The 55,477-nt window shown below is 37.9% G+C and overlaps 2 protein-coding genes across 2 annotated transcripts; one reads left to right on the forward strand and one right to left on the reverse strand.

The window, feature by feature from the left end:
* Window positions 1-757: 757 nt before the first annotated feature.
* Window positions 758-53,618, reverse strand: LOC140135645 (importin-4-like). Its single transcript, XM_072157219.1, has 25 exons — window positions 53,547-53,618; window positions 50,741-50,827; window positions 49,720-49,799; window positions 49,311-49,352; window positions 46,745-46,877; window positions 45,368-45,504; window positions 44,331-44,373; window positions 43,745-43,912; window positions 40,491-40,574; window positions 39,953-40,099; window positions 34,632-34,795; window positions 25,025-25,272; window positions 23,886-23,990; window positions 22,951-23,079; window positions 17,898-18,021; window positions 15,445-15,556; window positions 13,876-13,988; window positions 11,762-11,839; window positions 10,549-10,709; window positions 9,128-9,321; window positions 7,095-7,274; window positions 5,797-6,005; window positions 4,122-4,254; window positions 2,241-2,415; window positions 758-1,135 (listed from the first exon to the last, which is right to left on the reverse strand). Exons 1-25 carry the CDS (start codon window positions 53,610-53,612, stop codon window positions 1,008-1,010), a joined length of 3,240 nt encoding a protein of 1,079 aa, XP_072013320.1. The 5' UTR covers window positions 53,613-53,618; the 3' UTR covers window positions 758-1,007.
* LOC140135643 (uncharacterized) lies at window positions 29,720-34,443 on the forward strand. Its single transcript, XM_072157216.1, has one exon. The coding sequence runs from the start codon at window positions 29,723-29,725 to the stop codon at window positions 30,590-30,592; it is 870 nt and encodes a 289-aa protein (XP_072013317.1). The 5' UTR covers window positions 29,720-29,722; the 3' UTR covers window positions 30,593-34,443.
* Window positions 53,619-55,477: the final 1,859 nt, after the last annotated feature.

Raw genomic sequence — 55,477 nt, forward strand, 5'->3', positions numbered from 1 at the left:
AGAAATCTAAAAAGTGGGGGGGGGGGGGGGGGCTTAGGAGTCAAAAAATTTTTTCAAAAATATTTTTTAACTAGTAACTACTATACCATTCACACAGTATGTCTATTACGTTACAACAACACAATTTCGTAACACATTAATCTGTTTTATGGCTCTCACAATTTGCCGACAATCGCACATACCTTTGACTACATTTGCCGACAGTCAAATGGTTTTGCCGACAGCAGTCAAATTTTGCCGAAAAAATTGTGTATTGGGGGTGTCACACCCCCCCCATACCCACCCTCTAGCGACGGCCCTGGTCATAATTGTATTCAGTAACATGGGAAAAAAGGAGTTAGTAAATTACGTAAATACTCCCAAATATGGGGATTATGGTAGACACACAATTCAGTTTCCCCAGTGCTGTGCCATGCACAGAGTCTGCACTTGTGAATAGGGTAACAATAATTTTTGTAATGTAATTTTTCATGACCATATTTGGAATCCGCATGAAAAATGCATCAAAATGAGTACAAACAAGCCTAGTATTGGTCCAGTGGTTCTTAAAAAAGCTCTCGATATTTTCTCAAAATATTGTGAGCCTTGGGCACTATTGTGGAAATTTCAATTAAATGAACACAGCCTGACATAGCGTGACAATTTTTTGCATACACTGCACGATGTATGCCAGCGTGTGCGACTGTGCGTGAGTAACACAGAAGTGAATGCAACCATGCCAATGCACTCGAAATTGGTTAGAATTGTAGGCTATCCAAGGTTGTGCGTTTGCATTGTTGTTTGAAATACGAATATACGATCGTGGTTGAAAGCTGTGTTCATTCAATCGAAATTCCCACTATATAGGTTCTGGATCTGGTACAATATTCTCAATGCTCTTATGTAGCCAAACGAGAAGATGTTGGGTGGGCTGTCTGGGGTACTTCTGGATGGGACCAACTTGCCTGTATCTCAAATGTACAATATTTGCCTTTTTACTGGTTGGATGAAATCCAGTCCTATATATATTATGATATAGCTGCCTGTGACAGAATTTGCGCAATTTCTTGTGGAATCGATGACACCACCGCATTGAATATATCAGCTTGATGTTGACTTATGCTTTTCACCAAGCCCACCAATATTACTTGTAAATCTGTTGAAAAACAAAAAGAGAATATCAAAAGTTACAGGGACAATCAGAGATCTTCTTAGAAAATATTTGACATAGTAAACAATAATTGGGTATTTCATTTAAAATCCACACTGTCCCTTTGGAAGATTTAGCTAAAGTCTTCCACAGAGGGAGTATGAGTCTTGAATAGAATAGACAATAGCTTCCATTTGAAATATTCACTCCACTTGTGGAAGATATAGGTAAAGCCATAATACAAGGGGAGTATGAGTTTCAAAATGATTAACCCTGACCAATTACAAAAACATACTCCACCTGTGGAAGATATTTCCAAAATCTTCCACAGGGTTAGTGTGGATTTCAACCGGAATAGCCCTATCAGCGTTGGCAAATTTGGGCACCATCAGCTGAACTCTCACCTATCAGGAAAATGGCTTTTTATGTGAAATCTTACAAAATCTTGTTTAAATGTTTTTCTAAAATGGAAACAAATGCAATCTTACAAATCAATTAGGCCATCTTAATTAAATCCAGTGTTTCAAAAACTAAAATCTAAGCATAGTCCTGTTTGAAAATCAAGAAATTCACATTTTTAATGTTTTTTTTTTAACAAAAAGGCGAAAATAAAACTCAAAATTCCCATTTGATTTCAAGTTTTCAACAAATTTTGAAGTTTTTTTGTACTATTTTCTTTTCTATTTTGTAGTAGTGACTTCATTTGTGTACTATTCCAACATTTGCAACAGACATTGGATACTTTCTGCCCAAAATGCTTGTCCCAAAGCCTGTACTGACATATTCAGGTCACAAGTCAAGCTGTACCAAAACTGTTACACAAAGCAAAATATTACCTGCTGCTAATATTGTCCAATTTTATCTAGTGGCAATTGTGCAGAAAATTTGGACTTGCTTATAATACCATCCAAGCATGCATTGCTTAAGATAAGTATACCACCACACTGCTGAGCCCCATAGTTTAGCTATGATGTAAGATCCACCCTAGTTTACTTGACCATTGATATCTATGGAATAGGAAAACATCAAAAGTTGGGGCTGGAAACTAAAAAAAGTCTCCAAATTGAGCTACCAAATTGCGTGTTTGGTAACCATATATTACGCCTCTTACCTTGAGTTATATCTGGTAGTGTGAGGACTTTACCAAACACTGTTAATAGCTGTGGAAGAGACTGCATGACGGTCGTCTGATTGGCCTGATACAGGTGTGCTACACAACGATACACAGTCAGGTTTTCCTCTAGATCTTCCTCCAGAGGTAGGTACTGTAGCAGAGTTGGTACAACCTGGGATGTAATGGAGAAAAGGTAAGATTTCATACTGTGTAAGATACTGATTCTGATTACCATAATACAGATATGTTACCACAACAGTTTTCTATACAGGGAGTGTGAATTTCAAATGGGCTTACCTGAATGGATAGCTCTATTTGATATCTACACCCCCTGTGCGGAAGATTAAGGACTTGTCTTCCATAGGGGTATATGGATTTCAAACGGAATGTTACCAAAACAGTTTTCTACACAGGGAGTGTGAATTTCAAATGGGGTTACCTAAATGGGTTGCTCTCTTTGATATCTACACTCCCTATGTGGAAGATTAAGGTCATGTCTTCCATAGGGTATATGGATTTCAACTGGAATGTTACCAAAACAGTTTTCTACACAGGGAGTGTGAATTTCAAATGGGGTTACCTGAATGGATAGCTCTATTCTCCCTGTGTGGAAGATTAAGGTCTTGTCTTCCATAGGGGTATATGGATTTCAAACGGAATGTTACCAAAACAGTTTTCTACACAGGGAGCGTGAATTTCAAATGGGGTTACCCGAATGGATTGCTCTATTTGAAATTCACACTCCCTGTGTGGAAAATTAAGGTCATGTCTTCCATAGGGGTATATGGATTTCAAGTGGAATAGCCCAATCAGACATAGAGGTAGCCTTGGTCCAGGTCTTCTGGCTGGCCTCAAGCTGGATGCTCACTCCTAGTGAGTCCATCAGATCAGAGCAACACACAGTGGCTGGGAAGACCACTGATTGAACCCTAGTATTACAACTGAGTGACTGGCCATTAAGGGCTGGTTTCTTGAAGCATGGTTAGTTGTCAGGCTTCCTAAGCCATCAGGCTTAAGCCCAATTGGTCCTATATACCAGTGCTTATCACCTAGAAAGATAAATCAATAAAATGGATCCACATTGGTACTACCAATGGTAGGGCTAGCATGCTGGCTTAAGAAGCCTGACCACTAGACAAGCTTTGAGAAATCGGACCTAAAAGTCTACACAAAGCACCACATATTATCTATAACTCAACTCTCTTCTTTGTAGATAAGACTCTTGCAGATGGTTGGACAACACTTGCATACCTACCTGTTCAAGTGGTACTAATGAGGGGTTGGCCATTGTAAGTTTACACACAGCACCACAAATATTATCAATAACTCGTCTATCTCCTTCTTTAGCTAAGACTCAATTCAGCATCCGCAAGAAAACAGGGCTCAGTTTCACAAAACTTTACAATCGATCTTATGATCACATAATCATTTATCAGACACAATATAAAAATCCCCTATTAAATCTATCATAAAATTGATTGTGTGTCTTTGTGAAACGGGTACAAGTCAATGTTTGTGATGTGATCAAGCAAAATCAGTCGTAAGTCGGATATATTGATATATTTCAGATACAGCCAGCAAAGAAAGACAATAATTTATTTTGTTGCATATTGTTTTGGAAACACTTCATCTGCTCATATCTTTGGAACTAAATGTTCAATTTTAATGGGTTTTCTGCAAAATGTAGCTTTGCAAATGCTTTATACAATCTTGTAAAAAACCGATTTTGCTTGACCACACCACATTTTTATATCAATAACAAATACCTGATCTAGCGGTACCAATGAAGGGTTGGTCATAATAAGTCTACACACCGAACCACACACATTATCAGGTGAAACAGGTGCAAGTTAATATGTGTATGCCTATAAGAATTACCTGATCTAGCGGTACCAATGAAGGGTTGGTCATAATAAGTCTACACACCGAACCACACACATTATCCATAACACGTCTGTCTTCTTCTTTAGCTATAACTGCACTCAATGCCTGCAGGATGGTTGGATAATGCCTGGACTAGTTAAGGAATATTTAACTCATGATTACAAAAATAGCATAAGCTGAAGCATAAAATGTTTATATCAAACCTCCCAAAAAAACCCTAACCTATCAAACTTATTTTAATAAAATTGATTTTGAAGTTATTTAAAACTACTGAAAAACACACACATATGGCAAAGGAAGTATGGTAGTGACTCAAAATAACCATGCATGAAATGTAATAAACAAAACTGACCTGTCTCTGTATATATTTAGAGAATAAAGGTATTGTTTTCAACCGCTGCGCCGAGTTGTTTTACGCCAAAAATAATGATGTCGCCTGTATTATATGAGACGATAGATTGCACGACAGCGGTTAAAAACAATACCTTTATTCTCATTCTTAAACACTTCAATTCAAATAAAAATATCATAAGTATTACAAATTTTAATCAAATTAAATCCTACACTTTGCAAGTAATTATACCTAGGGCTTAAAATCGATCAGTCCCGTTGTTGTTATGCGCCTCCGATTGGGTCAAATAGCGAGCACACGCGCTGACCCGTGTGATATCCTGTCATATCACACGGGTAAGAACCAATAAGATTGCAGAAACGTTCTCAAGTGTTTAAGAATGTTTACTATAAGTATTTATAAGCCATATCTTCACTGATCCCCTCTACTATCGCTTCCCAGGTTGTATTGTAATGTGGGCATCATCCCCGGCCACACAACAGCATCGTTGCATGGCCCTGACCAGCACCATAGCAAAGCTGTCTATCATAGGGCTGGGTAGATCAGAAGGTAGAGCATATATCTCGCAAACCAGTGGTTTTCTTTGCTCCCCTTCTTCATGTTTAAAATGTGTGAAAAAATATTCCTTTTTATAATTACCTTGATAGTCCATTTCCCAACCCCCCATAGACCCAGGGGAATGACCACCTGGACAAACAGTATAATCATAGGTACCTTAATTGTCACTTTCATATGACAAGGTTTGATGGTGCTATAGTTACTGCACAATAGGTCAAGGTTTACTATATGTTCCAAATGCTGATATTCCAGAACCCCTGACAGACCCAGGGGAATGACCTCAGGGCAAAAAAGAATACCCACATTAGACACCTTCAGTGTTCAATTGTTAAGGTTTGATGGTGATAGCTAACTGCAACAAGTCCAGGTTTACCATTTGTCCTAAATGTCAATTTCCCCATCATGACAGACCCAGGAGAATGAACCTGGGCAACCAGTTGCATCATACATATAGCATCTCAAATGCAACTTTCATTTCCCTAGAATTGGTGGTGATTTGTTATTATACAACAAGCTAAGATTCACAGCTTGTCCTAAATGCAGATTTTCCCTACCACATGACAGACCAAAGGGAATGACCCTGGAGGAATCTGTGTAACATAACATGCAGTCCCTGAAGTTTAGTTTTAATTTGCCTGGGTTTAGTGGCCATAGCTTTTACGAACAGGGCAAACTAATTATTACAGACCCCGGTCACCGTACAAAAAACTGCATAATCAGGTCGAACAAAAAGCTTGAACAAGCCAAAGTCAAGGATACTGGAATATCTGTTCCTTTCCATGTTCTGTTAGCACACCTATACCAAAGACGGCATTACTCCGCACCTCTTCATCCTCTTCTTGTATCATCCTGAGGAATACCGGCATAAGATGCGGGATGAATGGCTGCACAGATTCCTTCAAGGCTACCACCGTCTCCGCAAGCATACCGACAGCAAACGACTTCTCTGCTGCTGTGCAAGACTTTTTCTGCAATGACAAATAGTTGGGAAGTGCATCAGATAAAGACAACTTAATGTGGTGCATAAAAATCAAGGTTCCAACACATTGTTGACAAATTTGACAAATTAAGCTTTACACAGAGCAAACAGAACTAACTCCTAAACTAGAACTATGCGGTTCGTAATTAAGGTGGCCCACACACAAAGGTTTGTAAATACAAATAACATGCAATATGCAAATAACCTCATTAATATTCATAAATATGCAAATAACATGCAACAAAACTATACAGCACATCGGGCCACTATATACTATCACAATATCAAGTTTAAAGTTGATCTGTGTTTGTTTAAAATGTGTTTGTGTTTAAAATGAAAATTTAGGCAAAATATGCAAATAAACTCATTAATATTCATAAATATGCAAATAACATGACACATACAGCACATCAGGCTACCACATGGGTTATTGCCTTTAAACTGCAGAGTGGATTAATGAAAATGTAGGCAAAATATGCAAATAAGCTCATTAATATTCATATATATGCATATAAAAACATGACACAAAAACATACAGCACATCAGGCCACCATATCCAATCCCCATACCAAGTTTGATATAATATTGGATGGCTGAGCATGATACCATAACATATCGGATGAGTCATAAAAATATCGGACGAGCCAACAGCGAGTTCGATATTTGTATGACGAATCCGATATGTTATGGTATCATGCGAAATAAGCCATCCAATATTATCATTATTATGTTTTCTTAACTCCTAATAACCCTGAAAACATAATAATGAAGTTGATCTGTCTTTGCCTTTAAGCAAATAACATGACACATACAGCACATCAGGCTACCACATTCTATCACCATACCAAGTTTGAAGTTACTGCGGTGGAGCTGCACAGTGGGTTAATGAATTTGTTTCCACCCCGAACAGTGAAACAAACAAAGAAACAAACCAAACAAAGAAACAACCAACCAAACAAACAAAGAAACAACCAACCATTTGGATGATAACATAAGCCCCACATATGTCTGCATGGGGGCCAAAAATGAACTTAGTTTCAACATCATCCTAATATGATACAATATACACTGCACTTACAGTTCTGGTTAAGAGAAGAGGTAATGCACCAGCGAAGTATGGTGCAAATATCTGTCCTCCTAATGCTTGTGCTAGGCCTGGAATAAGATCTCCAGCACATTCTATCAGCATAGCATCAAGTTCAGCTTGATCACCATCTTCATCATCTTCATCATCCTCATCTTGATCTTGGCAGGCAGTCTGTGCAAAAACAATACCGTAAAAACTCAATAGTTAGCATATGTGCTTACTACCGAGCACATTTATAAAAAGCAAACATGAAGAGCCCCATCCACAAAAGTGTAAGTGTTTTGGGCAAATCATCGATACACATAGTTATATATGAACAAGTAAACCTGCAAATGTGTGTCTCAACACCATTAGCTCAGTTGGTAAAGTGCCAGACTTTGGTATAATTTCATGTTTTCAAAAGCGCTAGATAGTAAGCACATATGCTAACTATCAAGTTTTTACAGTATGTCAACAAATAATATTACATTGACAGTTTCAGACAATCATAGAATCCACCAAAAATTAATTGTCAATTATAAATGACCTTAATAATGTATGATTTCCGTCAAATTTTAATGTTATAATGAGGGAGGGTGGCCTACCTCTTTACAATTAATTAACATGGCTGTGATACATTTCCAAGAGAATGATATCATTACATGATTAATTAGCCGGCTGATCCCCCATGAACTCATTCCTCCTGTTGTGGCATGTGGTAGTGAACTCAATGACATGTAGGGGTGAGTGCGTGCTGGTTTGAATCAGAAGGGTTCTGATTTTTTCTCTACTTTACAGTGCCAGTTTGACTGAGCTTCACTTCTTTATAAATTTTGATGTTGTTATTCTTTACCCAAAATGCTGAAATAATATTAGTATTAGCTTTCAGGGATGGTTTGTGTCCATATTTAGCCGAAATAATGAGGTGTAGTGAAAGAAATCCCACTGGCTATTTTGGCAATTTAATATGGAGTTGGGATACTTAAAGGTCCGTAACCCGATCGACAGCATCATCCCCCCAATTTTTTTCATTGTTGATGAGATTTTGGTATTTTACTATTTTTTCTCATTACTATCCTGAAATTTGACGCTCCAAGTGGATGTATTTCCGGAGAAATCATGAAACACAGCGGTTTTTACAGGCTACCATTTTGTAAATAATAAAAATTACTTGGATTTCTGGGCAGGGAATTAATTATGAATCATCAGTCTCCTCAACAGCTACTTTGGTTTCGCGTCATACACATTCTGTGAAAAAGCGAACTACACTAAGTGCTGAGGAGGCGGTCGCCAGTATATAATTAAAAAGAATTCCTCGGCGCTCTTAGTGGGCCAAATAGCTCAATTGTTTAGCGCATCATTCTTTTACCCGTGAGGTACCCGGTTCAAAACCCGGTATCGGCAGGTTTTTTTCCTCTCCATTTTTAACCCAAACTTTTTTATATTCATTTGAAATGTACATATTGCAAGGGGAAATATATTTTGTTTTCTTTTTTTTTTTTTTTTTACGAAAAAAACCCTAATATTTTCCGTTCAATACGGGCCGGGCATTGTACAGCATATCAGCATTAAATCATACTGAACGGGAATTGTTGTTGTTGCTTGCCTGCTCAGAATGCAATTCACGTATACCAAGGTATTGGATTGCAAATTTGGCTATTTATTCACATTTACGCTGAAATTGCTCTCGTTTTTTCACAAAGCAGCATAAAGGGGGAGATATTTGATATTATTATGTAATTTTAAAGACAATCCATATCCAAAACCAATAGGGTTACCCCCCTTTAAGGTCTTAGTTTACATTAATTGTTCTGTTGTCCTACAAACACAATACATCTGGTTGATTCCATTAGTTAGATATACCATCTGAAGTTGCTAGATAAAATTACATATTTATGCACAAACACACACAAAATGGTGGAAAACTTCCCCAATATATCGATGTCTGCTTTTGTACAGCCCTAAACCGTGTCCATGTTCAGAGGCGATTACATGTAGGGTGTGCATGTTTGTGTATGCATGTGAAAATGTGATGCATTCCTCACCTTGCCCTGTAGCACATTCCTGATACTACTTGTAATACTGCTTAGATTCCCTTGCTCTGTTACCATGGCAACACCAACACCACTTAACATTTCCTTTAATGTCTCAAGTGTTGCCATGACAACCGTTCTATCTGTTTCTGTATTGATGATGTGTACAAACAATGGCAGTGTTTGGTCTAGAACTTTGGAGAGAGCTGTAAAAATACAAACAAACAAATAAATAAATGCAATAAATTTATAACGCTAATTTCAAATCCCCTCATTTTATACTGTTCTATGTATTTGCTTTTTTGAGGAAAATGCTTCAACCCAGTAGCAACAACCATAAGTTGATCATACATCACTACACAGACTTTTCATGAAATCCCAACATGTGAGCATGATCATTTTTCATGTTAGGGAAAAAGCTTTACTGAAATATTTGGTACTCTTAAAATCAGTAAACCTCCGAGGGAAAGATGTTGAGCTCCTAATATTATTATTGCCTGGTGAGGCTTTACACAGAAAGCTGAATTTATAATTCGATCACTGAGCGATTGCGATGCATCACTTTTGAAAAGCGATAAGGCAATCACCTAATTTTGCGATGCATCACCTATCGCTTTTGCATTTATACCAATCACGGTGATTGCGATTGCAGATGGCAATTAAAATATTCAAAATATTATATCCAAATACATTTTTTAGAAATCAATTGCTGTCAATATTTATTGTTTTGAATTAATTTATCTCTGAAAGTTGATGATCAGAAGAGATAAATTAATTAGTAAAATAATATATCCAGTTGGTAGGATATGATTAGATAATGCATGATGTGTCAAGGGTCATCGCTGGGGAGTTTTTCAACTTCCAAAAGCAACATCATTTTTGCCTTAGCGATTGATCGACAAAACAGAAGTAAATACAGAGCATGTGTGAGAATTGCTATTCTACAAAAGTGACGAAGTATAAATTCAGCTTTAGTGTACAACAAATTGATTCTGTGAGATTCTGACCTGCAACTATGCTCCTGGACCATGAGAAATCAAATCGCCTTATGTTATTCATTATCATATGTCAGGTTTTAATTGCATGACTGTATAAATTTAAGCATAAAAAATGTCCATCTGTCAGTTTGGATTGTGTGATCTAAGCAGTGTATTTAAACTAATAGACTAGTGATCCTTAGGTTGCCAGTTCGAGTCCCAGTGGAATCATGTGATTTTTATTTGCTTAATTTTCTACAATAGACAGGGCTAGCGTACAGAGAGGAAAGCAAATTGAAGTATCAGTTGCAATAGTGAATAGCTGCCCTGGGGTAAGGCATCTACTTATGGTCCAGGAGCATGATTGTAGGACAAAATGTCACAGATATGCAACACATCTGCCCACTAATAATAGCTGCCTTATGTTTCACACATTTGTTTAGGCACAGCACCTACCTGAAGCATCATTGTCATTATTGCCCGGCAATGCTTTACACAGTGTACAGCATAGCTGCCCAGTTGTAGTAATAGCTGCCTTGCGTACATTAGGGGCTGGGTAGTCAAGGAGACGGAATACTTCTTGAAAACATTCTTCTAAATGTGGTAGGAACGCAGTTCTGTAAAATGTTGCAATTAGAAAATACAATCACATTACTTTTGAGAAAATAAATTACATACCACACTGCTTGTCAACAGTTGTTATGGAAATTACTTGTTTTCATGTGCTGAAATACCCTTTTTCAAGCATAACCTCCCTTTTCTGACTACCAGTGTCATGTTTGAGCAACACTGCATTAGTCAACATTGATCTGGATCCAGGGTATGGCTCACCGGGGCACTCACTAAAAATGGGTGACGGGTATGTGCGGCCACATTGACCCCCATTTTTCAACTACCTCTCACCCAATGACCCCCTTTTTTATTTTACTGAACTCTCTCTCACCCAATGACCCCCATTTTTGTTTTCCTGTCACCAAAAGACCCCCTTTTTTCAAAAATTTTGGGGAAATTTCTGATAATCTCTCACTAAATGACCCTGTTTTTTTCAGTATTTTTCCTAAAATTTGTCAAATTTTTTTCAAATTATGATGAATTTTTGAATTTTTTTTATCAACTTTAATATCTTCACCCAAAATTTTTCCCAGTCTCACTGAATGCCCCCCTTTTTTGGTCAGAATTCCCTGGTCTCACGGAAAGACCCCCCTTTTTGGGGGCCTTCTCACTGAAAGACCCCCCTTTTTCAGTGTCTAGGCTCTCACCGAAAGACCCCTAGTTTCGAACTGCTGTCCGCACATCCCCGTCACTTCTAAAGTCGAAGGGGGGGGGGGGCTCATTTAGTTGCAATGTAGGTTGTCTGGTTGACAAGATTAAACTAAAATAAGACTAAGCTACCACAGCTCTGAATAATATAGTTGTGAGACGCAAGTTAAAACTTTCTTATACTAAAGATTAAACTTATTTAATCAAACCCAAACCCACATTGTTACAATCTGTGCATCATAGATGATGTAATCTTGGTTTATATGCAAGGTTATTGTAAATGTAAAATAATTGAGAGTTCACAGACTTTGAGTTGGACCTCATTAACATAAATTAGAGAGCGTCAATTAAAACACTTAAAAGCTAAAAGAAAAACCAAAGGAGTATTTAAAATTTTAAAAATACTTACCCCGTATTGCTGGCAATTTCTCCTAATGAATTACATGCATCCTCTTTCTCCTCCAAATAGGCATTTTCTACACTATATCTGTAAGAAGAATTAAAAAAAAAAAAAAAAAAAAGGAGGGCATGGACATTAAACTGTGTTGGTCACATATAAATAAAATAAATGTAGGCATTTTTATAGTGCTGTCCAATTTGTTCAAAGCCCTTTCAACAATCCACTGCCACTGAGATACATCAGATTCCACACACAAATCTCAAGTTTGATGGGGAAAAAATGGGGAGGGGATGAAACTCCCAATCAGACCAGCACTTCCAAAAATGAATATCATTGTTTATACAAAAACTTGGTACCCTACTTACTCTGACAATTTTGAGATATCTAAACTTGTTTTAAGTTATATAGTGCATGAAACATGAGGTCTTGTAGCGCTAAACAAACCAAGATACAAGCAATACAAAAGATTTTTAAAAATATTTACATGGAAAATGCAATAAGCCTTTTTGAAGTACAGCGGGCACAAAAGTAGAGGACCTACTTTGATTTGGGTTATCTTTTGTTAGCTGAGAAAGCATACAAAAGATTACCCAAATCAAAGTATGCCCTCTTTTTAGTAGCATGTCAACAGGATGATTTGGAAATTTTGCCAGCTGGCTTGGTTGGTTTAGTTCATAGGGTATAATTATAACAAGGCTCCCGCTGGATGCGAATTCTTGCGTCCAGATGTATTTTTGTATTGCTGGACGCAATGTTCAACAAATTTCATCAACCTGTTGCGTCCAGTCGGACGCAAGTTGATTAAGCCCAAAAATAAGAATTCTATTTCGTAACTTCATCATCATAAACATCATGAAAATTTCTAAACCTCCATTGTGCATAAATTAATATTTTAGCAGCAGCATATTGACCAATGGTCCAATCAGCACACAAGTTATTGACCTTTCACATTTAACCACTCCAATTTTGCAACACTTCCGGGTCACCGGTCAACCAGTCAATGAATGAAAATTCTTACGGCAGCGAGACGTGATAAGCTTTTGCTCAAACACAAGCAAAAGTACAACTTTCTAAACTATCATACATTGTCAGCACGTAATTTGTTATTGACAATAATATTTACATAAATCTTTAAAATCTTATCAGGAATCTGAAAGGAAATAGTCAAATATTTGCATCAAACTGCGATGTAATGCGATGCAATACCGGCTTTGTAAAATTGTAATTGCTCAACACATTAACATGTACGGACGCACACACATTTTGTGGGACACACATTTCCTGACCAGGTTTTACAGTTGTGCGTCCAATCGGACGCAGAGTTTTTGAAGGCTAGAGGGAGCCTTGGTATATATTTGGGCTATTCCAGTTTAAATCCATATACCCCTATGGAGGATATGACCTTTACCTCCTAATCGGGTAACCGCATTTAAAATTCACACTCACTGTGTGGAAGATTAAGGTTATTTCTTAATAGGGGGTGTATGGATTTCAACTAGAATATCCCAATAGACCATCCAAGAGCAAGACACCAACAGTCAATGAATGAAAATTCTTACAGCAGCGAGACATGATATAAGCTTTTGCTCAAACACAAGCAAAAGTACAACTTTCTAAACTATCGTACATTGTCAGCAAGTTTGCATTCACGTAATTTGTTATTGACCATGTTGACAATAAAATGTACATAAATCTTTAAAATCTCATCAGGAATCTGAAATATTTGCATCAAACTGCGATGTAATGCGATGCAATACCGGCTTTGTAAAATTGTATTCCCTGTTGCCCAACACATTAAAATGTACGGACGCTTACACAAATTTTGTGGGACACGCATTTCCCGACCAGGTTTTACAGTTGTGCGTCCAATCGGACGCAGAGTTTTTGAAGGCTAGAGGGAGCCTTGGTATATATTTGGGCTATTCCAGTTTAAATCCATATACCCCTATGGAGGATATGACCTTAACCTCCTAATCGGGTAACCACATTTAAAATTCACACTCACTGTGTGGAAGATTAAGGTTATTTCTTAATAGGGGGTGTATGGATTTCAACTGGAATAGCCTAATAGACCATCCAAGAGCAAGACACCAACATGACCACTAATTTCTACATAAACCTACCCTTGTATATCTTCCTCATCTGTATCATTCTCTTCATCACTATCCTCAATATCTTCACTAGATTCATCATCAAATAATGCCAATGCAGACGTCTCGTCTTTGTTATAATGAGCCTTTGAAAAAAAAAATGCACAGAAAATTATCTGTAATCATTTCTTCAAAAGAACAAGAATTGTAATTCATTTCCAATATCCCCTTTCACATCAACATAGGAAAAGTTTGGAAAAGCAAGTCATGTGCATTAGATGCAAACACAGCGTACTTAATATCAATGAGCAACCTTACGCTTACCAATTTAGGAGTTTACGCCACACTAGGTTTCTTATAATTGGCCCCTTTCAGCTGTTGATGGCATTTTGGCTCAGCTAACTCTAATCAGGCTGGAATTAGCAAAGCCAGCTGGCTACACAATCATCTTTGCTTTCAGTGCAGACCTCCAAATGATGACATTTTATTGCAACCATTGACACGCACAGAGCCAAACATGTCCATGGTTCACTGCTGGGTGTAAAAGGTTGCAAGCTGTGTAGAAATGATGTAGAGCTGACCTACTGTACTATGTAGGGGAGAGTGGGGTAAGTTGAGCCACTTTTTACATTTACTTTCACTACGCTCAAATAAATAAAGCAGGACCCAAATGCAGTGTTACAAATGAAACATATGTATGTTTACTTGGTTATGATACCACAAAATTGTAATCAATATTTTGCACTTTCGCACAGTGAGATGCCAAAAATCATTTGCAAATTGGCTCAACTTACCCCAACGGTGGGGTAAGTTGAGACAGTCGTGGGGGCAAGTTGAGCCACCATAGAAATGCACAGTATATGCCGTAGCTGTGAAATTCAATTTTGCCTTTTTTCTTAATTGTTGTTTTCAGGTATTTATTTCGAAAAATAGTTTGATATAGAAGTAGTTTAATCTAAATATTGCATACAAGTAATTTCTGACAAGATTTTACTTTGAAAAAAAAATTGGGGAAATTTCTGCAGGTTTTTCCTATGCTCAACTTGCCCCATGGCCTTTGGCTCAACTTACCCCATGTGACCCTTTTTGTCAAAAACCCAACCTCCCACCTGACTAAAACTTGTTACAGTTGTAAATAGTTTTCTAAAATAGTGTTCATATATCACATCCTCAATAACCAGAATGCTATCATTTTAGCCTTTTTTTCTTTCTGGGTGAAACATGAAAAAATTGGTTTTTGCCAAAAGTTCAACAAAAGTGCGAAAAATGAACTTTCTAATGCAGCTTTCTTACCATATGTGCAAGTGATTCCATATTACACTTGAGAAGCCTCTGTTATGTCATATACAAATAAGTGGAACTGCAAAGTAAAATAAGTTTTAATTTTCTTTCTGGAGGGGGTGGCTCAACTTACCCCCTGGCTCAACTTACCCCACTCTCCCCTATAGTGTATGTTCTTGGTATGGTGATTGACTTCAGAAGTGCATGTCCACGATTTGTTCACAATGGAATGGTACACTACAGGTTCACATTGATGATCTTGTTTGACTGTGCTTACATGTTGGTGTGTGGGGATATGTGTTTGTGTCTCTGCCAACTTACCACAACCCCTTCAGTTGATTTGATAGAATTAATCATAACTTTGGTAATGGTAGGCAGATGGGCAGCCATATTCTCTTTCAGCACGGAAGACAATGACGCAAATAGACCATACCTGAAAATAAAAATGCACTTGTTCATCTCTACATTTTAACCAAATAACTTGCATTTCTTTGCTGCCACTGGCTTACATGCATCATCATCATGGTACGTGCCTTTGAAAACATGGGAAATTAAGTTAGTCTCTTAATTTTTCTGATAAGTTTGAAAACCAAAGAAACCATTATTGTGCAGACCTTAATTAACTTGTTTGAAAACTTTCAGATACATCTACATTCTTCACTAATTAAAGGTATGTGACCAGATTTAGCATCCGATAAATGATGTTTCAAACTGATGCATTTCCAAAGAAAATTGTTAATATACAAATATTTACTGCTCATGAGGATCTGGTGGAATCTATTGGTCTCGAGGTGAACTGAGACCGTGAGCCTACTATTTTCCCGAGACCACCAGGTCGAGGGAAAATAGTAGGCTCACGGTCTCCAGTTCACCGAGGGGACAATAGATTCCACCAGATCCCTAATTTAGAGCAGTAAATATTTGTTTTATATCCTTCATTAATATATTCTTTGTTCATTGATTGGTTAAAATATTAGAAACACAAGGCTTTTATCATAGACATAGGCCTAGGCATAAATGTAGGCTAGGCCTAGTCAAAGCTAGGCATGCTAGGCTGGCCTCGCTTTGTTTTGATTGAATGCACGCTAAAGCTTACCGTGAAAAATGTTGTAACCTCTACAATACCGCCGTGAAACGAGTAACCATTTCACTGTCAATATTAAGATACTAATCCTGATGTATTACTCAGATTAATGCCATGAAACCGCCGTATTTTAGCTGCACTTCTGTTATGCTTGTATGCTCCGCAAGACAACACGACTTCCTACACATTAATACCCCGGAACCGGTACTGATATTCCGCATATGTAGCGAGTTGCACCAACCACTACGAACTGCGACGCGTCTATGAGGTTATACGCGCTCAGAGGGAGATAGTAAAACTATTTCCGGGAGATAGTACTTTGAATAGTACCCGTTCCCTCATCAATCGGCTTTTTGACTGCTTCGCAAAATAGCAAAACTATTTTTGGTCACATGATACTCGTTTAACAAATGAACGAACGAGAATATATTAATGAAGGATATAAAAACCATTGATTTTTGGCAAATACATTTTCCCATACCCATTGCATTGTGGGTGACAGTAGGTTCACTTCAATGAAATGGGACCGTGCAGCAAAATTCTGTAAGCTTACTACTATACAAATATTGACTGCTATGAGGGGCGTAAATTTTACCATGGCTGATGGGAACAATAAAATAGGCCTTTTAACCAATCAGATGACAAAAATCTATATTAATTTGGTATATAAAACAAATATTGACTGCTTTATTCGGGGCATGGTTAATATTATAGGCCCAAGGTGATCTCAAAACCATGCTATGACCCGAGGCGCAGTCAATATTTGTTTTATATACCTCATTAATATAGATTTTTGTCATCTGATTGGTTAAAAGGCCTATTTTATTGTTCCCATCAGCCATGGTAAAATTTACAAAGAAAGTTTTCCGTTATGAACCGATCGCGTCACCGCAAGAACTGGCAGGCATCGCGTTGGCACCGCGTGCGTAATGCGAACACGCCATCGCTGCAGTAATGCGAACACGCCATCGCTGCGTGCGATGATGTGAAAATGATTATTCCGGGAATAGTCTTTTAAAAGACTATTGCCGGGAATAGTTCAGTTTTACGTAATTCTTAAAAAGGAGGGCATAGCTAATTCAATGACTGCTCTTTTAACCAATCAGATGACAGGAATCTATATATGAGGTATATAATACTTAATATATCGTGTAGGAGCTTTCTGCTTTATGATAAAATGTTGACATTTTATTCCTGCTATGTGCATGCTTCTAACATGTAAGGGAACTGTATTGACATAGAATCACTATTTCTTCTCAAAGAAATGATGAAATGAAGTTTAATAGTTTAATAATTTGTTTGTTTCGGCTCTCAGGACCACAATTAATAATTAATCACATTTGCGCTGAAAATGATTTAGTTTCTTTACATGGATGCATAAAACGGACGATATTTGACATTGTACGTTTGAATAACACCCATATCCAAAATATCAAGCATACAGCAAGTTTACTGGTGACCAGTTACTTGAATATATGTACCTAGACAAGTCAATAGCCACAAGCGCTCAAAAGACTTAGTTTGAAATCTGCATTTTAGTTACTGGGAAACTTGTCATTGACCGCCAGTCTGTGTTACATTTGGTATCACCTAACTTGAATTGACTCATCTACAAGTTCCATCTTAAATGATCTTGTTTATACATGCTGTGTCTCTGCTAATTGCATTATCTAATTCCTAGGTGACTTACGTGCATCTCCTTAAGTCAGGGTCGTCAATGTCCTTCATGAGTTTTAGACCTAATTGTAAGCTTTCCTCGGCCAAAGGTAGAAAATTTTCTTGTCCAAGAGTGCGTGCTAATACTCCTAACGTGTCTATATTAATGAATACAAAATAGTCATGGATAATTAAATACATTAGAAATAAATGTGCCTGGTATGTGTTGTATACTGAGATGATCACAAATACCTAAATGCATTTTACAAATACCCTGACTCTAGCAGTTTCTAATACCCATAATTCCAAAATGTCTTATAAGAGTCATTATGGATTTTAAGATATTAAAAATGTTTAAAAAAATTTGGATCAAAATGTCTCAATTTCTTCCTCCCAGTTGGAGCTTAAAAGCACCATCTATAGTAGGCATTAGTGTTGGGCGACGAAGTCGACGTCAGTCGGAGTCGCGACTGTTAAGAACAGTCAGCGACTCAACTTCTTCTATTGTCAAAGTCGACTTTTTACCAGCTTATAAAATGCTTAAGTTTTATGCTGTAAAAAATCTCCACTGCCTTCAAAAACAAAAAAGAAAAATGCTCAGAATCATCTAACTATCGTAGAATTTGTTGATATTTATTAGTTTTCTGTACTTACATACTTTGTACAAGTGATAAACCGCGGTGCATTTTTATTGGCTTCAAAAACCCCACTGTTTAAGCACGTACGTCATTGTTATTGACATTGCGTTGTTTATTCCCCTCCCTCCGGGTATTGCTCTTCTTGTATAGCACTATCTCTAACATGTGGAGATACAGTCGGGAGTAGTGTTATTTTCTTCAAAATTGTGTTCATTTACATCAAACATTGATAGCGCACGCTGCCATGTGCAGGCGCTTTAAGCTTCCGATAGGGGTGTGTTTGGACAATATGAAGAATGGACTACAAACAACAGAATGTTTCACGGATGTTATAGTTTGGTTTACATGTGGTCGATGTTTTCATCGATTTATTTAATTAAATAGTTTCATATTTTATTCACATTTCAAAATGTACATTATTATTGTTTAAAAATAATATTAAAACCAATATACATGTAGTACCCTTCCCCTCTGACTCAATGGAATATCCCCGATCCGAGTGGACGGCCTGCCTTTGAAATTAGGAAACCCGTTACGATGAGTGACGTCAGCACCGGCCATGTGATTTATTCATCGTGTTTTTAATGTACAATAACAACTTGCGGCGTTTGCGCAATAACAACTTCAGAACTGGATATTTTTATGAAGTTGAACGGGAAATGATTTTTTTGATCTCCGATCAAAGTGTAGGGATTCGGTAACTTCATACTGCAGTGCATGTAAGCTTAACCATTAATTTTTATACAAGCCTTAGTTAGGTCACCAAAACATTGGGTATGCATTGTTTTCATGTCATATTTACAACAATCCAATTTCCGAAATTTTTTTATCCGCCAAAGTCGCCAACTCAGTCGAAGTCGCGACTTTCAAGCTACCGACTAGTCGACTCCAGAAAAGTGCATGTCGCCCAACGCTAGTAGGCATGCATTATCTTAATACTAATAACGGCGTGTCCGCCCGTCCGACCCTCTGTCCGTGCGCTATCGCGTTCGCGCGGTTCGCGTGGTGCACTATCGCGTGCTCGTGGTGCGCTATCGCGGAGTATCAATGGGAGTGTGCGCGGAGTACAGTGCACGCATCGGAAAAGCATTACAGTGTGACTAACAGGTGCATCTCATCGGACCAATAATTATAGGCCTTATTTTCAAGAGAACATTTCCGGAATCCTCCAGAATGGTTAACATACAAATTATCCGTTGTGGTAAGGCCTATAACGTTTTGCCGTTCACGTTTCTCGCGATTGATTTCATTACTTTAGTAACGGCCTATATCCACGTCCAGATACTAATTTCGGTTTCTCTAAATGTGGTAACAGGGCAGGGCTTGGAAGAGCGAATGATGGGTTTCAGATTATGGGTAGGCCTACCGAACTACCGAAGTAAGCATCACACTATAAAACAAACAGAGTTGATTAAGTTGTGTCAAGTTGGGTCTTGATCATTGAGAGACGCATTTCATAGTAGTTTAAAAAGTCAGGGCAGGTATATGGGTAACGGGTTCGGGTAATTAGAAATAGGCCTATCACGAGAAGCGCCCGACCCGAGAACCGCGAAATCTAGTTATTTATAATTACATGCACCATACTGTCTGTGTGGGTATGCTGGTTCAGTGGTATGGGATCTGACTCATGTTCATGAGGCAGTAGGTTTGAACCCTGACAGTGTCATTGTATTGTGCACTTAGGCCGGTACCAATTCTTCACTTGAGTGAAGAGGCAACCCCAACACCCCAAGGGCTTTCTGGTGACTGGAAGGGAAGAAGGAAGGAATATAAAGAGAGGATTCAAACACAAGACCCCTCGTGTGCCAAGCATTTAATAGGTCGGCGAACGGTAGCCACAGGTATTTCACCGACTCGGCCAACAAAAGTGTGCCTATATATTACTTAGGTTATTGCGTCATCACATCACGCGGCATGTATGCACACACATATATCATGTAGTATTTTGTAATACCTGGGAGTGTTAGGGTTAAGCTGAGAAGGTTAACAGAATCACTGTGCAGATAGAGGTGTGGTAAACACCACACAGCACATTACTCGCTGATCGCACGGTGATCTCAAAACAAGGTTCTACCTGCAAAGTGTGTGCTGTGTGTACGTACGCCTGTCAAATGCATGCTTTAATTACCGCATACACAATGCAAAAGCCTTCTGGTGCATTGCTAGAAAAGCATGAGAAACAAACATGCACATTTTGCGCATGCATTTGCAGGGAGAGCCTCGTTTTGGTAGCAATATGGCGGATCTGTGCAAAGGGTGAATACTGAGGAATACATGTTTTACTCAAAGAATATCCTGGGAATTGTACTTTCAGCATCTTATTTAGAAAAACAGGAGTCTGCACAGGTGGAGTAGTATTGATGCACTATTTCTTTTAAATACACCATGTGACATACACACATACAGCAAATGTTTGACAAGTATCACAAGAAAGTACTATATAATATAAAGTCTGCACAAAAAGAAACTCAGCTGTTATAAATACGCCTATAGCTTCAGAACTAATAATTGTTTTCACAATATTTCAACATAAAAAGAAGGAGGATTTATTTACGCGCAGTTTGATACCCCATTTATTCAATTTGGTTCAATATTAAGAGCACAGCAGCGTTTTGAAAGAAAAATACCCGAATTTAAAAGTTGCAGCTATTTGTATTGATTTGAAGTCAGCGCGAAGATAATAGAGAGCTTGCGAAATGGCGTTACTTTAACTTTAACTTTAACGTCTAGAGGATTATAGAAGATTATGTATTCAAAACCACTCTGCCATTAAAGCCGCTTGAAGTTAAAGTTAACGCCAGAATCTATAGTGTGCCGTAAATTATGATGAAAATACGTCATAATTAAAACAATGGTTTGCATATTTCCTCATAGACTACATAATTACCACTTATGTATTGTCCAGTTAATAGACCAATTATTGGAAATCTAATTTGGTTTGGGTAAAAACATGCCACATGATGCTAAAATTACTGATTGAATTAGATCAAAATAAATTTTGTTCCAAACGTCACACTTGATATATACATTTGTGTGTGCTCATGACGACACCAAATCAGCTTGCGGAAAGAGTTGTAGGCTTGACTTCAACGCCAAGGGGATTAAGTTCTCGTAAAATGGTCTGGTTTTACTTGAGCCAGCAGTATACGATACTTCTGGAAGAGTAAAGCAGGTGCATAACATTTTTATATATAACATGTCGTAGGTTGTGCCTGGTAAGAGAGGGGGTAGGGAGGAGGAGAGGGAGGGCATTGGAAGTGGACAGGGAGGTGCTTTGCTGGTAGCCAGGGGGGGAGGGGGCCCCCGTGGGACATCTTGTCTTCCTTCTTGACCCTCCCATGATATTTTACGCTTTTAGGCCTTTTTTTCTGCAATTTTAAGCCCATTTTTGTAAAAAACGTTTCCCTTTGAGAACGCCCACGCCCTCCTAACAGAAAAACCCTGACAAAATCACTGGGAGGGGGAAACAGGAGTGCGAGTGGGTAATTATAGGAGGGTCAAGTTTGAGAGAGCGAGTACAGATAGAGGGGAGAAGGAGGAGAAAATAAGGAGAAGGTAGGGAAGGGGAAACAGGAGGGGAAGGGGGAGAGAGATTCAGAAGGAGGGGAAAGAAATAAAGAATATGTATTTCATTAGGCTTTGCGAAGCAAATTGTAATATGAAATTGACAAAGCTGACGAGCCTTTATTAAATAATATTATATATATAGGCCTATAACTATCGTAAGAATATTAATTGAAACGTATAGCTAGTTTCAAAATAATATGATAAGGAGATTAACGCTGGGTCCCGACATAATCCATGTTGAGTGGTATCGCGAGTTCATTCATGTTTACTCAAACGAAGCTCTTAAGGTAGAGTCTTTTGTCTTGAAGTGGGACTAATAACCACTTGACTAAACAAAAGAGAGACACTTGGATGTAGTCGGTACAAGCTCTTACACATGTCCTTTTTTGGAACGCACATTGATACACATGTCCCGAGTTTAAGCGACAAGACGCTGTTGTTGCAGTAACCAACCATACGTTCGCGTTGGAGTAAATTTGAGCAAGAAATCCAATCGATATTTCTGAAGTTGCCGTTCCAGTTAAAGTAACTTCATTCCGCAAGCTCTCTAATGGTGGGTTTTACGTGCCACATGCTTGTGTAATAACCATTGATGGCTGTAAACTGCAACTTTTAAATTTGGGTATTTTTCTTTAAAAGCTCTGCTGTGTTGTCAATATTGAATGGCATTGGACAAATGGGGTATCAAAATGTGTGTAAATAAATCATCCTTCTCACTATGTTGAAATATTGTGAAAACAATTCAAAGTTCTGAATCTATAGGCGTATTTATAACAGCTGAGTTTCTTTTTGTGCAGACTTTATATAAAGTCTGCAAAAACTAACTCACTATACTATGTCGAGCATGACTTTTACCGAACCAGCTAGGACAAAATAGCTTACCTATAGATTGTACTTGTAGTATGAGTGCATCACCAGAGTCATAGCTACTGGTGAGATAAACCTTGAGTTGTTCCATCACTGCACCAAAGAAAGGCAGCATGTGTTCTTTGGCAGCATTGGCAGTTGCACCTGTTACCAATAAAACAAAATAGTTGAGTACTTGGAAGAGATATCATTAGCATTTCAAAACCACTTCTAAACCAAAGTGCATTTATTTTGACAAAATATGATTTTTTTTAATCGCACAGCACAAAACTACAAATGATTCATCTACTGTGCAACTAGCTTGACTAAAAATGTAAACTGTCTGATTGATTGATTGATTGATTGATTGATACTTTATGTTGGGAATGCTTAATGCACTAGGGCTCAACAGATATGGCATTTGTCTACCAATCCGATATCCGATATCGATGTTGTAATATCGGCCGATATCCGATATGATCCGATATCGGTAAAAAAATTCAATAAAATTTTTGGCGACTTTGGAGAACCACTGGACCTATTCTGAAGTGCTAGGATCATTCACAGTTAATTTGAGAAAAAAATATACAGTTTGTTATTCTTAATATGCAAACCATTAACTAATGTTTACCTCTTCATGTATCACATATTATACATGCATTGGTTTTCCATGCATTTATAGTATGTGCTACATGAAGAGGTAAATATTGGTTAATGGTTTGCATATTAAGATAACAAACTGTAATTTTTTTGTAATTTTTCCCCAATTTTTTTCCCGTCCGATCCGATAATCGGTTGAGCCCTATATTGCACTTAAAATATTGATTGATACTTTTTAGATGACCTGTCTATTGCCCTAGGTCTTGAAATGATACCTTGACTTGCTTATTATTACAATTGATGATTGATTGAGTGTTTGATTGATTAATTGATTGATCAACCTATTGACTGATACCTTACATGGCGCTTACCTATTGCACTTATAGCGAGTTCTTTAACATGAACTGATGATGAGTTCTGCAGAGTCAGTAGTAATCTCTCCATCAAGGTTGGTAAGTATGGCAATAAATCATTTCCTGAGCGAAAAAAATCCACAAGATCAATTTCAAGTGTAACTTTATGTGATCTAATAGCACCCCTGGCACATAGCTAACCAATTAAAAGACTCAACACAGGATTTACCACAGGGCTAGATGGACCTGGGCCTAGGACCCAAGATCTAGGGGTCCCAAATTTGGGAGAATAAAACCAATACCATTGGGGGGAAACAGGAAAGAAGAAAATTTTGTGAAGGACTGGTCATGCTCGTTGGAATGAGAAGTAGGTTATATGGATTAGGTGGAGTGGGATGGGTGTAACATGTGGATCCATACAGCCAGGGGCCTTAAATTTGAGACTGGCCCAGGGTCCTGAAAAAGGTAGATCTGGCCTAGACTCGACACTTACATAACAAAGCAGTATAGCAGTCAAGTTAGCTCAATTGATAAGGCATTCGACTATGGTGCGAGAGGTTGTGGGTTCGAACCCTGGCGGTGTCTAGTACGCTCTCGTGGAAAATTTGAGTTAGCTTGAAAATAGGCCTACTATGGACAAGGAACTTACTGCTAATTGTGTCATTGTAACCCGTACGAAAATCAGGGAGCTGATCTTGGTTGCGAAGGTTATTTGTGGAATGTCTATGGTGTGCACTCTTGTAGCAGCAAAGTCCCTGAATTATTGTTAAATATCTTATGGATGTGGGTCATAGTGGTCAGCGACAACCTGTAAAGTGTGCTGAGGCTTGTGGATCAACGTCTAGGCATTGTGCCTGTGTGTAGCACACTGTTTTTTTAAGGGTTCATAAGTTCTAAATTCTCCCAAAGACAAATAACTCACCAACTGTTTTTACAAAATTAAAAAAATTATAAAAATTCAAATCTGATAAAGCATGCAGAATGTAAAATACATTTATATTGTTTGAATGGACCAAAATGCAACTTTCAAAACTGCATCTTTTCTCACAAATTGAGCCATTGTAACCAAACACAACAATATGGGACATTGTAAATTGAACCAGTTGTGTCAAACAAAACTTTTTACAAAATCTCAGGAGGGAACTTTTCACACTTACCTAAATTCTCACAAAACATCTCCAGGGCATAATACGTCTTTGTAATGCCTTTTGGTTTTTCATCTGCAGTCTGTGAGGCTTTGCTCAAGTAGTCAAACAGGAGTGGTAGTAAGTCTGCATGGTACTTGCTGATGTCTGGTTGAAGGTGCTCTGAGAACTGACCCAGGGCAAAGAGTGCAGCATTTCTTACAGCAGGATGAGGATCTGTGATACCACCACAAATGCAGTGAAGTAAAGCTTGGAGATGTCTAGAAATGTCAGAAAAACAAACAAAAAGAAAATTTATTTTCAACCATCACATTTTTTTTTCATGTTGTACATGTACTTGCAATGATATTGCCAGGATATAGACCATAATAATATATGGGAAAAATACTTGAGTCGGTTTGCCAAGAACTGTGATTTGATCTTATCACACTAACTGGACTATTCCAGTTGAAATCCACACACTCCCTATGGAAAACGTGACCTGGATTACCTGAATGAGAAATTCCTTTTGAAATCCACACCTCTGTGTGGGAAGGCATGTCTTCCATAAGGGGTAAATAGATTTAAACTGGAATGGCCCAAAACAAGAAGTAAAATATTCATTTCTCACTGTTCCTTTTCAAGAGGAAGTTGTGCATTGACATTTATAATCTGCCACACATCAATTTAACCCATTCATTTTCCTGTTACCATCAGTGTCATCAAATATGGGGTTATAACAAAATGCAACAAAAAAATGTGATGTTATTTTGTGACTAGTATTATAAAACCTGGAGTTGTGCATTACATGTCCACATTTAACCTGGGACACAGCTTTCAATGTTACCAATTCATTTTCATGTTTATCACATATTTTATCAGTTTCATAAAATACCAAAATGCAAAAACCTGATTTTATTATTGGTATAATTCAGAGACTTGGACCACCCTAAACATATACCACAGGAAATGGAAAATGATACTTGATATCTATCTCGGCAAGAAACTGGCATCAATTCAAGTTGACCAACTTCCTCCCAAATTTACTTTGTACACCAACTTCCTTCACTTATGTAGCTTTTCTTAGTACAACTGGTTTAGTTCTTGCAGCTTCTAGGCAAAAATACAACATCAGAGCTTCAAAGTCAAGGAATTTTGGCGGTGATAAAAGATTTGCAACCTTCAATCAATCCATTACAGTTCTATAAATGAAGTAAGTAGTAAAATGATTTAGCATTGCTTTGTATATAGCTTGAGCTAAGGCCAATGAAAGTAAATTCCTTGTTTCCCATTACACAATTTTTCATGACTGTGTAGGTGACCATTTCATTTTTCATTATTTCATACCATTTCATTATTGCATCTGTTACAGGTGTAAACCAATAAACTACCCATGTATACATGTGATAAATCACAGTTTGAAGTTTACAGATGTAGTTTACAACCACATGAAGGTGATTGTACAACTATTATCAAAAGTTTCACAATATTTTTTACGGGATGAGATCAGAGCAGATCAAAAAGTGCGGGACAGAGAAGCGAGTAGGTATCATTATTAATTCATTATTAACCATATACCATGCTCCTAGTGCAAAGAAAATCCCTGAAAATCAACAGAAAGAGATTTATGATATATTTAAAACCACAATTATTTATTGGTATGTTAAAGTTTGTTAGAAATCAACACTTTATTCAAAATAATGAAATATTTGGCCAACAATTGGATTTGAGCGGAGTAGGGTAACGGGAAACTAGGAATCGACTTTCATTAGCCTAAGGGTCTGTCTCCAAAACATTTTGCAAATAAGCTATGTGCTATGCTTCTTAATTTTTAAAGAAAACAATTGCTATGCTGGATTTTGTGTGTTAAGCCCACTTTTCTTGTTTTTTGCCACTACACATCAATTTTGTTGTTTTTAAGAACTGAAAATCAAAGCCTGTCAAAAAGGCCCAGCGCATAGGGCTACACATCTTATTTTGACATCAAAAAATGTTCAATAATATCCTAGAAGAATGACTACCAAATTACAAAAACATTTTCACACTATTTGAATTCTAAAGTTATGAAACAACTAGGCGAAATTATGTCCGGGGGGGGGGGGCTTTGGGTGCTGAAGCCCCCCGCACTTTGTTAAAAATCATGTAAAATCAGCCGTTTTTTGGCGATTTTAGCCAAGCCCCCCTGCATAAATCTGAAAGAGGGGCTGAGCCCCCTGCAGGAAAAGATCCTGGACATGCTAGTGTATATAGCCTGTTAGGCATATGCCTATTTAGCAAGCCATAGCTAGGGAAAGTTATGAAACCAATGGCTTGCCATACATGACAAAAATAATTTTTTTATTTCATTTTTATAATTCAACACCACTTTGGGGTTGAAATAGGTTCATCAGGTTTGGTAATAACGAAATAAACAGGTTTTATAATTTGTCAAAACCAGTGAAGAAACTTACTATTTTCTTGCTGACAGTTTCGTCAGTGAACCACTGACTTTATCAAAGCTTGTTGATGTTGTGATCCAACAGCTGATGACTGGCAGGTTATGTCACTTCTGGTAGTGATGTTAGTCTTACTTGCAGTCTCCAAAAGTGGATCATAAACATGACTCAGATTGTAGACCCCCTCGTCTCTGTTCATCACTCCTCGCCCCCTCCTCCTGATCTGAAAAGACTCTTTGATCCATCGTGCTTTTCTGTCACTCTCTCTCTCTCTCTTTAAGAATTTTGACTCCCCCAATTGATAATATGATTAGCCCTGGCTACATGGTCACTAGCTGAGTTCTTAAAATGGCTCTCAGATTCTTTTTGTTTAGACTGTGTGTGTTTTGTTGACTCGCTTTTTCCGCCTCGCTTCGGTGCTCGTCTAACCGCTTGCTGAAAGTTCTCTTTATTTCGCCTACGTAAGTTAATTTGCAGCTGCCACACGGGACTTCGTAAACACAATTAGGAGTTTGACCTGTTCTTGCTTGTCCTTGGAGTGGACCACCATTTTTCTGATTGTAGTGTGTGGTCTCATAGCGGTAGTGATGTCATGTTTCTTTAGGGTTCTGCTGATTCTTTCAGACACTCCTGCTACATGGGATAGCCACCAGGCCTTTGCTTTTATGCTCAGAAGTTGTGATCTTATTTTTCTTGGTCTTTCCTTGGTGCTTATATCTTCCATAACTTTGTCAATAGTCCTTTTGGGATATCCACACTTGGCTAGAGCCTGTCAAATGTGTTCTTCCTCTTTGATCTTATCCTGCTCTTCTGCAACAATTCTGTCTTTTTTTGTCGAGTAAAGTCCTGACGACACCCATTTTCTGATGAAGTGGATGATGAGATGTAAAGGACAAATACTGGTCTGTGTGGATTTCTTCCTATAAACCATGAGTTTGATGGAATTGCCAGGTTTGCGAATTTGGTGATCTTGTTCTTCCTCATAAGTAAATTTTATACTAGATGTAGTATCCACTTGATTCAGGTGTTCTGTCAAGGTTTCTGCAGTGTCTTTATTTACAATTTCGAGAATATCGTCCACGTAGCGTTTCCAGAGGCTGGATAGTAAGGATGGCGTTTTGCTCCAACCATTCCATGAAGATGTTAGCAGTAAGTGGGCTGACCGGTGAACCCATGGCAGCGCCAAATTTTTGCTTGTAGATGGTACAGCGAAAGGTGAAATATGTGGTCGTCAGTAAAAATTTCATTAACTTTCCTTACTGGCCTGCTTGAATGTTTATGACTACCGGAAGTGACATAACTTTCCGCCAGTCATCAGCTGTTGGATCACAACATCAACAAGCTTCGATAAAGTCAGTGGTTCACTGACGAAACTGTCAGCAAGAAAATAGTAAGTTTCTTCACTGGTTTTGACAAATCAAAAAACCTGTTTATTACCAATTTTGGGTATTTTTGTTTCAGTCTCCCAATATGTAATGCTACAGCATTGTCTAGCCATCTATATTGTGTCAAACCTCTTAAATTCAGCCATGGCCCAAGCTTGGTTGCAATTGGATTTGAATTGTTCATGTGAGATCCCATTGATAAATATTTAGCCTATTTACAAGCTAAGCTCAAATGACCTTTGAACTTATCAGTATATAATGATGACCTTGATCATCACCAATGCAAAAGGTTTCCACAGTGCAGCTATCCGGGGCAGCTATAACCTAACTTTTGCATTTGGTTGCGATACAATATGAACTGTCCATATATAATGAGACCAAATTTTTTCAACCAAAAGCTTATACATAATATTGTTGACACACAGACTAATAACAACTTGTGATGCTAAAAGGTCTTTTCCTTTGGACAATTTATATAAGTCCAGCCATAACCCAACAGACCCGAAGAAATATGCCAAACCAACATGTGTTTTTTTTTTCAATTACATGTACATGATAAAAAAATGTCTATTTTTTCACGTCTGGTCATTTTCTTCATGTCCAATAACTGTGTCACTAACTTGTTATTTTGTGAACAAGATGGTAAAAAAAAGAAACACAACCTCTTTTTTGCCTATTACAGCCAAGAATAATTATTTTTGCATTTGATAAAAGTTGCATCACTTTGCACATCTCGCCATTCTATGTTGTAATCTCATGCATCAACACACAAAAAGCTTTGTGATGCTGATTTTGTTCTTTGAAGCTCACATCTTAGTTACAGAATCCTTATAAGTTTGTCCACTTCTCACTTTTTCCTATCTCAATAGCTCATGTGTGTTCTTCCATTTAATTGTTCTTTCAGATTCAACATGGAGAACATAAATCTGCTGATCCTCTGCCTACTTCTTGGATATCAGTTTGTATCAGTCTGGTCTACCACGAACCCACCTGATGAGAGTCAACTGAACACTTGCAATGCTTGCTGTCAAGGTCCGGCAGGTATACCGGGTGTGCCAGGTGCAGCAGGAGCAGCCGGTGCTGCCGGTACTCCCGGTAACAATGGCTTATCGGGCAGGGACGGACTGAAGGGAGAAGCCGGCAGTAAGGGCGATTCTGGTGAACGAGGTGAAAGGGGAATGGTCGGCTTACCAGGTCCACAGGGTCCAAGTGGAGATCATGGAGAACATGGACTTCAGGGTTTGCGAGGTCTTCCGGGCAAGTTAGGCCCTCGGGGCATAGCTGGATTAGATGGATCTGATGGTACACCTGGACTGGGTGGAAGACCTGGACCAAGGGGAATGAAAGGTGCAAAAGGTGAAGCTACTGGACGAAGAAGATCTGCTTTCTCTGTGGGGAAAACAAGCGGGCAGACTGGAGATCGAGGGGACACAGTCACATTTGATGTGGTTGAAACCAACATTGGAATCCACTACAGCACATCTAGTCATAAGTTCACCTGCCAAATTCCTGGCACATACGTCTTCATGTTCACCATAGCTGCTAATTCTAGAGATGATCCACATGTTTTTCTTAAGAAAGATGGCACTCTCATTACCATAGCCATAGTGAGAGAGACTGATAGTGGTGGAGCTATGTATTTACAAGGTAGTCAAGGAGTTGTGTTGCAGTTAGAACAGGGTAGTCAAGTCTGGTTGGAGTTTGGCAGTACTGGAAAACGGTTACATGGTGGGAGTACTAAGCCCACAACTTTCGCCGGATTTTTACTCTACGAGGATTAGATACTGCCTCACTGGACTAGTCCATCTTCTCATCACTCATCTTGAGGCTATATAAAATGTTTATGTCTTCAGTTTGATCCGACTCAATGTGCTAATGCTTTTCTTCAATTTGATCGACTCAATATGTTTATGCTTTTCTTCAGTTGATCGACTCTCAAAACTGTACATCAAGATATTTGAACATGCACAGTGCCTACAGAGCTACACTGCCACCCTATGGCAAAAGGGCATAACTTGAACTTTTTGAGATAATAGATAAAAACTGTTGATTGCTCCCATGAACTTACATGTAATTTAATACCCGAGTGAAAGAAGGGCCCAACACCAATTTTTTACAAAAATGAGTTAGACCCAGCATTTTATTGCCAGCAGACTGTTCTTCCTTGTTTGTCAAAGGTAAGCCAAAATCCACTCTCTAAACAGTCTTCCACGTACACTTAATCATGGTTTTCATGAAAGAAAGGCCCAACTCCATGGAGTTGGGCCCTTCTTCCACAAACATTGGGTTAAAGGAATTTTGTTTATCCATGAAATCTGCTTTTCACTACAATAAACTTTCTTGCTAACATATTATATGCTTCTACTTGTGCAATTAATGGATAATTACTAAATTTCTGTAGCTATTTATAACACATCTGCTTACGGAATTGGCACTTGCAGTATATTAGTGGAAGAAGGGCCCAACTCCAACTCGCATTAAGACCTGTACCGTTGGCATGGAAACATCAAACATAATTTCGAATGTATGTAATGCTGTATGTCCATGTACTAAAGGTCCCCTGAAGATGAAAACATTCTGTCTATAAAACTTTTCCAAATATCAAGTTTTTCTTAAAGGGGCATTTCGTGATCCACAGCCTCATCCCCCCACTTTTCCCAAAAAAAGTTGAGTTTTTTACACCACTGGATACCTCTGGCTACATAATGTTTATGTACCAAATATTTCTTGCAGATTAATTCGTTCAGCAAAAATATCGCCAAATTTGAATTTCGTTCTGGTGCACCAGAACAAAATTACAACACATTGTCTATGGAGCAGTGTAATACACATAATCATGCATAACTCGCAAACGCAAAAATCGAATCAACTGAAATTTTGGAAATAAGCTTTTTTCGTGGATATCTACTGAAAAATGTCATAAAAAGAGGATGCTAGGATCACGAAATCCTCCTTTAATATCTCAAAAACAGTTTTGATGGAGTTGGGCCCTTCTGCCACTCAAGTATTCAATTGTAAACCAATTTATGGTTTGGGAATCAAAATTGTGGTATTTTAGATATTCTGTGTGTAGATATCATGTTCCTGGACCTGTGGTCATAACTCAATTTTGACAAAAGTGTTAGTAATGCCCTTTTGCCATGGGAGAGCAGTACAGGTTACAAACAAATGTGCCCCGATTAACCAAAATGAGAAACATGTTGCCAAAGCTGTTTTTGCCTTATGAGCCTTATGTCACATTTTGATGGCATTTATATGCATCAAACTTCTGGATTATATTTGCAAAAACCTGACATTTTCGTCATATTTAGTTGATCTGGTCACAAATGTTCCTATTAAAAGCAGGCTAACAATTCACACAACCAAAAGATTAAACTCACAAGAACAACCCCATGTTATTCCTGTATCAAAAGGCATACTAGCAGTCGCAATGTGCGATTGAAAATCCAGTTGTGGCTAGCGACGTAGCGACAAAGTTGCCTTCAAGTCATGTGCTTGCGACTTGACACTATAAGCTAGCGACTTATTAGCAAGTTACATCACAAAAAACGCTACACTACTATCTATTGCCAATTATGATATATATGCCCTCAAGCAGTAGCAAGGGGTTATCATTTTTTGTGATGTTTTTGCATCTATTTCACTTGATCGAACAAGTATATGGTGATATATAGCTCAGAAGTCACTAGCAAGACCTATTGTCAAATTGCAACCATTAACTTCAACGCACCTTTCCAGCAACACTGTCACCTACATGAATGCTGGTAGCATTTTTGGAAAAGCAAGGCATAAATGTAAGAGAGAATGTAAGATTTATTTACAAGGGTAAATCAGGAATTTATTATAAATTATAAATTGGGAAATTTTATAGTGTAGTGTATTAGTGCCTTGACATTTAGCACAAATCGTTGGCTTCATTCCATAGTGTCGCAAGGTAATTTTTTGGTAATTTTTTTAATAATTGGCACATATGTTTTTAATGCTTTACTCTTTCATTTTGCAATTAATAATTAATTAAATTTGGTGTATGGTTACAAGTAAAATTTTGTGTTTTTCAGTGGCGTATCAACCTTTCACCAGTTGTTATACAAATTTTATTATAGTAAACAAACTAAGAAATATAGGCAAAATAAAAAACACTGCACGTCATACTGGCGTATCACCTCGCTTTATTCCACAGTGACCTTACGCCACTATGGAATGAAGCTGGCGTAAAGTAACGCCATGGGGTTTACAATGTACACGGTGACCGAGGTGGCATAATTAAAAAAAGGCTAGGGTATTGCATTTTGCATGTTTTTCATACTGATGTACATGTGCATTGTACTAGACTGTACTAATTGTTTTAGCCAGTAATAATATGTCCTTATTTCCTTTGAAAGTTATAAAAAGATACAATCTATATTTAAACTGGCCTCAAAAAGAAACTTATAATTTTTCACAAGGTCATATCTTAAAATCCTGTCCATAAAAATGAACAAAATTTGCACACAGGATTACTTCAATACTTTACTCTAAACACTGGTCAGTAATCAAACAGTTGTCCAACTGACACAACAGCAAAATGCACTGACATGGAACAGCTTCCTGGACCACATTCACAGCCCAATAATAAATTTGGCACCCAACACAAGAACTCTTTGAGTAAATGGAATATTGTGGAAAAAGACCTGTTTCTTAAAGAAAGTGTGTGAAAAGCAGAAGCATCTCCGTTCCACACTATTCCACTTACTCTTTTTGTAAGGAACTTGTACGCATTCTCACAGATTTCTTTTACTGGGTTCCAATTATTCACCTGTGAATGTGGTCCCGGAAGCTGTTCCGTGTCAGTGCATTTTACTGTTATGTCAGTTGGACAACTGCTTGGTTACTGACATATGTTTAGAGTAGATTTTTGAAGTAATCCTGTGTGTAATTTTTGTTCATTTGTATGGACAGGATTTTAAGATATGACCTTGTGAAAAATTCTAAGTTTCTTTTTGAGGCCAGTTTATTTTGCTACAGAATTTTCACATAGAGTACAAAATGTCTGATTTACACATCTCAATTTTATATTGGCAGTTCTTACTTGCGGTGCCCCACCTTACACCACTTTGGAATGAAGCTTACCTTGCATTTCAACTACCCATCACCTCTTGTTGAAGTCTCATTATTTTGACTCAAATCAAGCAAAATAATTTGCTGCACTAAACTCAATTTTGAGATATGGTACTAAGAAATGTTACAAGCCTTGTTTGCAGCATGTAAATATTCATGGCTTATTAGGCCAAAAAACCACCAAGTTTGTTTCCTGTAGCGCGCATTTCGTTTTGTCGGCTTATTTTGCGCATTTGAATTTTTTTTTTTTTGCTTAAAAAGGAGAAAACAAAACAAAACAGAAAATCACAAAAAAATAATATAAAACACTACTGGAGAAAACATTTACACATTACATAAACGCGTGTAGTGAAAAACTACTGGAGAAAACATCACACAATTTTTAAATACCTTTTTTAATTTGCAGGTTGAAAGGGGATCATAAAATTATTCTTGAATATGGAGAACTGTGATTTTTTGTGGGTGTCGGAGAAACCCACTGTAAATTCCCATTCCAATTCGCATTAAAAAAGCTCATTTCAAGGCATGGATTTCAGGAGCAGGAAGATCAGGGTTTTTTTTAGACCTGCTACAGGAAACAAACATGCTTATTTTTGCCCTTATATGTAGGTCAATTTTGATTAACTATTCATCATATTGTATGCTTTCAATAGTTGAGCAATTTAAATCAATAAAAATTGACCAAATTTAGCTTGATTGTGGAACATTTGTTGCATGACTTACTTATTGCGGATGAAATCAGCACAACCTTCAGCCAGCATAGCCATGCTGAGTAGTCCAGCTTTCCTTTCATATGGGTTTTGACTTTGTAATGCAGGCTGGACTAGTTGTAATAATGGAGGTATCAGCTTCTCTGGAGGCAGATGTAAAGCCATCACATCAACAACCTGTCATAATTATGTAACAAAAGATACAAAAATAAAAATATTGCAAAACTATCTCTTGACTTGATTAAAGATTTTAGGTGAGCAACCAGCTGGGGCATTCTGAGGTGGCCAAAGCCTGGCATGTAATTGAAAATTTTGTCTGGGCAATTAGAGAGAAAAGGTTTTTTTAATGGACATTTTAATAGTCAGTCATAAAGTGATATTCTTTCCATCTTGATTTCTTACATGGGCTATTCCATTTGAAATCTGTACACCCTATGGAAGACATTACCTTAACCTCCCACACAAGGAGTAACATTTCAAATGGGGTCACCCATTAAGGGGGTACTACACCCCTGCCCAATTTTGTGCCTATTTTTGCATTTTTCTCAAAAATTATAGCGCATTGGTGACAAGTAAGATATGCATATTATAGGGGCAAGGACTACAACTACTGCACTGGGAATTTTATTTCAGCACAGACAACAGTTGTGGAGTTACAGTCAAAAATAAGGGGAAACCAATATTTGATCAATAAATCAATAACTACTTGCCTTGAGTTGCTGAATTTTCAGTGCAGTAGTGGTAGGCTTTGCCCCTATAATAAACATATCTTACCTGTCACCAATGCGCTATAATTTTTGAGAAAAATGCAAAAATAGGCACAAAATTGGACAGGGGTGTAGTACCCCCTTAAGGTACCCACATTTGAAATTCACAGTTCCTGTGTGGAAGATAAAGGTCATGTCTTCCATAGCAGGGTATGGATTTCAAATGGAACAGCCAAATTAAAGCAACCCAAGAAGGCAGAACAAGAATAGAATGGAAACAAGATAATTATTCAAAGTAATTCACAAACTTGAATGTGCCATCAACTTGAATAGCCAATATTTGGCTATTCAAGTTGAAATCCATACACTCCTGGAAGACATGACCTTAATGTTCCACACAGGGAGTGTAGATTTCAAATGGAATCACCCATTCAGCTAAATCCTATTAGAAATCCCCCAATGTGTGGAAGATGAAGGACATATATAGGGGTATATGGATTTCTATTTTTTCAGATTTTAGGGTTGGTCGAACTCGTAAAGGCAATACATATTTTTTTTGGCCTCACTACCAAACTCCATCTTCTTCTTCATCATCATCCTCTTCATCCTCACCTTCATGAGGTGATGACATGATTGGGAATAACACTCTCAGGATAGGACCGACTAACTTACCTGAGCAGCAAATGATGATGGTGTGTGTGACTCGGCTTCATCTTCTTCTTCATCCTCCTCCTCTTCTTCAAGGTGTGATGACATGATTGGGAATAACGCTCTCAGGTTAGGACCAACTAACTTACCTGAGCAGCAAATGATGATGGTGTGTGTGACTCGGCTTCATCTTCTTCATCATCCTCCTCTTCATCCTCATCTTCATGAGGTGATGACATGATTGGGAATAACACTCTCAGGATAGGACCGACTAACTTACCTGAGCAGCAAATGATGATGGTGTGTGTGACTCGGCTTCATCTTCTTCATCATCATCATCCTCATCTTCATGAGGTGATGACATGATTGGGAATAACACTCTCAGGATAGCACCAACTAACTTACCTGAGCAGCAAATGATGATGGTGTGTGTGACTCGGCTTCCATCTTCTTCTTCATCATCATCCTCTTCATCCTCACCTTCATGAGGTGATGACATGATGGGGAATAACACTCTCAAGATAGGACCAACTAACTTACCTGAGCAGCAAATGATGATGGTGTGTGTGACTCGGCTTCATCTTCTTCTTCATCATCCTCATCTTCATCCTCTTCATCCTCATCTTCATAGGGTGATGACATGATTGGGAATAACACTCTCAGGAGAGGACCAACTAACTTACATGAGCAGCAAATGATGATGGTGTGTGTGACTCGGCTTCATCTTCTTCATCATCATCATCATCCTCTTCATCCTCATCTTCATGGGGTGATGACATGATTGGGAATAACACTCTCAGGATAGGACCAACTAACTTACCTGAGCAGCAAATGATGATGGTGTGTGTGACTCGGCTTCATCTTCTTCATCATCCTCCTCTTCATCCTCATCTTCATGAGGTGATGACATGATTGGGAATAACACTCTCAGGATAGGACCGACTAACTTACCTGAGCAGCAAATGATGATGGTGTGTGTGACTCGGCTTCATCTTCTTCATCATCATCATCCTCATCTTCATGAGGTGATGACATGATTGGGAATAACACTCTCAGGATAGCACCAACTAACTTACCTGAGCAGCAAATGATGATGGTGTGTGTGACTCGGCTTCCATCTTCTTCTTCATCATCATCCTCTTCATCCTCACCTTCATGAGGTGATGACATGATGGGGAATAGCACTCTCAGGATAGGACCAACTAACTTACCTGGGCAGCAAATGATGATGGTGTGTGTGACTCGGCTTCATCTTCTTTATCATCATCCTCTTCATCCTCACCTTCATGAGGTGATGACATGATGGGGAATAACACTCTCAAGATAGGACCAACTAACTTACCTGAGCAGCAAATGATGATGGTGTGTGTGACTCGGATTCATCATCCTCATCATCATCCTCTTCATCCTCATCTTCATGGGGTGATGACATGATTGGGAATAGCACTCTCAGGATAGGACCAACTAACTTACCTGAGCAGCAAATGATGATGGTGTGTGTGACTCGGCTTCCATCTTCTTCTTCATCATCATCCTCTTCATCCTCACCTTCATGAGGCGATGACATGATGGGGAATAACACTCTCAGGATAGGACCAACTAACTTACCTGAGCAGCAAATGATGATGGTGTGTGTGACTCGGCTTCATCTTCTTCTTCATCATCATCCTCTTCATCCTCATCTTCATAGGGTGATGACATGATTGGGAATAACACTCTCAGGAGAGGACCAACTAACTTACATGAGCAGCAAATGATGATGGTGTGTTTGACTCGGCTTCATCTTCTTCATCATCATCATCCTCTTCATCCTCATCTTCATAGGGTGATGACATGATTGGGAATAACACTCTCAGGAGAGGACCAACTAACTTACCTGAGCAGCAAATGATGATGGTGTGTGTGACTCGGCTTCATCTTCTTCTTCATCATCCTCATCTTCATGGGGTGATGACATGATTGGGAATAACACTCTCAGGATAGGATCAACTAACTTACCTGAGCAGCAAATGATGATGGTGTGTGTGACTCGGATTCATCTTCTTCATCATCATCCTCTTCATCCTCATCTTCATGGGGTGATGACATGATTGGGAATAGCACTCTCAGGATAGGACCAACTAACTTACCTGAGCAGCAAATGATGATGGTGTGTGTGACTCGGCTTCATCTTCTTCTTCATCATCCTCATCTTCATCCTCATCTTCATGGGGTGATGACATGATTGGGAATAACACTCTCAGGATAGGACCAACTAACTTACCTGAGCAGCAAATGATGATGGTGTGTGTGACTCGGATTCATCTTCTTCATCATCATCCTCTTCATCCTCATCTTCATGGGGTGATGACATGATTGGGAATAGCACTCTCAGGATAGGACCAACTAACTTACCTGAGCAGCAAATGATGATGGTGTGCGGCTTCATCTTCTTCTTCATCATCCTCATCTTCATCCTCATCTTCATGGGGTGATGACATGATTGGGAATAACTCTCTCAGGATAGGACCAACTAACTTACCTGAGCAGCAAATGATGATGGTGTGTGTGACTCGGATTCATCTTCTTCATCATCATCATCCTCTTCATCCTCATCTTCATGAGGTGATGACATGATGGGGAATAACACTCTCAAGATAGGACCAACTAACTTACCTGAGCAGCAAATGATGATGGTGTGTGTGACTCGGCTTCATCTTCTTCTTCATCATCCTCATCTTCATCCTCTTCATCCTCATCTTCATAGGGTGATGACATGATTGGGAATAACACTCTCAGGAGAGGACCAACTAACTTACATGAGCAGCAAATGATGATGGTGTGTTTGACTCGGCTTCATCTTCTTCATCATCATCATCCTCTTCATCCTCATCTTCATAGGGTGATGACATGATTGGGAATAACACTCTCAGGAGAGGACCAACTAACTTACCTGAGCAGCAAATGATGATGGTGTGTGTGACTCGGCTTCATCTTCTTCTTCATCATCCTCATCTTCATGGGGTGATGACATGATTGGGAATAACACTCTCAGGATAGGATCAACTAACTTACCTGAGCAGCAAATGATGATGGTGTGTGTGACTCGGATTCATCTTCTTCATCATCATCCTCTTCATCCTCATCTTCATGGGGTGATGACATGATTGGGAATAGCACTCTCAGGATAGGACCAACTAACTTACCTGAGCAGCAAATGATGATGGTGTGTGTGACTCGGCTTCATCTTCTTCTTCATCATCCTCATCTTCATCCTCATCTTCATGGGGTGATGACATGATTGGGAATAACACTCTCAGGATAGGACCAACTAACTTACCTGAGCAGCAAATGATGATGGTGTGTGTGACTCGGATTCATCTTCTTCATCATCATCCTCTTCATCCTCATCTTCATGGGGTGATGACATGATTGGGAATAGCACTCTCAGGATAGGACCAACTAACTTACCTGAGCAGCAAATGATGATGGTGTGCGGCTTCATCTTCTTCTTCATCATCCTCATCTTCATCCTCATCTTCATGGGGTGATGACATGATTGGGAATAACTCTCTCAGGATAGGACCAACTAACTTACCTGAGCAGCAAATGATGATGGTGTGTGTGACTCGGATTCATCTTCTTCATCATCATCATCCTCTTCATCCTCATCTTCATGGGGTGATGACATGATTGGGAATAACACTCTCAGGATAGGACCATCTAACTTACCTGAGCAGCAAATGATGATGGTGTGTGTGACTCGGCTTCATCTTCTTCTTCATCATCCTCATCTTCATCCTCATCTTCATGGGGTGATGACATGATTGGGAATAGCACTCTCAGGATTGGACCAACTAACTTACCTGAGCAGCAAATGATGATGGTGTGTGTGACTCGGCTTCATCTTCATCATCATCATCCTCCTCTTCATCCTCATCTTCATGGGGTGATGACATGATTGGGAATAACACTCTCAGGATAGGACCAACTAACTTACCTGAGCAGCAAATGATGATGGTGTGTGTGACTCAGCTTCATCTTCTTCATCATCATCCTCCTCTTCATCCTCATCTTCATGGGGTGATGACATGATTGGGAATAACACTCTCAGGATAGGACCGACTAATTTGTGCTTCAAAATTGCCTGGAAGAAAATTTGAAAAATATTATTAGCTAATGCATAAAACTTGAGATATGGCATGGGAATATTATTGTGCATGAAGTGTTGTACACAGGACACCCAAAGGCTGAGGCCCATATGACACTACGCGCATAATTGAATGAGTTGTTGTTTAGTGCTTTATGGGGCCATAGTGGTCAGCGACAACCTGTAGAATGTGCTGAGGCTTGTGGATCAATGTCTAGGTGTTGTGTCTGTGCGCAAAAACTGTGCATCGCACTATAAATCGATCACTGCACTTTATCGTATTATTTAGATAGACCAGACCATACTTTTTAAGTAATTATATATCAAATAGACCACAGCTTATGATTCCAAGATTACAGTAAACTTTTCCCCTATTCAAATTACTTACCTTCTTTTTTAATCTTGTCAGTGAGCTGATGAATGAAAGTGCTTTGACCCTAGCATTATCTCCTAACCTGTCATTTCTAGCAACCTAAGAAGGCAGAACAAGAATAGAATAGAAACAAAACAATTATTCAAAGCAATTAGGATGAAAGTTTACAGGCATATATATGAAGAGCTTTGTTTCAAAACCCTTACATCATCACTTGCCCTATTTTGAGAACATATCAAAAATCATCAAAAAATCACTGATGTAAGAGGGTTTTCTACAAAAGCAGTTTTTGGCGGGATGCTCATCCTACCCAAGCATCCCACCCAAAACTGCTTTTGTTTGCAAACCCCTTACATCAGTGATTTTTTTGATGATTTTTTGATGTGTTCTCAAAATAGGGCAAGTGGATGTAAGGGGTTTTGAAACAAAGCTCTTCATATAGAGATATTGCTATTCAAGTTGAAATCCATACACCTCCTTTGGAAAACACAGCCTTAATCTCCTACACAGGGGATGTTGATTTCAAATGGAATCATCCAATCAGCTAACCCCATAAGAAATTCACACTCCCAAATGTTTTACTTACACACCCAATTCACTAAATCCAAGCTAAGTCCTTTACCCTATCATATATGTGTACATCCATATCAAAAGGATGCACTTGTCTGCTGCTACATGTGTCTCTTTTTACATAACAGGTACCAGGCTCGTCTCAAGTGCAGGTCACTTCAAATCATCCCCACGTCGTGGTTTAGGAATACATAGAACATTCTTAAACCAGCATGTGATTTGGGGATGATTTTAAGTGATCTTAACTTGAGATGAGTCTGGTATTTTATTCCTGGCTATTATGTAAAAAGGGACACATGTAGCAGCCGACAAGTGCATTTTTTGATATGGATGTACTCATATTCAAACCTATCATACTAGACTATTCCAGTTGAAATTCATACACCCACTATGGAAGACATGACCTTAAGGCCAGAGTAATGGAAGACACATTCGTTCACGCCCGAATTTGAGATTTCTTGATATTTATCAACACTAACATGTATTCTTTCACTTGAAACTGATAAAATACAACTTGCTAATATTTACTCGTATTTTTACTTGATTTGTTTCACTCTTTTCAACTCTAAAAAGTCACATGGCTCAAGACAGCTTAGTAAATTGGCGGAAATAATGAGTCAGAAATGCTTGAATCGAAATATTGTGATTACTGCAGGCGATTCGCGGCGTGACGCGACGCAACTCTGCGCGTATGTCCAACGCAGTCAAGGCGCATTCGGTATGTTGTTCACGCCAGCAAATGTGGTGTAAACAAAACAACAATTTGCAGTGAAAATGCCACTTGGATTTTTCAATTATTTTGAATTTTGGCGCACTGAAAGCAGAGATTATAGATTCATTGGTGCAAAAAGATGCATATTTAGACCATGCACCAGATACAGCTTTTGCAAGTGTGAAAGTCTTACCGTTTCAAAATTTAAGGACGTTTTGTGCATAATTTTGACATTTTTTTACTAAAACGTCGATTTCTCAGAGTTCACTTTTGACAATATTGTGCGATTTTTGTGACAAGATAACTCGAAAAATATGCAAGCAAAGGGTAAACTTTTTGCACTATCCTTTAGAGTACATCAAAGTCTAGGGAAGGTTTTTTCATTTTTTCAAAATATTTGTTTTAAACAAAAATATACACCATTATGTGCAATTTTAGCTTAATAGAGTGACAAAATGGCAAAAAAAGACTAATTTCAAAAATATAAAAAACCTTCCCTAAGTTCATGTCTCTTCTTCATGAAAAGCTAACTGAATTTTTTTTACTTCGAACGGATATTTTTCTAAGTTGTCACAAAAAATTGGGGTAAAAAGTGAATTTTTGTGATTTTTTCAAAAACTTGAGATTTTGGAACAAATCTGACGTCACCATGGGATTCCTTGACTCATTTCCTTTCCAAAAATGTATAGTTTTATATACTTTGGACATACAATTAAGAAATAATGATGCTCGAAAAGGTCCACGTTCTCTCCCATTACTCTGCCCTTAATCTCCTAATCCTGAGTACATTTTAAATGGAGGTCACCCATTCAAGTAACGATATTTGAAATTCACAGTCCCTGTTTGGAAGATTAAGGTCATGTCTTCCATAGGGGTTGTATGGATTTTAACTGGAATAGCCCAATTCTAGTGCATATATCTTACAGAAGAGTTGTGATGGGTTTTGGACTCATAATAGGCATAGGAATAAGCCCAATCGCCATTATACCTTCCGGTTTTTGAGAGCAGTTTTGGGACACTTTGACCTCTGACATATCAGGAAATTGCTGTAATTATTATTAATTAATTAATTATGTCATAATGTTATCATTAAAAATATTCAAATAATTGATTTATTCAATAACAATGTTTTTTGGGTTTGTTTTCATTCTTGTAAAACATTTTAGATTATATTTTGTACGCACAAAAACCAATTTGTCTAAATTTTGCCAATAGGTCAGAGGGCAAAGTGTCCCAAAACTGCAAAAAGTGTCCCACAATGCATTGCAAACTTCCAATGCCGATTAGGCTTATTACGATGCAGTGCAACTACATATATGTCATATTGATCTGCTATACCACAATTCTTCTTATTCACTTATTCCTACTTATTTGAGTAACAAACAATTTGGCTTGAAAGTGTCATACCTAAATCACACCAGGCCCAAGAAACTCCGGAGCTAGTTTGAGGACAGTACACATACCATATATGGATGTGGTTTTTAATAAATTATCGTACAAACCCGTGCTAGTCTCTTACACAGCCAGTTTGTGCCGGTCCTGACATAGAGTCTGGCCAGAGACTAGGCAAAACTCAGTTCTGTAATTGGCTCAACACGTCCATGACGTCTTGGATAATTTATGAACTAATAATTCATTATGAGTCACATTGTTGGTGTCCTCAACATCGGTATATGCCGAGTGTAAACTGCACAGAGTGTCTTATCTCATTGTATAGACCACTTGACATGTGACGTCATTGCCTGGCAGTATGCGCACACATTACTTTCCATTGTTCTTTGCCCTGCAGTGTGCGTGCGCATCGTAGTCTGCTCAGGGCATGTGTATTTTAAATCTCCCACCACATTTCTTAATAGTACAAGAAAGCCATTGAACAGTGAAGCGGTTCGTTCGGGCATATCGACAGACCAATCCCTCGCCTTTGTTGATAAACAATGATGTCAAGTGGTCTATAGGATCTCTGATCACACACATTGGTAGACCTTACCTGACAACAGAACTCCACACAAGGTTTGATGTGTGGTACTACTATTGACACTTCACATTCCACTAACTCATCTAGTAACTCCATAGCTTCGCACCCCTGATCTTCCTGCTCCTCCAACAATCGACCAATCACAACCAATACGCCAGGTATCATAGGACGAAACAATGCCTGAAAGACAAGAGTCATGGTATTTGATCAGTAATATTCTAAGATCTTCTGATAAGAAGATCATTAACTCCTAGGTATTTAAAGTTTGGGTAAATCCAGGGCAAAAGTGTGGATGATCAGCCCACAAAGTTGCAACCCTTAATAAATACCCACTATGCTCAGGTGGTGATTTGCAAAATCACAGTTCACGTATTGATCATTACCACAGCATTAAAGTTTGTTCGGCTTATATAAGGCGGAAAAAATAAGCCCCATAACACCATGTATTGATATAGAATGGCGTGCATGCAGTTTGGCGCATTGCTTATGCTAGCTGTGCGTTGCTGGGGTAAATTGTTCATCATGAAGGGACTTCATAGCAGTCTAATAGAAATGTGGATAAGAAGAAAGGAAACCAAAGCATTTTGGTAGAACTTACAATTTCATCAGATCCTATGTACTGAACAAAATCTGTCATGCACCTGTAATAAGGAAAGGAAAACAAAACAAACACAATTAGTTCAAATATGTTGCTGTCAGGTTTAGTTTATTTATGTGTGTGGGGGGGTTTGTGGAGGAGGGGGGGGGTGAGCATGTGTATATGAAATACAAATAACAAATTCACCAGTAATAATTGTAATGAATAAAAGACTTCTTGTATGTGCTGCAATCATGAATGCATGCCCTAGTGCAATGTGGGGTCTATTGCCATTTGATCTAATACCATTTCGTCTAATTCCCGTTTAGTCTATATTCAATTGGTCTATTACCAGAAAGGCTAATTGCCACTTAGTCTAATAATCACATAGTCTAATGTCTATCTAGTCTAATATTGTTTGGTCTAATAACTGGTATGTCTACTAACCATATAGTCTAATAACCATTTGGTCTAATATTTCTTCAATAATCGTTTGGTCTAATAACCATTTGGTCTAATACAATTCCGTCTATTTATTGATAAACTAAATGCTTTTAAGATTAAAATGGTTTGTAGACCAAATAGGTATTAGACCAAATGGCTATTAGACCTATTGGTTATAGACCAAATGAGTATTAGATTAAATGGTTGTTAGACTAAATGGTTTTAGACTTAATGGTTATTAGACTAAATGGTTATCGGACCAAATGGTTATCGGACCAAATGGTTATAGGACCAAATGATTATTGGACGTAGTGGATATAGACCTAATGGGTTTAGACGAAATGGATGTAGACGAAAAGGATATTAGACCAAATGGTATTAGACCAAATGGCAAATCCCCCAATGTGTATGCATTGCAAAACATGGTTATACATGAGTCACAAGAAATCAAGATGTGCATACAAAGGGTTAACCAATTGATATGATCGTGTCCACCCTTTACATTTGATGCCTACTGGGCTAATAGTAATATCACTCTCTGACAAAAACGGCATTGAATGGTATTAATGTTCTCTGTAGATCTTGACACATATTAGTAAACCCTATTGACTCACCTAATAGCATAATATGGAACTAATTTGCTTTGTGGATCTTGAAGCATGTTGGTGAATAAAGCAAACATCCCCCTATAGTGAGGCCTCAGATACTCTCCTGCTGAACTGGCAACAGAACTCAATACCTGTCCTGCGACCTGAAAGAAATTATTAAAAATAAGATGAGGAAATGTGGACAAGCAGGTTTGTAACCAGCCCCTGTTGATTTGATGGGGCAAAAAGTTTAGCAATCAAGATATTTGCCCGCTTTAAGGAAACACACTTCTGACATCTTCCTGGATACACCCTGCAGAATATAGTCTGAGACTCAATTAAAAAGACTAGTTTGTAGCCCCTGATTGGTTAGTAGCACATAAAAAAAGGAAGGTTGATTTATCTGCCTTCATCAGAGAAAAAGAATCACAGAAAATGGCAAAATATTACAGTGCTTTTTACAAGGCATAAAGCAACTTTTCTAGGCATTGCTGACATGGTGCTTTCAGGAAAGAAAGTTTCCAATTACTAAGACCGAACTTTTGAGACAATTTGACCAATGACTGAGTGGATCATGTTAGGCTATGCATGTTACACAGTTTTAATTTGCAACTTTTCAAAACGTACCAAACTTCAATCATTAATTTCTCTAATCATTTAGATTTGTTTTGACATAAATTTGGTATAATACTGTAGCTAAAACAAAATTCTCCTCATGTTCATCTTAGTTATTGCTTTTATTTGACTGTGAGTTATGACTATCCAATCAAGTGAGGACTTTCTTTTTAAGACATGTATATGTGACCGTCCACGGCGAATGAGCCGTAAATTCCTCCCCCGGTCAATTTTGTTTTATTTCGTGTTTAAAAAATAAACATCATAAACTTAAAAATGGTATATCATTTGACTTCAAAGGATATCCAGAAGCGGGGTTATGGTTTGATAAACTTTGCTCCTTCAACAAAATTATAGCTTTTTACGTTTTTACATGTGTCTCTTTTTCCACATTGCTGGCAATAAATATCAAACAATCATAATTGGCGGTCATTTCAAATCATCCCCAAGTCAACGAGGTTTAAGAAAGTTCTCTCATTGTTAATTGTTGGTTATGCATACCTGTACAAAATACAATGCCTGGTAACCCACCACTTGAACAGGATTTAGCAAAAGCAAACAAAGACCAGAGCTATTAAAAGTTCTATAGCCATCTAAGGTAGAAGCTTATTATCCACTTCAACAGTAGGATTATTGATTAGTTTTTGACTATTAAAATGAGTCGGATGTCGGGCCAGCTTAAGTTACAGATGAATATGACCTTCGTACACTTTTTACACCGTAACTCAGAATACAATTTAGGGAATTTACGGCTCATTTGTGCTGCCGGGTCACATATTTGTAACATACCTCTCTGTGTTGTACATTTTGACTTCTGCTGTTTTCTTGTAAGAATTCCAGCAGTTGAGGCCACGCGTTGTTGGTCAATTCATGCTTAGCAATACTCCCTACAAGCTGAGCCAATCCATTGCGAACACTCTTCCTGTCAAAATGACATAAGCAGATAAAAAGAATAAAACACATCTATGATCTGTCAATGTTTTACCTGTTTAAGATTTTATATTTTTACATGAATTATATTTGATATTTGAATAAACAGAGCTGGAATCCAGGCGAACTTACATATACACTAATCCGACGAGCCAAGTGATGGTCAGAATTCATTCCGCCATTACTGGGGGGCATCAGCATCAAACTGATGTTGGAATTAACTGCCCAATTGGGTGGAAAAGCCCTGCTTCAAAATCAATCTTATTATTGTATTTCATTAATATTATGTGCATTGGAACACAGTTTAAAATTCCCGCAAAGCCTGCATCATTTCGCATTTCAGGTTGGATGCCCCCATCAATGGCTGCCATTGAGGTGTAGGAAATGTGTGAAATCTGATTTGTCTACAATAAATTGAAATGCACAAAATCAGAGCCAGTGCGGATTGCTCTGGTTCCTCATGGCACAGTTGAATGACCTAGGATAAACTTGGTTTCCATGGTTCCATCCTCATTGATTCTGATATGTTTGCTCTCTCAATTTCTGTTATGTCAATTCACCCAATATATCTTTTCTATTTAAGATTTTGTTAAGTTCCTGTATTACAGAGAAGAGTTTCTCTGACATTTTTTAAAAAGATGGTTCATGGAATAGTACCTGTACTGTAGATGCAAAGCATAAGCATGTAACTGCTATGAATTGGCCTGGTGGTATAAGATGTTCAAGATACAGTACATAGTACATTTTCAGATCAGAAAGCTGTTGTTAATGTAACAAATTATGTCAGTGTGACAATATGTATAATCATCTGCCCAAGATGCCAATACAATAGCATGCACGAAGAATGGACATACGACTATTTCTACTGCTGAATCATTCAAATCAGAATAAATTGAACATCATTGGGGATGAGATGTTTATTGAAGAATGCAGTAGAAGAAGTACCCAAGTCCAAAAATGTAGCTCTTATTTTCAAAATAAAAGCAACAGATCAGAACATTTTCTCAATTTTGTTTGAAAATTTGGTGTCACTTTCATTTGAGCCGTACCATATTTGATCTGATTAGCACCCCAGGTTCTTAAGTCAGTAATTAGGTGTGTGTGTGAGGGGATGCTTATTAAAACAATGAAATGTAAGTAAATTTACATAGAGAATCATTCAAAATACAGTGTATCTATATCAAAATCAGGTTTATTCTTAGTGTAAGAGAGCACGAAATACTAATGGAATTAGAGTTAGGGTTAGGGTTAGGATTAGTGTTAGGATTTAGGGTTAGGGTAAGGGTTAGGGTTAGGATTAGAGTTGTGATTTGTTTGGTATTCTCTTACACGAAGGATACACCCAAAATCAATCATAATCCCAAGCCACAAGGTGTAAATGATAACTTTATTTATTTTAGACATGTGACCAATTTTATTGTTCAGACACATCAAAAAAGGGGATGCTTACACAGCTGCCACTTGAACATTTTTGTAGGGGGCATTAGAGGAGGGGTGCATAATTTAATAGGTTGAATACGGTACTGTTTCTACATGAAATTTGAAACGATTTAACAATTTACTACATAGAACTATTTCTGTACACATGGGTACTTGTTCAAATGTAGTCTTTAAGGATACGATACATGATTTACCTACAAGTGACTCATTTCGGAATGCTATCATGAATTATGAAGAAAAAAAAAGTTTCCCCAGGCTTCGTTGGGATTCGAACCAGCGATTCAAACTTCCTTTGATTACGGGTCTAGTGCTTTACCACTCGGCCACGGTGGCAGTTGAGCGGAAGAGTGTAGTGATAAAAGATAAATCTCATAATGCCATCTTCAGCCTTTTGTTTACTAAAAAAGATGCGTTTTGTAAAGATAGATTAGCCGTTTTATGCATAAATAGCACGAACGTTTGGGAAAGGTTTCAAACAAATAATAAAGACACTTATTTGATGATGAAATTGCGTAAGTCGGGAAATATCTGCGTCGCAATGTTTTGTTTTGGTTTTAGGAATTTGACCTTAAAATTTACGACTTCATGACATTATCATTTGAAATCAACAAAAGATATTTCAGCAGTGTATTGGCCTCATTCTTTCTCTAGAATGTTTTGCACATGCATGTGAAATAGCTTCAACAATGGTTTGCTGCATAATGGTAAAAACAGCCTCGACCTAAAAAAGGGCGAGAGGTACCATATTTACGGATTCAGGCTAAATTTAAAATTGATATAAAACCTTTGTTTTTTGATCGATTGCAAAAATAAATTTTTGTCATATAAAGAAATTGTGTCTGGTGTGAATTACACTACAGTTTTTATTCTTAGGGCTCTTTGACTTCTCCAAATAATTTTTGTAATGATAGAGTGAATCCCCTGGCCCTCCATAATTACGCACAAAAGATCGAGTCCCCTTAATTTGCAATTGATATTAGCTTACTCTGGTTCCTGAAGCACAACTGGTAGAAGAACTTCCTGTAAACTGTGAAATGAAAACAGAAAAGAATTAAAATCACAATAATTAAATCTCACACAAATCACAAGCGGTATATCAACAACTGATTTTGAATAGTAGGACTTGCTTGAACTTCAATTATTACCACAAATGTCACTTTTTCGCATAATTTGTTTCACTTCAATGCATTTTGTTGGGTTTCTTTTAGTCTGTAGATATAATTGATTACCATTGATAATTTAGCGGTAAGCGGCAGAAAGTATGAAACCAGCATTAAAGTTGTGTACAGAATTTGCGTCATCTGCTGGACAATCATTTAAGGTTGTCTGCAATCAATTTTGGTTGTCGTGGGCAACAGCTTATTTTGAAAACTGGAATTTTGTAATACACTTACTTGTGCTGTACTTGAGGATCAACTTTTGTCCACTGCTTAATGATACGTCTGCGAAGTAAGACTGCTGCTAACTGACGAATCTACAGAGATAAAAAGCACATCATAACTGGCATTTCATATATTACTTGTAATAACCACATCCAATTCTAGAAAAATACAGCACTAATTTTTTTGGATTCAAAAATATTATCCTGTACTTTGCCTAAATAGCTAAATCCTAATCCTTTGTGTGAATCAAAATTGATTGAATTGCAATTGTTGCAAGAATAAAAAAAAACATGCAATAACTCCATTGTCAAAATGTCCTACTTCAGTCTGAGTGGATCAGATCATGTCACATGATGTATGTGGGCTGTAAACTGCTGCCTTCATGTGTCAACTTTCTGGGTTGACGACTGAGAAACTTCTGTGTTAAAAAGTGATTCTGGTTGCATTTTAGATTATAGTTGCAGAGAGACTGTGCATTTGTGTCCAAATTCTTGACTGAGTTTGTTATATAACACATATTTTTAACACTTCAGATCGTGATCTTGTCACAGTGGCATGGTACACGTACAGGTCGGTTATGCTATGGTGCACAACCAAAGTAGCACAAGAATATTTTCATAACTCCGAGGCCGAACGTTAAATTTTTCAGTCATCACTATAAGCATGTGTAGACTTCTGATGAACTTAGTCTATAGTTTGGTCAGTTTGTAATCGGCGGGCCTTATAACATTGCGGATTAATATTTATATATTTTATTTCGAGAATTGTCTTGTGACATCTCGCCAGAAGCATCACACATTATTCATTCAAGTCCTATACCTTGTCTATTTTCTTTAACAAGTACAGCAGAGACCAGATAGGTCAACTATATATTACTCTTTAACATGGATTACTTCTCGGCGTAGTTGTAAAAGCCTAACAATTCCTGCCGATTACGAGCTGATCAAACTGTATGTGGGCTGACCCCTTGTAGGAATTGGGTTGCCAACCAGGCCAACCGTGCACTTATAATCTCACTGGGAGATTCACTTACCTGGGGGTTTGTTGATGTCAGTAGAATATTACACAAACTTGGCACTATGCTGGGATCCTTGAAGGCCTCTTTCAACTCGTGAGTACCCTGAAACATACAAAAAAATAGTGCTTAACAAAAACTGCAACAAACCATGCTTATCATTTACACCGAAGTTCCCAAGTACTTAAACAGAGAACAAAACTTATCTCATTCACTCCAAGAAGATCTGACAAAGCTAGAAAAGTGGCAATATGACTGGCTCATGTCATTTAACTCCAGCCAATGTGTCACAACAGAGAAGATGTAAGAAAGAGGAGGTTGATCCAGCTATCTTAAATATGTGTGAGACCGCTCATTCCAAGTAAATGATGAATCACCCTATTTACAGCCTTACAAGAATACCACTTATGGGGTTTGAACCCGTGATGGGTGTGATACACAAGTTGCAACTCTGTCATCTAGTCAGATTTCAGATAAAATATAACTGAAGTTCCATGGCAAGTTATACTTTTTGTCACTTGTTTTCACTTTCAGCCTCTATTATTTATGATAGAGAATGTTTTCAATTATCAGAATACCTTTATTAGGTTTGCAGGAAATTACAGGAAAATACATTTAAAAAAAAATAGAAATGATCAACAATCATCACCTCTTCAAACAATCCTAAAAATTTCTTCTTTAGAAATTTATATTTACAAAAAAGGGAGGATTTTGGGAGAAATTTTACAACACTTGATTTCTTTCTTGTACTATCCACAACCACATGTGGATTCCACATGTGGTATCCCATCCAAGCAACAGGTCCTTAACACACACGTTTCATACTTTTCAACAAATTGTCTATAGAAACATTGGAAATATTATATTTCCAATTCTGGAGTGCAAATCGGTCAACCATGGGTGGTCACACACATAACATCATAGGATATTTCAAGTGGATGTCTAACTACTTGAGAATAAAGGACTATGAATAGATGCGACGCCCGACAGGATTACCTGCGGGAGTATCTTAAGTATATAATTCCATTAACCCTCCTCATCCTTACATCGTCTCTGGTCACAATGACAAAAGGTACCAGAAAACCACCTAAGCACATCTTAAGTTTCTGTGGTGAGCAGCTACAATCTGTTGATTCACACCATTACATGGGGTAGGGGTGTAAATTAAGGAAGTACTACACCCATTGCATTTTTTTGTTTTTGTTTTTTTTACATTTTGTGAAGAAATGAGAAAAAAAATTGGACAAAGTGGTACATGCAAAATGAAGGGGCAAATCTTCTTGTTCTATTGGTGACATCGGTATCAATGTAGTTTACATGCTTTTATAGGTTGAAGTCAAAAAGTGGTACATCACTGATGATAACCGATGCCACCAATATAACAAGGGATTTGCCCCTTAATTTTTCATTTTTCATAGCACTTTGTCCAATTTTTTCTCATTTCTTCAGTACCCCCTTAACGGCTATTTGTCTATCTGTTTTTAAAACGGACAACAATCCAGTCATTTAACCGTGTAGTGTAAATGTAGTATGTTTTTAAAAAAAAGGTTTTTATTACTTTATCTATTGCATCTGCTTTGAATTTGCACACAATAGTTACGCATTTGATGCTAGAGTATGTTGCTTACATGTATATTGTTTTCTTTCGGTCAGCTAAAATTGTAATTCAACTAAATTTTGGACTGTTCAAAATAGGCAATCTTTACACAAAAGATACAACTGACTCATCAAAATAAATTTCATCTAAATTTTAACATGAACAGAATAATATCTGTTGCAAAATATTGCAACGCTGACCGACAAAAAAATGATAGCAACATCCTCTAGCATCGAATGCTTTTAACTATTTTGTGCAAATGCTAAGCTAGAGTTCTCAAGTAAAATATAGACCTTTAAAAAGTTAACGGCCTGTCTGGCCGGCAACTAGAGTGCTAGTCAGGAAAGTTACCGGCCCGGCCCAAAAGTTACAGGCCAATGGCCGGCCCTATTTCGAACGCTGGATGAGACCGAGCATTTTGTTTGCCTTAGCTGTTTGATTTATGTGCTTTGTCCATGTGAGGTCGTTTGAGAGTTCAACACCTAAATAAGGGTGCTGGTTCACTTCCTGAACTAGCGGCGAGTCACCCATGAAATATTGATGATTCAAGGGGGTTTAATTATGGGTTTAAATTGCTTTTATTATCTGCCATGTGCATGATGTGGCTTCCCAAGTTCCGAGTCGCAGAGAGGGAATCTATGTCATCTTGGAGGGTGTTACAGTCATTAACAGAGTCCTTCAGGAGTGTTGGCCTGCTTGGCCAGTATTCGAACAAGAACAAGAATGTGAGTTCCAGAGTTCTAGAGCTAGGATTTTATACCTGGTCAAGCACCCTCAGTCCCTCACATACCCGAATGTAGTGAGGGTGCTTGACAACATATTTATGTAGGTGTCCTTGAGCTAGCGGTTCTTTTAAATTTCTATGTAAATTTGTATTGCCGGTTTAGGCCATTTGGCTGACTAGTAAAATGTGTTAACTGAGCAGGTTTCCCTCTCATACCTACAGATATATGTTAACATTGGATTTCATTTCTTGTTTATTGTTCACTGTATGGAAAAGCCTCTTCTGTTGTATCTTGTATTGGTTGTATTTCCCACGCATAGGATTTTAAGGCTTTGACATTTAAACGTGGGTGACGAATTCTGCTCCTCGTCGACGACAAGATAAATTATCGATATCATTTTCATACCCTGGGACTTATTTTACCTCAGCCATTTGAAGTTAAAAATATTAAAATATTATTCATAGCATCATTCATCCTGTGATAACAAATAGAATTACGTTACCTGTTGAATAACAGCACTGTCGGGCACCAACAACTTGTGCAAAATTTCTTCCAAGGGGGCTGCCATTTTGAACTTTTACAAGACACTTGAAATGAAAATCCTTCCGAGTTCCAGCACCAATGACGACCGGTGATCGTGCATACTGCGGGAAACTCAAGGACCCGCTCAAGGATTCATGGACTGAGGTTTTTTTTCGTTTTGTTTTGCTTGAGGTCAATCAATCAATCAATCAATCAATCAATCAATCAATCAATCAATCAATCAATCAATCAATCAATCGATCAATCAATTAGTGACAATTACTGGTAATCATAGCTGTGAGCTAATCATACTTGTCAATCAACAAACCACTGCAATCAATCAAAGTACTTTGAATCAATCAATCAATCAATCAAAGAATCCAAACAATCAATCATATTATCAATAAATAAATAAATAGGAATAAATAAATAAATAAATAAATAAATAAATAAATAAATAAATAAATAAATAAATAAATAAATAAATAAATAAATAAATAAATAAATAAATAAATAGGCTAAATAAATAAATAAATAAATAAATCATAATTATTATCAATCAACATACCATCCAATCAATCATATTATCAATCAACATTTTTTTTCGTTTCGTTTTGCTTGAGGTCAATCAATCTATCAACCAACCAACCAATCAACCAATCAATCATATTATCAATCAACAAACCACCCACTCAATCAATCAATCATATTGAAATGCCCAGAGCCTACGGGTGTCTCCCTATCTTTTTCAGGCTTTACCTTTTTCTTGTGTATGAAACTTTCATCAAATGTAATGACTTGGGCGATGCAATTTTGCATCGCCATCGACTGACGAACGGACATTGACCCAGGAGAGTTTGTTGACTTGTTTACTTGCTGTATTTGCACAAGGCGCACATTCCTGATTGTTTGCGTATTTTCGGACTTTCATAAATGAAACCCAAATTATTCCTTTTGTTAATTAATTGACGCTAATTGCATATTAATTGTCCCATTACTTCTCTTCCTCGTCATTGTGGATGCGTCTGCATTTGTGGTATGCATTATGCAGCGGAAGGTAGACGCATTTCTGCAATGGGGACGGAGAGATGCGGCGACTATGTCGACGCACTTTTGCGTCGCCCTTTTACGTCGCCGTTCCCTGATTGGTTGGTGCTGTTGCTGGGTCGACTGGCATGTGAGAGGAGCGTGCCATGAGCGTGCGCGTGGGCCAGTCATCCGATGCACCTTCACTTATGATTTGGAGCTTGTTGAGTTAACACGTACATTTGTTTCTGTGCAAAGACGGCTTGACCATTTGTTTAGAGACATGACTTTCAATATAAGCGGCAGTCTCTGTATGGTTAGGATTCGTGTTTTATTAATAAATCGTGTTATTTTGTGATTGTACTTCCATTGTCGTTTTGCTCCATGTTTTACGTTCTCTGAGTTATTTATCAGGAAATCACGCATCATCCATATACCACACCCTGAGTAAATCATTACAATATTATCAATCAACAAATCACCCAATCAACCAAATGAATCAATCAATCAACCAATCAACCCTCGATCAACAAACCACCCAACCAATCAATCAATGCAATCAATTAATGCAATCAATCAATCAATCAATTTGTTTGTTTTTTATGTTTTAGGCCTACTTCCGAAAAAAAGAATAGGCCTAAATCCCCCGCAATATTTTGCCAGGGGAATGGTTCGACTTTCGAGTCAATCCCCCCTTGACGCCTGTATATATGTTTCTGACAAAATTAACCTCATATTTTAGCCTCAGTCGTCAACATTTGGGGGATGATTGTATGGATCATCCCCAAGCAAAATACCCCCCGAAAAAAAAAAATAAAGAAAAAAGAAAAAGTTTGATAAAAAGTATTACAATATCATAGGCCAAAGAAACGGTTGGTTATTACT

The sequence above is a fragment of the Amphiura filiformis genome, chromosome 16, assembly GCF_039555335.1.
Source record: "Amphiura filiformis chromosome 16, Afil_fr2py, whole genome shotgun sequence".
Lineage (NCBI taxonomy): Eukaryota > Metazoa > Echinodermata > Ophiuroidea > Amphilepidida > Amphiuridae > Amphiura > Amphiura filiformis.

Coding starts and splice junctions, on each gene's coding strand:
- LOC140135643 (XM_072157216.1), top strand. CDS start 29,723: ATGGAGAACATAAATCTGCTGATCCTCTGCCTACTTCTTGGATATCAG.
- LOC140135645 (XM_072157219.1), bottom strand. CDS start 53,612: ATGGCAGCCCCCTTGGAAGAAATTTTGCACAAGTTGTTGGTGCCCGAC. Junction 13,989..15,444: donor AATCAACTGAAGGGGTTGTG/GTAAGTTGGCAG, acceptor TTTTTTTCAAAG/GCTCATTATAACAAAGACGA. Junction 7,275..9,127: donor GGAATGTGCTACAGGGCAAG/GTGAGGAATGCA, acceptor GTTTTTGCACAG/ACTGCCTGCCAAGATCAAGA.